The following is a 71,356-nucleotide window of genomic DNA, read 5'->3' on the forward strand; positions in this document are numbered from 1 at the left end:
GGAACGATCAAAGGGAGGGCATCTGGGGACCCTAGGTAGGACACAGAGGAGATCCCAGGGAGGGGATGCCTGAGGGGACCAAAAGGATGAAGGGGCCCAAAAGGGAGGGGTGTGGGGGCATCGAGAAAAGAAACCGTTTGGGGCCCTCCGAGCGAGGAGATAGATCCGACCATGCAGTGAAGAAGCTGGGCTCTGGGTATCAGGAGCTATACTGCTGGGAAGCTTGGGAACAGACAGAACTGTGGAAGGCAGAAAGCTGCATCGCCTGGGGCTTCTCCCTTTCCTCTTGCTTGGGAAAGGGAGAAGCCAACTCAAGGGGTTTCGTGCTCACCACTGTGATTTCATCCTGCAGGGGAGCTGATGTCTTGCAGCCAACACCTGTTCCCAGCCTTGAGCCCCTCCATGAGGCACTGGGGACTCACCTGAGCATCTGCTGGGGTGCACAGCAGGATGGTGAAGAGCAGGGCCATGCTGAGCACTGCGACCTTCATGTTTCTCTGCGGTGTGGTGAGTCCTGGATGAGGCTGGAGAAGGTGAGGGGCAGATTTATCCCTCCCAGAACTCCTCCTTTGCCCCCAGGGCAAAGCCAGACTTGGCAGAGACACCAGCCCTGGCAGCAAGCCTGGCCTAGGCGCAGTCACCCCTGCCTCCAGCATGGCTTCAGCCACCTTTGCCGGCATCAGTCCAGCTTCCTGCACGAGGCAGCTGGACATGCAAGTGCCCAGGCATCTGGGGGTGGTGAAGGGGAACAGACAAAGGACCCCTGACAGCCAGACATCCTACAGTGTCTGCCCACTGCTCCAACACAAAAGCACCCTCCAACAGCCCCCCAAAGCCGGATCCCCCTATCTCCCAGTGCCCCTCACCTCCCAGCACTACCATCTCCCAGTACCGCCTACCTCCCAGGACTGTCCTTCCCCCCAGGACTCCCCCAGGGATGATGCTAGCCTCAGACCAGGGGTCTCTAAGCAGAACTGTCCCTGCCCCCTCTCCATCCCTTGGGTAAACAGGGGGCTGGGAATGACCCCTCTTCCTGGGGCATCAAGGATCCCAGCATTAGGGAACACTGGGAAGTAGGAGGACAGCTGCGGTGTACTGGCAGGTGGGGATACTGCCGGGTAACTGCGACCTTCAGTCACGGGAGGCAATGGGGAGCACTGGTGAGTGCTGGGCACTGGGAGATGAGGGTTCGGCTTGAAAGCGTGCTGGGGTGGTCCCGATGCCCAGCTCCAGCCCACCCCATTTCCCACACACAGCAGGCCCCAGCCTGGTCTGGTCCCCAGCCACAGCCTCCCCAGTGCAGAGAACAGAGCAGAATATCCCCTGCCCTGGCCACCAGCCTGCCACTGCCTGGGGCCACCATACCCACCCCGATCACTGGAGTCCCACTCTGCAGAGCTGCCTCCAGATGGGGGGTCCCAATGACTTTGTCCCCAACAAGGCTCTGGCTCCAGCCACGTCCCTGGGTGGCACTCAGACACTGGTCACCCAAGGCCCTTGTCCCCAAGGCATGTCCCTTCAATGCCCTCATCCTTGGCCAGGCCAGCTCTGTCCCCGAGCAGGATGTGGCCATCCAGAGGGACACCGAGAAGCAGGCGCTTGTCCTCAGGCAGCCACTTGGAGCTAATTGCAGGAACAAGAGAGCTCTCATGGCAACAGGAGAGATGTTTGTTCTTGTCATCCCTCCTCTGTGTGTGTGTGGCTGATAAGCTGTATTTGCCCAGGGCCAGTGGCACAGGAACCTGTCAGCAAGAGCATGTTGTTGCTTCCAGCATGTTCTGCAAGTTGCCGCTTCATGAGAATGCATAATGGGGGGCTGAGGGGGAACCTGGAGAGGTTAAGCCAGAGTGGCAGAGCCCACCAAGGAGGGCAGTGAAAGAGAGGGGCACCCTGGCCATGAGGCTGCTCCCCTGGGACTGCCCTCACCTCTGGGCTCCAGCCTGTCCCAGGGGAGTGAGGAGCCCCAGTGAGGGTGAGTGTACGGGGTGCCCGAGATCTGCTCCTCCCTGGTGCCCCCAGCACTGCCCTCCTTGGTGGGAAGGCCATGGCTCGAGGGTGTGCATGGCTGAGGATGACTGGCTGTCGTCATTCCATGTCTGTGCCTCAGCCAAAACCCTGCAAGGTGAGGACGAAGGGAGAGGAGCAGCGTGAGCAAGGCACAGAGCTCTGACAGCATCATGTCACTTGACTGGAGCTAAACACTGCCCTGTGAATGCAGCACAGCCCTTCCCTGCATGCTCTCTCCCAGGGCTGTGTCCCCCGCAGGAACAGGGCTTTCCCCAAGGACACAGCCCACCTCAGCACTCCCCTTTGCAGTGCACACAGGTGGCTTCTCTGAAGGGTGTAGCCAGAAAGGCAGATGCTCTGCGTGACCTTTGCCATGGGGTAAATACCACAGAGGAGTCTCCCAAAACACCAACAGTTAAGGAGAGAGAATCACGAATTACGCTCTGAAAGAATCACAGAATCTTAGAAGTCAGGGACCTCTTTGAATAGGAACCTGGAGGTGTTATGGGATGTGCTCTGGTGGCCAAGCTTGTGCTCACTGCTGGGGGGAGCCACGGAGAAAAGGCTGAGTGGGAGGAGGGCTCAGGACTCACCCTGCTCCCCTGGGACAAGCCCTGTATCAAAGGGTCTCCCAGAGCTGCCCTGGGACAGGACCTTCCCTCAACCCTCAGGTGTCACGCAGCACGCAGGAGCACACAGAGAGGGGCTGTCCCTGGCGGGGACAGGAAGAACTGGTGAGATGAAGCTCCTCTCTTGGGCCCAGGACCTTGCTGCTCTCCCCACACACCCCAGCGCAGGGGTCAGCCCTGGGTGGGGCAGTAAGGGGGAAAAGCCTGGCGGATGTGCCCCATGGAGGGGACTCGCTGAACATGGGCAACCGAACCTTGCCTGCTTCTTCCATGCTGAGCTGTAACCGATCTCCTCATACACGGCCTCAGGGAAGGGCTCCCAAGCTCTCCCAGAGCATCTGGACAGTGGCGGAACTGTCCCAGAACAGGCAGAGAGGGGACAGGAACCCACTCTGCTCCCCCAGCTTTGGTCCTTTGGGCATTGCCTTAGCAGAGGGAAGTGACAAAGTCCCACAGTGTGCAGCCGAGAACTGGGAAACCCTCTGGCCCAGGCAGCTGCTGCCATTGCGGACGCAAGCTGTGCTGCCCAGGAGGGTCCCGTCATGCAGGGGTTGGCAGATGGACACAAAGTGGTTGTAGGGCATGATGGTGAGAAGATAAAACTCGTCTGTGTTTGAGGAGAGAAAGAAAAAGACCTGGGCAGCACATCCCAGGAAGAAGATGGCCCTGGTGTTCCAGAGGGAACTGGCAATCGGTTTAGTGACAGTGGTGGACATGGGGCGCAGGTCCAGCAGGGGAGGTCGAGGAGGAAGAAGTACATGGGGGTGTGGAGACACTGGTTGCAGGCTGTGGTGGTGAGGATGAGTTCGTTGCCCAGGAGCACAGCCAGGTAGATGCCGAGGAAGAGTCAGGCATGCAAGAGCTGCAGCTCCCACGTGTCTGCAAATGGCAGGCGGAGGAAGCGGGTGACGGAGCTGCCACTGGACATTTGCTGCTTCTTGTTATGGGGGCTTTCCAAAAGGGAAAAGACAGTGGCAATTTAGGGGAGAATTCTCTGAGTGAAACCTAATGCATTTCTCACAGAACACCCTGAAACTGCCTCTTCTCTGGTTTCAGGAAGACTTTTGGCAGGTCCCTTCCATGAGCTCTGGTTGCTGCAGGCTGAGGGTGTCAGTGGAAGGAGGGGGCTCTGCTGGGGGCTCTGGCAGAGCCAGTCCTGCCCTCCGGCAGTAAGGAAATAGGAACATGGAAGGAGCGCCTATGGGGGTGTTGTGTCAGATGAAATTCAGACGAGATATCAAAGAGCTGTTCAGAAGATCTCATCTGTCCATCAGCTTTGGTCTCAGCTGTCCTGTGCTGGGTCTTTCAGCAGGAAGATGACTTCCCCCAGACTGCTCCAGCACACAGCCCCTGGGGTGCAGGGACCCTGCTTGGAAGGACAACCCTGGGTACCCCTGGCTGCACACCCCTGAAACCATCCCCGGGAGAAGGCAGCCATCACACACACCCCTTTGATGGTGCACTGGGGAACCCGGTGCTTCTCCAGCCCCTCTACTGGGAAATTAAAAGGGGGAGCTCACAAGCCCCTGGCAGCCCCAAGGAGCTGTCCCAAGGATTGTTGGTGACCCACATCCGCTGCCTGCAGGCTGCCCTGTAGCCATGTCAGCGGGTGCTCCTACCCATCCCCCAGTGGTCCTTCCTGCACACCCTACTTTGGAGACAGATCTTCTACACCACTCTGATCTGACAAACCATTTATCCCTCCTCCCTCTTTTTTATTTGTGTTCTTTTCCTTCTCTGGTTTCAGTTGAGGTTTTCTGGTTTTGCCATCTTTCCATGAACCTGCACTCGATAAATGCAGGTGTAGGCTGTGTTTCCCCAGTTGCTCTTCACGGTAAGTTTGATGTGTGAAAAGGCTCTCTGTGTGTTCTGTGAAGAGAGTGACAAGGAAACTGAGGCGTTAAGTGTGACGGTGCCGTTGACGTTTCTGCCCCTGCCAGCCCTGCTCCTGCTCAGGAACAAGCTTCCAAAAGTGGGTCGGAGTGGCTGTAGGCACCCGAGGCTCCCTGCTGGCAGCGGGGCTCCTGCAGAGACTGGAGGCATGGGAAGGGAGAAGGCACCCTCTGCAGCCTGGCCTGCTGGGGACTGCAGCTCCCTTCCCTTCGCCCCTTTCCCTCTGCAGCTTGCTCCGTGTTGACAGAGAGGCTGGGGAGGTCCTATGCGTGAGACAGGTGGTGTGAAACCCCATGAAGCTCCCGCTATCCTCTCTGCCTGCCTTCCTGCTGGCAGGTGTGAGGGCACCAGGAGAAAAGGGACGTGTTGTGCTGGGAGCAAAGGACACTGTCCAGCCTGTCAGCAGGCCACAGGGTGGAGCGACAATGCTGCCTGGCAGCTTTCCCCACCAGGCATCTCTATTTCTCCTGGCACGAAGATGTTGCTTTGGTGGAGAGGCCCTGTGTGCAGCTGGCTCCGCTGAAGGCAGCAGCTGCAGCCAGGGCTCTCTCAGGACTGAAGCTCCCACGGGAACAACCCTGCCCCTGCAAAGCTGTTGCTGCTACCACCACCGCAGGCTACTCAGCCCTCCCAGCTCCACCACACCTCCCCGGCAGTGGTCCGGGCCCCTGTGCCAGGGGAGAGAGCATTCACGCTCTTCCTGCCACGGACTTGCAGGCACTCCTGGTTTTCTCCTGGGCATCTTGCCCTCCTGCGTGGACCGTACCTTCAGAGGGAAGGTTTGAATGGCCTCTTTTGCCACGTCGTACACGAACATCCCAAGGAGAGTTTCCTCTTCTCTGTCCACATTCACTCCCTCGAGGGAAAAGCACAAGGAGGAAGGAGAGAAGCTCAGGCTTGTTCCAACAAAGAGGATGTTTGTGTGTGCTGGATCGGCACATGCTGCGTGGGCTGTTATCTACTCAGCCTCTCCTGGGGCTCTAGCAGCAGTTAAGCACTGTCTCCACCTTGTGTTTTATTCAAGGTGCTCTCACCAGAACGAGTCCTGAGAGGGATGGAACCTCTAGACCCCCTGAAGTATCCTGCAAGTGCGCTGCAGGGCTTAGGAGAAAGCAGGACACGAACCTCCAAGGATGCACAAAGCAAGCAAGTTCCAGTCACAGCTTTCCCCCAGGGCCACATGCCAGCCAGCAGCACCCAGCAGAGACTTACAAAGACAGCGATGTCTCGGGGGGCACTGAGGACGGTCCCAGATGGAGAGACCTCTTTGTAGATGTGCTGCACGCTGACAGCAGTCAGATGAACTCGTGCTGGCAACCTGATGACCACCTGGCCCTGGTGCCCTTGTAAAGGCCAGCACTTTCCTGGCGAAATATCCGGCTGCAATCAGAATGTGAGAGCAATGAAAGGTGAGCCCACGTTCAGTTCAACACAGCTGCTCATGTAGCTTGAAGCACAGGTGCTGGTGTGTCTGGGGGGTCTATTCCAGCTTGAAAATGAGGCACGTCTGGGGAAATGGGCAAACGCAGCAGCCTCTCGGTATTACGGAAAGAGGAGAATCCCTGTTACTAAGCCAACCTAGTCCGGGCCTTACAGATACACCTCTGTGCCCAGTGGCTCTGCAGAGGACCCCCTGCCTCCCACCCCAAAAAGGTACTGTTAGGGGTGAGTATGGAAATGAGGTCACCAGGGAGAAAGTCGTTCACCCAGCCGTGACAGAGGACTGTGGGCAAGATGCAGCAGCTGAGCTCTGTTCCCCTCCTGAGGGGAACCACTGCTTTCTAGCAAGCCCAGCCCTGAGTTCAAGCTTTGGTTTCAGGCAACAGATCAGCACTGTGGGCTTGAGCATCACCACTGGACTGAGAGGACAACCCCTAAGGTCAGTCCCCAGCTCCACAGGAAGGAAACATGCACCGGTGATTTCTGCTACAATACCTGCAAAATCAGATCAGGAGAGTTGGGAGCGTGGAAGAACCGTGAAAGCCTGCAGACTCAATTCTCTTTGCAGTCATAAGTCTTTGAAGTTCTCTGCATGTCAATGATGGCACCTGTAAGGAAGGGAGAGCAGGTGACTGCAAGAGGCCACAGAGTAGGACCCCGTACTCAGACCCTCTTTCTGATGCTGCTGGACAGCTCCGTGTCTCTCAGTCCTCTCCTCATCTCCATGCTGGTAGGGGTGCCAGCTGCGCAGGACGGCAGCACCCGTATGCCTGGTGTCTGCTCCTCTCAGCACCACAAGTAGAAGGTCTGAGGGTGCCGGTGAATGACAGCAGACCAAAGCTGAGGGCTTGCTGTGTGGGCAATAAAGGATGAGCCATCCGTTCCCTTTCCAAATGCATTGATGAGGAAAGGAGCCCCTCCATCAGCCCTGGAATGTGTGTGGGGCAGTGCCAGAGGCACCTGCGCAGAGGTGGGACCAGGAGGGAATCCAAGAGAGCCACTGCCACAGACTTGCTCTCGGACCTCATGAAGCTCCCCTGCTTTCAGCTCCCCTGCTTTGGAGAGCAGCACCTGCAGGACATCCTCCTTTGGGGAGTGCTACAGACAAGTGCATGGCAAGGAGAATGGGCTGCTGTGTCCATACCAGCACTTTTCAGGGCCCAGTCAGATCTTTCGACGTAGATTTCCGAAGCCAGCTCCAGCGCTGCCTGGTTCACCTCCTGACTCTCCTGGGAAAGACGCAAACAAGCACAGAAAACGAGCACATCAGCAGGCAGTTCAGCATGGCTGCCAGCACCCAGAAAGGCAAAGGGTCAGTGTCAGAAACACAAGGCACGCCTTGTCCAGTAAGCTCAGAGCCTGCAGCTGACGTGAGTCACGAGCACAGTATCTGCGGCCACGACCATGGTGTCCTCACTCCCTTTGTCCCACCTTCCTTGCTCAGGCCATGCCCACGATGGCTGGCCATGGGAGAGGGCCTGGGTCTCACTGCTGCTCAGGGCCCAGCCACAGCAGCCGGAGGTGCCCGTGCCAAGGGAAGGCTGTTGGAAGACCCGCATTGCCTAAAGCACCAGTTAACCTGGGCCCAGAGAAGGGCCTGGGCAGTGCCACAGCTCACCCAGCAATCCCCTGGCAAAGGCTGGCTTGCTGCGGCCAGCAGGCTGAGCCCACTACTAATCCCAAGGAGTGCTTCCTCAGGGCTTCTGCCCAGCCAAGCCTTCTTCTCCAAAATGCAGGGTTACCTTCTTCAAACTGCTTATCTCCACCTCCAGATGAGCCATCTCCTCCAGCAGAAGCTGCAACTTTTGGGTTTGCTCTGTCAAAGAGGTGTGCAAATTCCTGCAGGAACAGGAAAGCAGACGTTGTCAGAGAGCAGCCCATTCCCTTGGGAGCGTCTGAGCTCAGCAAAGAGCAGAGACACAGGGGCTTTCTGCTTTGTGAATGCTTCCCTTCCTCCCCAGGCTGAAAGAAAGGCAGTGGCCAGAGGGAAGTACGGGAACCGTGGCTGTTAGAAAAATGGGTGCAGGTAGCACGAGGCTGTACTGGGTTCAGCTGTAGCAGTCATTTTTCTCCTTCTCAGTAGCTGGTGCAGCGCTGTGCTTTTGACTTTCAGCCTGGGAACAGCGCTGATAACACCGATGTTTTTAGTTGGTGCTCAGTCATGTTTACTCTGACCAAGGACTTTGTGAGTCTCACACTTTGCCAGGGAGGAGGGGAAGCCGGGAAGAAGCAGAGACAGGACACCTGATCCAAACTAGCCAAAGAGGTATTCCATACCACAGCACTTCATGCCCACTATAGAAACCCAGAGCAGTTACCCGGAAGGGCTCGATCACTGCTCTGGTCGGGCTGGGTATCGGTCCGCGGATGGTGAGTGGTTGTATTCTCTTCCCTTGTTATTCCTTTCATCATTATTGTTACTGGTGGTAGCAGCAACGGTTTGTGTTATACCTTAGTTACTGGACTGTTCTTATCTCAGCCCATGGGAGCTACATTCTTTTGATTCTCCTCCCCATCCCTCGGGGAGCACGGGGAGAGAGAAGAGGGGGAGTGAGCGAGAGGCTGCGTGGTGCTGAGTTACCGGCCGGGATTAAACCGTGACAGGTTGGCTGATGCTTCTGCACAGATCAATTCCAGCCCAGGAAACATCTCTTACCTCAGCATCTTTGTTTCTGCTGCAGATGCCCATGTCAGATCCTGAAAGGGAAAAACGCTCTGTTAGAGTATCCACCCCCAGAGCTGCTGGGGCTTCCCAGGAGAGGCTTCCCTAGGAAGCCCCGGCAAAAGCTGCTGCTTCTTTGGGTCACTCTGTGTGCACACAGAGAAGCCCATGATTTAGCCAGCCACTGTCAGCACTGCTCCCTTGCAGGAGCTGCCTGTCCCAAAGGGTCACCAACCTCTCTCTGTGCCTCTGCCCGCATTGTCCACACTGGCAGGGAGGTCCCACAGTAAACACCAGCTGCAATACACATCACCAAGAGACAGTTACTTGACCTGGGTTGCTAGTGATCCCTGCAGCACCGTGGTCTCCTCCTGGTTGCCTTGTGGCTGGGGCAGCAGGTAAGCCGAGGAGGTGGGGAACATGGGGTGCAGAGAGAGGACGTGCCTCTGACTGGAAGCCATCACCACAGGCTTCAGGGCACTGTGTAGCCACGATCTTCAGGTGTGCTCGGTGACCCAGAGCTATTCCCCATTTCCCCTTACTGCTTCTGTGAGCCCCGAGACCAGGCTGCATCAGCCAGGAGAGGTATCAGGAGGGGCATCAGTCACCCTGCACAGCCCCTCTGGGTATCCCCCCGTTCAGGCTTGGAAATACATACTCCCTTCTCTCGCAGGCTTGCAGACTAAGCAAACCCTTTGGTTCTGTGGCCAGTGCAGCAGCATGGCTGGGAGGCTACCAGTCTTACTGGTAGCTGAAAAGCAAGTCCTTGTCAAGGACGCACTCCAGAAGCACTTGGACCCTGCGAGTTTCCACACGTATGGGCCAAAAAGAAAAGCTGGCATCCAGCACAACCAGGCTGTTACTCTCAAATGTGTGCTCAGGCAGACTCACCAAGAACCATCGGAAGCAAGAAGATAATGAATTTCAAGCACCTCTTCTTGTGCACGGCCATCTTTTGCCTGAAAAAGGAGGGTGTCCTATGTCTGTCAATGAGCCAGGTTTTGAGCAAAGCAGCGGCATTACCACTTCCAGGCAGGAAAGCCACTGTTTTGGAAGCCTGCTGCTGACAGACAGCTGCCAGGGAAGCGCCCAGAAGGAACACTTTCTGTCCACACCTTTCAAAACTGCCAGCAGCTCTTCCCCAAAAGAACTCCAGGACTCACTACTCCCAGAAAGTAAAGAGGTTGAGCAAATCAAGACTGTTGGCTCTGCACCCCTGCATCTGGCTACACAGCAGTTTGTCCTACCATGACCAAAATCTGGGCCTCTGGCGAATGTGTGGCAGTGAGACCGCCCAGGGGCTTTACTCTTGGCTCTCCCTGAGAATGGCCACAAGACGAGCAGTGCTCGTGAGAGTGGGAAGCTGGCTGAGGAACACCCCTTGCTCTCCCCTTTGCTTGCACCGGCCCTCAGACGTCTTCTTGCTCCCCGTATCCAACACAGAAACATGTAGTTACATACATATTCCTCTCCCCATCTTTGCTTTACAGCAAAGATGCAGCCTGCAGTGGAGGAAGAGCAAGAAGTTGGCGGCGGCAGCAGCAGTCCCCACTGCTTGAAGCACAGGCGGCAGCACAGCCCAGTTCTCACCCCCTCCCTCCCTGCACCCTGACCCCTGCAGCATGAGGCTACCGCCTCCCCAAAAGCCCAACAGCAGAAACAGGTAGTACATACACAGTGAAGATGCACATGATCAGCAAGTATCTCCACGGGGATGCAAGGATACTTGCTGGGCGGCAAACAAGGCTGAAGACCGTCCCTGGGCAAAGAAACCAGAGAAAAGTTAGGCCTCTCTCTTGAGGTCTCTTCTCCAGGATGCTCAGCCAAGAGTGTTTTGGCTCCCTGCAGGGAGGCAAGCACCGAGTCCTAGGCACCACCTCTCTGGGGTGAAGAGCAGGGCAGCCTGCATTTCTCCAGCCACTCGTGACATTTTGCCAGGCTTGTGGCACAGTGCAGCTCTCGGAGCTCACCCCCAAGGACTCTGCAGCAAGAACCAGTGCTGAGCTTACTTGCAAGTGCTGTGGCCTTGTCATGACACTTTGGTGGCCCTCGAGCGGATGAGCTGGGATTGGACTGAGAAATGCGTTTCGTCAGCTCCACCTCTGTGAAAAGGCTCCTGTGGGAGGAAGAGAAAAAGATGCCAATTGCTCGCAGCGCTCACGCTGTGAGGACCAAGGCCCTTGCCAGATCTAAGCCTGTGGAAGCCTCCCAAGAGATGTTCCAGCTGCAGCAAGAGAGGACAGCACAGCTGGGCTGCTTCCAGGGGCCCCCTCTCTCCTTTCCCCAGCCTTTGCTTTACAGGCCTGCAGTGGAGGAAGAGGAAAAAGCTGGTGGCAGCAGCAGCAGTCTCCACCACTGGAAGCGCACCCTGATAATACATCTAAAACCGCTCCTACAATGCTCAATTGTTTTAAGTGACTCGAGGCTTGCAAACTCAGCTAAAAGTAGCCCATTCATACCATGGAAACACATTATAATATATACATGTGCTTCACAGAGAACCAGCTCTTGCAGGCAATCAAGAAGGACATCTGACACTGCGGTGTGGAGGATTGCTACAGCGAGAAAAAGATGAACTATCACATCTTCATCATCCTCCGTGTGACCTTTGGATAACCCGAGGAAGACAAGAGAGAAGTAACGACCCCTACGACCGCCAGAGCGAGCTACCATGCATGCTCTAGTAGGTTGCAACCTACGTCAGTTAATTCTGGGAAGAAATTATGCACAAGGTCCCTGGGAATTATAACGTATATGTATGAGATGAATTCTCATAAGCAAGAAATCTGTAAGAATCGACATGCACGTTTGGTGGAGCAATTCCCCCATGCATCGGGTGCCATAATAAATAATGCCTGCTTCTTAATGCTACATTTGATGAGAAAAATGAGCACGAGCCGGCTTCAGTGCGCGCTCACAGCCCAAAAAGCCAACCGTATCCTGGCCTGCATCAAGAGGAGAGCGACCAGCAGGTCGAAGGATGTGATCCTGCCCCTCTCCTCTGCTCTCATGAGACCTCCCTTGGAGTATTGTGTGCAGTTCTGGTGTCCTCAACATGAAAAGGACATGGAACTGTTGGAACAAGTCCAGAGGAGGGCCACGAGGATGATCAGGGGGCTCAATCACCTCCTGTATGAAGACAGGCTGAGAAAGCTGGGGCTGTTCAGCCTGGAGAAGAGAAGGCTGCGTGGAGACCTCAGAGCAGCCTTCCAGTATCTGAAGGGTGATTTAGGGCAGGATGTCCCTGCCCATGGCAGGGGTGTTGGAACGAGATGATCTTAATGTCCTTTTCAGCCCTAACTGTTCTAGGATTCTATGGCTGGTGTTAAGGAGTCTTATTCTACCGACTTTCGGTGACGCCGCAGCACAGCCTGATTCTCATCCCCTCCCTCCGTGTTCCCTGCCCCAACATGCCTCTCAGCAGCTCCTCTCAGTGGCTGTTCACACAGGGGGCACGGACTGCTGCCCCAACCACTATCCCGCACCTCTTTCCTGGGGCTGAGCTCTCCTCCCCATGCAGCCTCCCTCTGTCAGTCAGGCGGGTCCCAGGAGACCAACCTGAGGTGCCAGGGGCTGGGACCCCCCTCCCCCGGGCAAAGCTGGGCCCCAACCCTCACAGTATAAGGAAGCCCCTGCTGCACACTGCCTTTTGGCTGGGAGAGCAAGCCATGCTTTCAGCCAAGGCCCACCAGAAGGGGGCTTGGCAATGCACAGGGCTCTTGTGCAGAAGTGGCTGTCAGCTTCCCCATGCTGATCCATGACCTGCTGGCTGTATTAGGCCATGTCCCAGCTACCGTCCTAACCTGATGCCCCAGGCACGAGCGGCCAACTTCGTACCTAGTCGCCTGGCGGTGGCTCTGCCCTGCAGTCTCTCCTACTGACTGCTGGTCAGTCTCGCTCTCAAAGGAGACATTTAAGGCCCCTTGGCCTCTTTTCCGTGATGCCTTTCTCCTTTCCATCTCTGGGCAAAGGCAGCCTCCCTGCTCAGCTCTTCCTCCTAAGCCTCAGCAATCTGGGCTCCTCAGGCAAAACCAGCTCCAGCAGCAGCTCCGCGCTGCCCGTCCACAGGAGTGTCCCTGCTCAGGGCAACAGTCACGCGCAGCTGTGGGCTCTCTCCCTGCCCCACCACGCTGTATGGGTGCCCAGTTCTATGATGTCACAGTGGGGCTGAGCAGGGCTCCCTCTGGGCTCCCGTGGGGCAACATGGAAGTTGCCTGCTCCTTAGGAACAACTTTCAAATAGCTTCATTTGACTTGGCTTTCACAAAGTGGCCTGTGCTTGCCGTAGGATTGTTAGAAACTTAAAAATGCTTCTTGTAAAGGCTCAGCTTAGACACAACAGTGAAGCATCTCTTTATTTCAAGTTTTTGCAAAAACAGGCCTTGTAGTAAGGAGGCACACCCTGGTCACAAGGCTTTTATGACCTTTTGATGGCCCACCTCCGACCGCAGAGTCCCTCCCTTGTTTCCCTATTGGCTAGGTACTCCAAGGTTTACAGCCTATCTGAAGTGCCTAAGTTACCCACACCAAGTCCACCCCCGGGTACAGAGTGCATTACTTCCTTTGAGAGCTCACTACCCTCCCACCCCCGGCCCCGCCTCGCCAACCTGCTTGTGTGGGATGGCTTCCCTACACTGTAAGCACTAACCCAGCTCCTGCCAAAGTTTTCACGCCTTAACCGCCATCTTTCGGCTAACTGCAAAAACAAGACTTTAATACTTTTTACAAGATTATTGAGAAAAGAAACTGATGCACGGAATGAGACTCTACAACTCAAAGGGAGTTATAAAGCAGGTATGTTTATCATGGCGCCGGCTGCAAGGGGGGTCACTCCTCCTGACTTGCACACCGAGGGGTTAAGCAAGCAGATATTTATTACACACAAACATGCATATTCATTTGTGATAAGCACATAAATGTACTGGCTTTCGGAAATCATAGGTGTTACTACGTGGATGTAACTGTGTGAGTTCGCAGTAACAGAAACAAAGCTCGCTGAAGACACAAGATTAGGCAACAAGTTGAAAATGGCCAGGACTCTTGAGCAAAATGGAGTCAAACAACAAAAAAATTTGTAAAAGTAAAAGAAAAGGGGGGTGTGTGTTTTGATATGAGGAAAGCTAGTGCCTGGACAACATAGGGCTAAAGTACTTTTAGCCTAACTTAGGTCGAAGAGAAAGATCAATGTTTGTGTTGTAAGTCTGTGGAATTTAGTGGCCTGACTAAACCTGAATGAGTTATTTCACACCATCCTTCTACTTATCAGTTAGTTTAGAGACAGAAGCTCCCAAACATCTGCTAGCTTGGGATACTCCCTGTCTGCCCCTCCTGCAATAAATTTTGCAGGAAGGTCACGCTGTTCTAAATCTTTGCCAGCTATCAGAAGAATTACAGATACGGCTGGGTTCAGCTAGTTCTGTGATTACTGGGGCATCCAAGTGTGCCAAAGGTGAAGAGTACAGCATGATGAAGACTGCTTACTTCATCTTGAAGACCCCTCCTCACATGAGGAAGACTGCTTACTTCATCCTCAAGACCCCTGCCCACAATCACCGCAGAGCAGCACACAGATGCCAAGAGGAGGAGACTTATGATAATAAGGTCCTGGAGCTAGATATAATATTCCCTGCCTATACGCGGGAATTATGACTATGTATATGGGTAATGCAATAGTGAAAGTATATAAACCTGTAACAAATGCTCATCAGCGCGCCTCTGGCTACGGTCGTGCACCCAGCGCTGTTGCTTTTGCTTTACTGACTCTGTCCCTCAATAAAACCCTGTTATCTCGTTTAGAGGAGTGAGCTCGTATTTCACAGCAAGGTTGAGCAAGGCGGCCAGGAGAGCTGCGAGAGTTGCAGAAGAGACGACGAGCGCTGGCAGAAAGAGCAGGCCAAAGGGCTGGAGTGAGCAGGGCCGGGCTCACGGTCAGGCCTGCTGTCCTATACGGTGCTGCCGCGGGGGGGCGGCGCAGGGTGGCTACGCGGGCCTCCCTCTAGGCCCCAGCGCCGGGCGAGGCCGCCGGGGTGTCCACGGCAAGGCGCCGGCCGTGATCTGGGGCCTCGCACCCCACCAGGCGGAGTCGGCAGTGTTGTCGGGGGCGCGGCCATGGCCGTCGATGTGGGGCGAGTTTTCGCTCTGCTGGCGGCCAAGGGCACGGAAGAGGCGAGGGCGGCTAGCTGTGGCCACAGCTCCAGGCAGGGCCTGCCCCGCGGGCCGGGGACCGGCAACGTGCGCGGTGCTGATGCTGGGCTGCGGGGAGAGACCGCCGGAGGCCCCCCGCTCTGCCACCCGGGTACGAGCGTTCCGCGGGCCCCGGACGGCTGTCGGTGATGCGCCGTGGCCACGTGTCCCCCAGCATGTGTTCGCTGGGAGCCCTGCCCGTCCGTGGGCAGGGGAGGGGCGGTCTGGAGGCCGTTATTAGCACCATAATGTTCTTTTGTTTTAAGCCAGGGGCAGTCGCTCCTTTTATGCCACAAAGTGCCAAGACTGTGGCAGGGCTGCATACTTTATGATTATTTTTAATGCAACAGAAGAAGTGAAGAATTGAGATTGTTATTTAAGTGGTTTTTGCTTTTAATTAACAATTTTTGATTGATTTATATAAAATATCTTCCAAATGCTTGGTTTTGCTTCAAAGTGGTGAATACCTTGAAGTGTTTGTGGCTGAAATCAATGACGATCAGATTTCAGTCAGGTACAGTCAGATGAGCAGGTTGGTAGCTAAGGTTTTCTTCACAGAAGAGAGGGGGTTATGGACAACTTTTTTACTGCGCATCAGCCACTTTCATACAGCCCAGCACTTTGTTTGCCTATGGTACAAAATTTCATCAGTGCGTTCTCCGGAAGGGTTAAAGTGGCAGTTTTGGAGCACTTTTAAAGCAAGTGGTGTGTAAAGTTTTAATAATCCAGTCACTTCACATGCATCTGGCAGTTGAAGACTTTTACCTTTTGTTTTGAATGCAGAATGCTGAAGGTATATTGGCATACCGGTCTTTAGGACAGCTGTTGAATGGTTGAATAGATGTTGGTTTCTCCTCTGTCGTTTAGCAATGAGAATATGAGCACTGAGATACATCTACTGAAGTAGTATGGACTACTGATTGCTATGTGATGGAAGAGCTTCTAGAGAAATTGGTAAAATCTTGGCTGGGCTTTGAAGCCCACAACTAAAGTGACATTGAGACTGTGCCCAGTCTTAACTGTGTAACAGATTCATCCTCTTCATGTGTCAGTTGCCTGCATCTTGTTAGTCCTGCTCTGCTGCAGTAAGAATGCAATTTCACTTATTTTTGTCCTATCAGTTGTATCATTCTTCTTGTCTTGTCCTCTTTTGTGGATTACAGAGATATGTGGGAAAGTTGTACATAGGCCACCGCCACAGAAATGGGGTTAACTACAGGCCTGATGGTTCCAAATTCACAGGAGCTGTTTATCTTGGCCGTGTAGAAGCCTATGGGATGCTGGAATGGAAGGATGTCAGAAAATTTCAGGGAACTGGGAAATTGCTGTGCTAATACTGCAATTCCTGTGCCTTTCAAAGTCAGAAGTGGTTTGGTTTGGTGTTTTTTGGTTGTTTTTCTTCTTTTTCCGAGTAGCTCCCTTAGTATTTTAGTTCTTTAGAGCAAAATTGTCATGCTTTGATCTCCCATGAGTTAGGATGCTATTTCAACAGTTTAGCTTCTGTACTCAACTTTCCCATGGGGAAATATTGAAGGAGATGATAATAGAATCATTTGAGCTGGAAAAGACCCTTAAGATCATGAAGTCCAACCATTAACCCAGCACTGCCAAGTCCACCACTAAACCATATCCGTAAGTGCCACATCTACATGTCTTTTTAAATACCTCCAGGATGGTGACTCCACCACTTCCCTGGGCAGCCTGTTCCAAGACCTAACCGCCCTTTCAGGGAAGAAATGTTTCCTAATATCCGGACTAAACCTCCTGTGGTGCAACTTGAGGCCATTTTCTCTTTCTACTTGGGAAAAGACACCAACCCCCACCTCACTACAGCCTTCTTTCAGGTGGTTGTAGAGAGTGGTAAGGTCTCCCCTGAGCCTCCTTTTCTCCAGGCTAAACACCCCCAGTTCCTCATCACTCTTGTGCTCCAGGCCTTTCACCAGCTCCACTGCCATTCTCTGGACCAGCTCCAGCACTTCAATGCCTTTTTTGTAGTGAGAGGCCTGAAACTGAACACAGTATTTGAGGTGCAGCCTCACCAGTGCTGCCTGGAAAAGTTTCTTGTTCACGTATCTGATGTATGTAATTTGGGTGTTTATTCTCCTTCGTTGATGAAGAGCTTATTTGTTAGACAGTACTCTCAAAAGGCATATTAGGATGAATTAGAAACTGGAAAAGCACTGCATTTTAGGAAACTGTGAAGATAGCACTCTGAAGTTTCCAGGTAGCTAGTTGGCTGGTTTGCATCATTTTCAGCCCTGATGTTGCTAGTAGAAGCTGGAAATCTTGTTTTCTAAGAGCTTGCAGTCCTTCTTTATTTTCCTAAAAGGTATATCTGACCAGTCCCAAGTGTAGGGGAACAGTGCCCACCTGTTCCTGCTGATCCCTGGGTATCTCTGCAAGTCCTCAAATAATCTAAAACATAGAGAGAAACAACATAACAGTGTTTGCATTTAGAGGGCCAATCAACACTGAGGAGACATCAACAAGAACACAGCATTCTTGCTCAGTGTTGATAATGTGGCGTTAATTACAGATTTAGGAGAGCTTTAGTTTGAGTATATGATGTAAAATCTAAAGCTCGGGGAAAAACAGAGAAACTTGAGATCATAACCATACTCAGAATTTTATTCTTGCCAGTATATTCTGCCAGTGATAGTGCTTTTGGCCTACTCATTTATCTGTGTAGGTAAACAGTTCAGTGTGAAGTTGCTGATTTTTGCTCCAAATGGCTGTTATGAGGTTGTGATAGCTTAGTGTGAACCTGTCTTGAACCATCTGTGTGGTCCAGATACGCATGAGTCTGCTTGAATTTGATGATGTTTATGCCTTACCTACCACAGTGTCCTATCAAACTAGGATACCTTTTGTAGGAAGACTGCAACTCCTGTCCTGTAGTGCACTATTTGCTGCTGAGACTCTTCCGTTGGCATGTCGTGTCATGCTTGCAAGACTATAGATACCCTAAATTTAGTTACATTGTAAGAAAAGAAACGTGCCATTTCCAGAATCTGTGTCTGCGCCAGATGTGTTTCAGAAATGTTTGTTTTGAGAAGGTAGTAAAATCTAACCAAAAACCTGTCCTGGACCAAAAGGCTGCAATCTAAAATTGATCACAGAATAAAATTAAAATAAAATCTTGCCTAGGCCTTAAAAGCATCAGGAATTGTAATCTAAACATTACATCCTACTGTAGTTAAATTTAGGGCCTTCCACTGTTCGTGTGCTGGAAGATTTGTGTTTGCTGTTAATAGACCAAAGTGAACGTGAAGGCTTTGCTGTTCAGATTGGCTTTGGCAGTTATTGCTCTGTCAATAGTAAGTGGACCAGTAAGGCCAAAAGCAGCCAGATTGGTTTAAATACAATCCAGACTTTAACTGTACAAATTGTTTGCTCTCTGACTGATACTCGTGAGTTTACTTGTTTCTTAAGGGGCTGTACAAATCTGATGAGCGATTTGGACCAGGGGTTGAGAGCTATCCAGATGGCTGTCAGGATGTTGGCTTGTGGCTCAGAGATCATCTAATTAAGCTATGTACTGAAGTACCTGGTTATTTTCCTGTCTTGGATTATCCAGCGCACTACAGGTACACTGATGACAGATCTCAGAAGGGGTATATTTCACTTGAGGAAGACCCATTTCTCCGTAACTATAAGCATCTCCCTTTTGATGATAAGGATATTTTACCTGAAGGAGTCTTTGCATATTCTCGTAACATGGATCGTCTTACTCTGACTCACTCCTTCCTGGAGAGTGTGATGCTCTGTATTTTCAGAAGAAGCTGCCTGAGGAGGACCCTTGGCCTGTTGCAAATGTAACCTCCCTGCTGGTTCGAAGGTAGATGCACGTGCATAAGCAGAGGTAACTGCTGATGATTTGTTTATTATGTGTGGATTTTTAACAATTACTACCCATGGGTGTTTGTTGTTTTCAAATTTACGTTGCAGGATAAAAGCTGCACTCCAGATTGGGTTTTGTGGCCTTGAGATTACAAGTTGCCAATAAGGGTTGTTTTTTTTAAAAAAAGGAAGCAAATAACATATTCATCTCTCAATTTATAGATTTTATTCCTTTAAGTTAAACATTGGGTTTATCCTGGTCACACCTAGAAAAATAATCCCATTACTCATTAACAAGTCAGGGTTTCTGGAAGTCCAGTTTTGAAAAGAATTGGGAGTCAAGGGCTGTAGAGACCTGTTCAGACCTTCGCTGTCCTGAGAGTGTAGTCTTGCATAGAAATAAAAATATGGGAAAGCATAGCGCCAGGTTTTCAAAAGTACTGAAAATATGGTTATTGATAACTCTTTGTGGTTGTCTTGACTCTTGTTCTTCTTCAAGGCTATTCAAAATACGCTGTAACAAAAAAGTCAACAGCTAGTAGAACTGCCAACTGCACATCAGTTTTTATGTAGCTTGGTACTTGTATGTGCAGATGCTTTTTGAGCCCACGGAGGATTTCCTTGTTTGCTTTTCTGATAGGAACACAAGCTACCTACGTATATTTTATAGTCATAGTTAAAGCAGGTGATGAAAATTAGATCATAAACAAATGTCATGACTGTGCATGATAAATGGGGTCATAAAAACACATGGTAGTTAGATTTTGTTTTCTTATCCGTCCATCAAACATCTACTAAAATACTTTTAACTTGTCTAGATAAAATCCATATGCTACTGCCAGCACCCCATTAATATAAGCAAGCTCACACTATCTAAAATAGCTCTTAAAATGATAGCTGGCCTTATTTTCCCATCTTGCAGACCAGCATATTTTATTCTTGATGCATTTTCATCAAAAAGAACTGTCGTGGTTTAAGCCCAGGCCGTAAATCAGAACCACGAAGTCCACTTCCCCCCCCCCCCCCCCCCCACCTTTCTTCCCTCTGCTTCTGGAGGGACGGGGAGGAGAATCAAAAGAATGCAGCTCCCACGGGTTGAGATAAGAACAGTTTAATAACTAAGGTATAACACAAATCACTACTGCTACCACTAATAGTAATAATGATAAAGGAAATAACAAGCAAGAGAATACAACCGCTCACCAACCAGTACCTCACCCCCACCCCGCCATGATCCAGCCCTTCCGGGAACTCTCCATTCTACATCCTTGGCATGACGTGCTGTGGTATGGAATACCTCTTTTGCTAGTTTGGGTCAGGTGTCCTGTCCCTGCTTCCTCCTGGCTTCTCCTCCTCCCTGGCGGAGCATGAGACTCACAAAGTCCTCGGTCAGAGTAAACATTCTGACCCACAACTGAAAACATCGGCTTTATCAGTATTATTCCCAGGTCGAAAGTCAAAACACAGCACTGCACCAGTAGAAAAAATGACTGCTACTGCTAAACCAGGACAGTATCCACCCCTTGTTCCATACCATTCACGTCATGCTCAGATCCCACACTTTCAATATACCCTCACTCTCATCTCAGTGCACTGTTATCTTAGTGCACAGACCAATCCCTATAAAGCTGCTGAGTCCATTCGGTCCATGATGTTGGGCTCCATCTGTTGTAACAGTCTTTCAGAGCAGGAGAGGCCCATTGCAAAGTCCACCCCTCGATCATGAGTCCATCTCTATGTTGCATCTCTGCCCTGATGGATGGGCTCATCAGGCTGCATTGCTGCAGTAGTGGTCCAAGAGTACCTAGCTGCTTAAATGTGCTGTGCTTTTCTCTCCTTTTCTAGGCGCTGTCAAGTGGAGTTCAATTCAGATGTCAACCTCATTCTCAGTGGAGCCCGCAATGCTTATGGGCCTTCAGGCCCCAGAGAACTTGCCTCGGAGCAGCTAATTAAGAAGGCAGCAAGAGGAGACTATGATGGGGTCTCTGCGATTCTGAGGAACGGGCTTGCTCATCCAGACATAGCTGACAAACATGGATACACAGCACTTGCTGCTGCGGCTGTAAGATTCTAAGCATGACTCTTTACCACATGATGAGAAAATTCCTGGCGTAGTAGGCTGGATTAATTTTTTCTCATTTCATTACGTAGTATGAAGGAATGTTCAACAAGCAGAAAACCCAGAAAAGCGGTGTGGCATGAGTAGTGTCTGTAATGACTGGTATCATGCCAACCCCCATGGTAAACAAAGAACCTAAAAGAAGCCCTTCAGTAAATATTAGCAGTGATTTCAAATGTCAGGTTTGATTTCAGGTTGTGATTATGCAGTGGGCTAGATCTATGTTCTTGGATGTGATTGTGCCCTTATTATTTTTGATCCTATTTGCAATCAGATGCACACAGAGTTGTTTTGTTTTTGCTGAAAAGCAGTTGTGGCTGAAACTACGCATGTACAACTCCAGTTTCTGTAGGAGGGGGATGCAATCTCGCCCCCTGCCTTTTTCTTTGTTTTTCTGTCAGCTGCCTCAATACTCAGCATTCACTGTAAATGCCAAGCAGAAGCTAGATAATTTAGAACACTGTATTTCTCCTATAGCCGTCTCAGTCATTTCTAGTCTCTCTGTGCATGAAACCTCGATGAATTCCTGCAAAATCCATTAGTTGAAAATTAACCAAAAAAGTTATGTTCTGAACCCTGTAAGACATTGAGCTTCTGTTTTGAGGAAAATATCAATGTGAATTAGATAAACAGTGTAGAGCATCATTACCTCAAAATTGTGTTGTCAGTTCTTTCCATGTCCCAGGCAAGAAGTGTGTACTTATATATGCAAATATGGATGCTTCCCCTCTACAGGTGCATTCCCGTAATGCTCTTGTCAATCTTCTTCTTGATAGTGGAGCTGATGTGAGTAAGTGTAGTGATGAAGGATTTTCTGCTCTCTCCATGTGTTTTATTCTTGTTTATCCAGAAGAATCTTTTAAGGGTAATATTGCTGAGAGGAGCTTGCACAGTTACAAGGTTTGTTTACTTCTAATCTAAAATAACAGAATCATAATGTAGTATTTTGCCAACCTGCAAGCTTGCTTTTAAAATTTGCTGTATAAAAGCCTCAGAACTTTAATACATTTTGCATTCTGAAACTGCAGAATAATCTCTGCTCTCACTGCACTCACTTCCTAAGTCGAAGAACATGCTCCTATGCAGTTACAAGCTTACTCAGCAGTTGAAATAAGGCACTATATCAATAGCAGAATGCGAGGCTGTGCTGGCTAGGTGTTTAACACAGTGAAGATGCAGTGGGAGAGTTAATGGGAATTACAAAAATGTAAGTAGAACAGTAGGATGTAGGTGATTCTCCTGGTACTACGTAACCTTGCTGGCATCATGGAGGTGGCTACTACGAAGAGATTGTTCTGTCAGAAGTCTGGTGATGCTTGGGGAGTACTCAAAAAGGAAGAGTCGTATCCCTAACCTTTCTTCTGCCACAAAATGAAACACCTGCTCTTACTTCCTGTGTAGGAACAGGATATGAATTTTGTAAGGGTACAAACCTGGGAATGGGAAAGCAATGAAAGCAAGGATGCTGGGACTCACCAGCCAGGATGAGAAAACAGCTGAAAAAGGGGTCTGGGCAGGAACTGTGTGGTCTTAGAAGTGCTTCCGCGTAGCCTAGAAATGGAGGGGTGCCTCTGGAACTTTCACATGAGGTTAGACAGATTAGGCTTGTGCTTTGAGGAAACTTGTTGGAAATTAAGTACCAAATAATCCTTGGTTGCTCTGAAGTCACTGTTCCAGTTCCAAGAGTACGATCATGTGGTCGTGCGAAACACTGCTAAAGTTGCAAGGCAACTATATGGGAAAGGGAGAAGGGGAGTGAGAGAGAACTGCTGCTGAAAACCACACAGAAAATCAGTGTAGAGCTATTACCTCTCATAGTACTATAAGGTAATTAGGAGTAGAGAGGGGATCTTTCTATGTTGGTCGTTGTCTGTAGCAGTCTGTGAGATCTGGCGAGTAGACATACACTGCTTTCACTTTTCCTCTGAGTTGAACTTGCATCCAGATTTGGAAAAATTAGCCTTGTAGATCCTAGTATCAGATTCTCATGCAAGCTAATGCAGGTTGAAAATCTGTGTGTGTCTCGTTTTATTTCAGCAATTCTTTTTCTCTTAAGTTAGGTGATGTATACTGGAAGAAAGATTCAACTGTTCTGAACACGCTTTAGACACCATGGAATCATAGTAAAGTGAGGGTCGGAAACGACCTTAAGATCATCCAGTTCCAACCCCCCTGCCACGGGCAACCCCTCTAGACCATGTTGCCCAAGGCTCTGTCCAACCTGGCGTTGAACACTGCCAGGGACGGAGCATTTACCCACTTCTTTTTTGGGCAACCTGTTCCAGTGCCTCACCACCCTCACAGTAAAGAACTTCTTCCTTATATCTAACCTGAACTTGCCCTGAAATTGAACAAGAGAAATATTCTGTTATTTTAAGAAATTAAAACAAATGAACAAGCAAAAACTTAGTTACAATTTACTTCTAAATTATATCCCTAACAGCGGTTAACAAAATTCCAGTATCATTATATGCTGTATTGCGTTAAAGCTGTGATTAACAGGCGTGTTAATATACTGAGTCATGCACTGGAAGAAGATTTGTTTCATTTTAGTAACACTTCTTTTTTCTTTTTTTTTAGTCTTTAAGTGGACTGAAAAATCAGAATCCTCAGAAACTGTGAGTGATGCTGAAGGCATAGTGTGAGAGTAAGTCTCATGCGCTAGAAATGGGAGACCAACTCTCATAAATGGTTTTGCAAAAAGAAGGTAACATTATTTCACATATTTCACATAAATGTGCATCCGTTGCAAGGAAAGATATTTTTTGATTGTTTAACTGGGCAAACCTTGTTTACGAGTAGAAACCACTAACTGTTTATACGCTCTAATGTGGCTCACGGCAGCACTGAGAAAGACTATAGTTGAAAAGTGCAGTTCAAGCAAAGGACATCATGCTTGAACAAGACAAGATTTCTTGTTAGAAGATTGTGAAAAGCTTCTAAATATGCCAAGGAGAGTTGCAGTGTAGTGCAGACCTGAGGAAGGAGAATATATTTGTTACTTGAAGTCTTGACTACATAGGAACTTGCTTGTTGTTTTCTGCAAGTGTCTGTTCACCAGTGTCAGCTGAAACATAGTCCAACTGTTTTGCATTTGTGGATCTTTGAAAGGGACACATTTTGCTTTTTGCTTTGCTTACAGAGCAGTCACCAAAGATGTCCAAATTTTTGTGTGGGTTTTATGGCAGTGTAGGTCGTTTTGACATCTCAGACCCCTCAGACTGAAAGTTCGTGGTTGGCCTTCTGACCTCCATCCCTTATTTGTGCCACATTTTACTTTTGTGGCACAAAAGTAAAACATGCTCCCACCTCCCATGATTCTTGTTGTCTGAAATACTGTGCATACTGCATATTGTTCATTGGAATATAGAGATCTGCTGAATGTAGGGCTTGTGGGTAAAGCCGAGTTATTACAATGCCTGCAAAGATGAGTATACCGTGAGAACACTTTGTGATGGAATTTCTGGGTGATATCCAAGCATCCAAGTGCTGTCTGCTTCATTTTGTAGGGGTGTCAGATTCTTTTGTGTGTGTGGATAGTTTGCCTCCATAGAGATGCAGATGGCACCTGGAATATACTGTCCTAATCTAGCATAGCACTGGTTCCAGCTTTTGTTTAAGAGAAACACTGGACCTTTGTTTTGTTGGGATGGATGGGTGAATGAAGTTTTCTTGAGGAAAGAAACTTCCAAGCAGTCTTTGATGGCAGGAAGGAGGACTCTGTTTCTTTCATTAAACAATACGAAGACTAAATGTTTTACAAGTCACATGTGAGACTGGTAAAGACGCAGATAACCTTGCCTAGCTTTTTACCTGTCCCTATGCTGCAGCTTTTCATGACTGCAGAGACTGCTCTTTGCATGCCACTGCTTTAGTTTAGAGGGCTGAGATACACTGACTGTACTGTCTCCTCTTCAGGTCATAATGTTGTTGCCTGACTGGTGTATGACAGTTGTGATGTGACCCTAAAGACTGCCATGTCTTCCCTCTGCTAAGTGACAGTTGTAATGTCTATTACCTGCAAGCCATTTTAGTCCACTAGCTTTTCTTGGAAGGTGCTAATATGTTATTCTGGTATTTTCTATGTCAATTCTAGACGACAGAAGAGATGGGAAGCAATCCAGCTACTGCTTCGTCGAGGTGCAGATCCCAACGCATCCTGGGCCCCACCACACCTTCTGTTCTTTGCTGATAAAGCTGCAGACGCAGAAGCAGTGGAACTCCACTTAAAAAGGGGAGCCAGGTCTGATGTGCGGCTTCCATCGAAGGTTTTACTGAATGATATTTCATAATATGGGATTCAAGGTGTGTACTGCAGCTTCAGTGCCCTACTGTAAAATATCTTGCATGTCAGAATCAGCTTTAGAATGGCCAGAAAGCTGTTTAAAGCGATTATCCTGTTCAAAGATTTATTTTTCTGTTTTTTAGTAGAAAGAACTCAAAGCTCCTTACTCTCCAAGTTTCTCTTTCTTACTATGTTTTCTGATTGCCAAGCTTGTGAGTGGTTGAGGAATATTTGTGAAGCTGCTCCTGACGTTGGTTATAGCTGTTGTGATATTTAACAGGCCAAGTGTCTGGGGCCTTTAGTATTCCACACTCTTATAAGTCTGGGCTCTAGATTTCTGGTGGCTGTCTGTGAGGCGCAGCATATGGGAAGAGTGAGCTTGGATTATTCTTAAAATAATATTTATCACTATTTAAGTGCTGCTTCTGATAAACAGGAGTCTTAATGCTATATTTGTGTTTTCAGTTAGGGGGGTTAACTCCCCTCCACATAGCTGCCTCGATTCCTGGGGAGGAAGGGGTCCAGATAACTCAGTACCTCCTGCATTCTGCCCCAGATCTTAATGCAAGGGCAGAAGATGGAAATGAGCTATATGGTCCAGACAAGGTATGTTGCTTTTTGAGCTCATCTTTCAGCTATTGAAATTCAGATTGCAGAGGACCTGAGCAGGGAGTTGAGATTACTGCCTGCCTGATTTTGTAGTGAAAGCTTTGCATTTCCCTGAAAGAGCCTTAAAAAAAGAAAGAAAACCAAACCCCCAAAAAACTAGAGTCACTTGAGGTGTATTGTATTAGGTTGTAAATAAACACATGCTTCCGGTGCCCCAGAACACTCTGTCATGTCTTACATAAGACAGAGTCTAGAAGTTTCTTATGTGTAGTCCAGTACAAATCATAAAATCATCGAATCATAGAATAGTTACGGAAAGGACCTGAAGGTCATCTAGTTCCCACCCCCCTGCCATGAGCAGGGACACCTCACCCAAGGCTCTGTCCAGCCTGGCCCTGAACTCTGCCAGGGATGGAGCATTCACAACATCTTTGAGCAACCTGTTGCAGTGCCTCACCAACCTCACAGTAAAGAACTTCTTCCTTATATATAACCTAAACTTCCCCGATTTAAGTTTAAACCCATTCCCCCTTGTCCTGTTGCTACAGTCCCTAATGAAGAGTAACTCTCCAGCATCCCTGTAGGCCTCCTTCAGATACTGGAAGGCTGCTATGAAGTCTCCACGCAGCCTTCTCTTCTCCAGGCTGAACAGCCCCAACTTTTTCAGCCTATCTTCATATGGGAGGTGATCGAGTTCCCTCGTCATCCTTGTAGCCCGTCTCTGGACTTGCTCCAATAGCTCCATGTCCTTTTTATGTTGAGGACACCAGAGCTGCACACAATACTCCAAGGGAGGTCTCACGAGAGCAGAGGGGCAACATCACCTCCTTCGACCTGCTGGTCACACTTCTTTTGATGCAGGCCAGGATACGGTTGGCTTTCTGGGCTGCGAGTGCACACTGCAGCCGGCTCATGTTCACATCGACCAAGACCCCCAAGTCCTTCTCCGCAGGGCTGCTCTGAATCTCTTCTCTGCCCAACCTGTAGCCGTGCCTGGGATTGCCCCGCCCCAGGTGTACGACCTTGCACTTGGCATGGTTGGACTTCATGAGGTTGGCATTGGCCCACCTCACAGGCGTGTCGAGGTCCCTCTGGATGGCATCCCTTCCCTCCAGCGTATCAACCGAACTACACGACTTAGTGGTGCTGGCAAACTTGATGAGGGTGCATCAATCCCATTGTCCATGTCACCGACAAAGATGTTGAACAGGATTGGTCCCAGTACCGACAATCACAACTCTTTGCGTGCAGCCACCCAGCCAGTTCCTTATCCACTGAGTGGTCCATCCATCAAATTGATGTCTCTCCAATTTAGAGACAAGGATGTCATGTGGGACAGTGTTGAACGCTTTGCACAAGTCCAGATAGATGACTTCAGCTGCTTTGCCCCATCCATCAGTTCTGTAGCCCCATCATAGAAGGCCACAAAATTGGTCAGACATGATTTGCCCTTAGTGAAGCCATGCTGGCTGTCACCAACCGCCAACCATTTCTCATGTGCCTTAGCATGCTTTCCAGGAGAATGTGCTCCAAGATTTTGCCAGGCACAGAGGTGAGGCTGACTGGTCTGTAGATCCCTGGGTCATCCATTTTCCCCTTCTTAAAAATGAGGGGTTTTTTTTCCCTTTTTCCAGTCGTCGGGAACTTCACCTGACCGCCATGATTTTTCAAATATGATGGACAGTGGCTTAGCAACTTCATTTGCCAGCTCCTTCAGGACCCGCGGATGGATTTCATCAGGTCCCATGGGCTATGTGCATGTTCAGGTTCTTAAGATGGTCTTGAACCTGATCCTCTCCTACAGTGGGCCCAAGGTCTTCATTCTCACAGTCCCTGTGTCTGCCTTCCAAGACTTGGGCAGCGTGGTCAGAGCACTTGCTGATGAAGGCTGAGGCAAAGAAGTCATTGCGAACCACAGCCTTCTCCAAAGCCAGGGTAGCCAGTTCTCCTGATAGCTTCTGGAGAGGGCCGACATTATCCCTAGTCTGTCTTTTGTTTGCTCCATACCTATAGAAGCCCTTCCTGTTATCTTTCACCTCCCTTGCCAGATTTAATTCTAACTGGGCCTTAGCTTTCCTAACCTGGTCCCTAGCTTCCTGGGCAATGTCCCTGTATTCTGCACAGGCTGCCTGTCCTTGCTTCCACCTTTTATAAGCCTCTTTTTTCCCCTCTAAGTTTTCTCAGCAGTTCCTTATCCATCCATGGAGGTCTCCTGGCCTTCCTGCCACATTTCCTTCTAGTTGTTACACAACACTCCTGAGCTTGTAAGTCAGGATATAAGCATCCCTTCCCTCAACCTGGTTGATCCCTGAATATCAACCAGCAGTCTTGGCCCTCCTGCCCTTCAGGGCTTTATCCCACAGAACCTTACTAAGCAGGTTCCAGAAGAGGCCAAAGTCTGTTTTCTTGCAGTCCAGGGCAGTGAGCTTGCTGTGTGCCCTTCTTACTGTCCTGAGGATCTCAAACTCGACCATCTTGTGATTGCTACAGCCAAGGCTGCCCTGGAGCATCACTTTCCCAACCAGCCCCTCCTTGTTGGTGAGTACGAGGTAAAGCATGGCACCTCTCCTTGTTGGTTCCTCTATTACTTGCAAGAGGAAGTTGTCTTCCGCACAATGGAGGAACCTCCTGGACTGCTTGTGCCAGGCTGTACCGTCCCTCCAGCAGATATCCCCCATGAGGACAAGGGCCTATGAGCACGAGGCTGCTCCTATCTGTCTGTAGAGCACTTCATCCAGAGAGTCCTCCTGATCAGCAGCTTGTACAAGATCTCCTTTGACTGTGACTCACAAGCTCTCTGTTGACTCATCACCTGTCCCCAGACAGAGATCCATACTCAAATGTCTGAAGATATATATGTCTGTTATGGGACTTGCTTGCTTCATCTCCATGGAGTTGTATTTTAGTACTTTGTCCTTAACTAGTAAACAGGAGAACTTAATACCTATTTATCAACAGTATTTAGTTACAGAATGCCCAGACACAGTCTAGGCAAAATTTACTTTTTCAAATATCACTTTTATATTGATCTGGTAACCCTTTATTCATAGAGCTTAAATGAATATGTGAATGAGCCCCACTCAAGGCAGGTCCTTTGTGCCTGAAAGCTTGCTGCTTCCCTCTCACGCCCAACTCTCTGTCATTTGGCCCAGTGAAAGTTATTAACATCTATCTCTCAAATTTGCTATCCCCAGACTTCTCCAGTAGTTTTACTAAACTTCCTAGTGAGTGGTGTGAAAGCCAGCAAGACATGAATGTAAAGAAAGTAGGAAAAGGGTGGCTATTGTTTTTGTGGGGCTGAGCAAGCCATGGTAAGAACACTCCAAAGGGAGGCAAGCCTAGCAGTTCCGAAAAGCTGAAAGGGGCAGGATTGAAGTGTGGTTTCTGCATCCCTGTTTATCTTTCTCCAATACAAAAGCACACCAATAATCCAGAGCGGCATTCTGTTGGAAACTCAGCCATGAGCAAATCTAGAGGAAACCATTTTCAGTATTTTTTATGAAACCAACATTCTACCTTTTGTTCTGTCACTACAAAATTTATACTTTACATAGGATAAGTAGTAGAACAAAGAAAATATTTGTAGTGTGTTGCTGTTCTTTAACTATATTCCGTTCACTGGAAGGGTATCAAATATCTATAAAAATAAATCTGAATGCAATATATACAGCTAGAGGAGCTAGAGTGTGTGCTATGAAAGGGCTGACAACTGCATACAACATGAAATAGATTCTGTATCAAGTCTTTGTTTCTCAACCTTTTTCCGTATGCTGTCTTCATAATTTTAAAGTCAATTTTGGTATTCTTCTGGGCAAAAGTGTTTTCTTGCAACACAAAAATTTAGGTTTCATGATTTTTAATGAAATAGTCCCATATCCAACAATTTCTACTGGTTCCTTATGTCTGATAAAGTAATGATCTAATAGGCTGTAAGGGATCAACCTGTCTAATCCTTATCTTTGTAGTAAAGGTTTTGGTTTTTTTTTTTTTCCAAATACGTTATGACTCAGACCAGGTGATTTTTAAAGCTACCCTTTCACAGTATCACAGTATCACAGTATGCTAGAGATTGGAAGGGACCTCAAAAGATCATCTAGTGCAATCCCCCTGCCAGAGCAGGAACACCTAGGTAGGGTTACACAGGAATGTGTCCAGGCGGGTTTTGAATGTCTCCAGAGAAGGAGACTCCACAACCCCCCTGGGCAGCCTGTTCCAGTGTTCTGTCACCCTCACTGAGAAGTTTCTTCTCAAGTTTAAGTGAAACCTCTTGTGTTCCCGTTTGTACCCATTACCCCTTGTCCTGTCATTGTTTGCCACTGAGAAGAGCCTGGCTCCATCCTCGTGACACTCCCCCTTTATATATTTATATACACTAATAAGGTCACCCATCAGTCTCCTCTTCTCCAAACTATAGAGACCCAGCTCCCTCAGCCTTTCCTCATAAGGGAGATGCTCCACTCCCTTGATCATCTTAGCTGCCCTGCGCTGGACTCTCTCCAGCAGGTCCCTGTCCTTCTTGAACTGAGGGGCCCAGAACTGGACACAATATTCCAGATTCGATGGTGATGCTATGATTCATGCTAAAAGAAGTAAAAACTACTGTCTGGTGACTAAATTTTTGAGTGTTACTGAAGCTATGACAAATACAGGCCGATACTGCAAGTGTGCTGTGGTAAATACTGTAAAGCTTTAGGGCTTTGCCTGATCTGACCAGGGTCTGGGTTTCCTGCTGTAGAACTGTCAATACAGGCTTCTCCAGTCACTAACGTGTCACATTTGCATGTGCACATTTGCAGGCAGTGATTGAACTCCTCAGACATGGGGCTGACCCAAATCTGCCATTGATTGGAGCAGTAAGAAGTGCCCTGTGTGCTGCTGTCCGTACGGCTTATGAGCAGCAGAGGACGGCAGCACAGAGGATTGCCTTGGTGAGATAACTTCTGGGTGTTTATTGGGTTTTTTTTCAAACCTCAGAAAACCAGAGAGTTCTGTCTCCTTTCTCTGTAATGGGTAATCTGATTTCTCCCCACTCTTCCTGTGTCTGTTCCTAATGCTGTTTATTTCTGTCCTGAGGAACAGGTGTTTTGTATGGAAATTCATTTTCATGTTCAAGTAAAGAGGATGATAACTTCCTTGTGTAGAAAAGGAAAAACTGCATTAAAGTCAGATGGGGTAGTTGTAGTGCCCACATTCCTATCAAATCTGACTATAACCTTGTTTATGAACCCAACCAGCATCCACATGAAGAGAGCTGCGTTGTCTTTGATTGTTAATGTAAAATATTCAATACCACTGGTGATGAGTGAGCTTTCTCATTCATGATTAGGTCAATGGCAGCATTTGGCCTTGTGAAAACTGGAGTTTTTTCTCCTCATCCAAGGGAGCACAGGGCTGATCTTATTCAGAGTGGAGGTGAAAGGCTGCAGCTGATGGGTCTGGGAGAGGAGGGAATTTTCCTCAGGTGGGTTCTGTTCTGAACCCTCCCTCACTAGTTGTCTGCGCTTCATGTGTTGCTGGAATATCGTGAGATATCCAGAAACAAATAGCTACTGCCTGCAAGAAGGTTTTACTTACAGAACATGTTTAGATTTGACAATTCATCATCAGCTCTAAAGGGGCAGAAGAAATGCATGGTTTGGTGCACAAAATGGTCTCACAAACAGAGGTTAAGCTCTGATGCTCAGCACTGTCTCTGTAGCTGTGGTATGAATGCAGTTTCTGGGAAGGTTTTCTTTTTGCTTGAATGTGTCATGATTTGCTGTCTTCAGGTTGATAAGCTGCTTGAAGCTGGTGCAGATATCCTTGCACCAGTTACTCTTCAGGAAGGACAGAGAAAAGCTGTGGGAACAGTTGTTGACTACGCCTATTATGAGTATTACCAGGTATAACTTCAGTTTCCATATCTGAAAGTCCTGTGCATTTGCATCCATTCAAATATATGGCCTGTTATGTCCTTATGAATTGACCAGGGCCTCCTTCAAAACCTTTTATGGAAATTTGATTTTCTCTTCTTTTTTTGGTGAGACTCAGTTCAGCACCAAATGAAACACTAATCAGTTAAGTTTCAATACCCTCTGATAGTTTTGCCTGTGAAGACAATCCTTGCTGTCCATCTTATCGTAAGATTCCATTCATAATCTGATTGAACAGGGTTACTCGTAGTCTTAAACTTGGGCATTAAAACCAAAAATAGTATGTGTTTCTGTGAGGCTACAACCAAATCAGGGGAAGTTATTATGGGTTATAAATCATGTTAATTTCTGATGTCTTGCAAGCCATGAGAGGACATTATTGGTCAAATTTAAAAATAATGGATTTCCTAACTAAAATACATATATTTAAATAAAAAATACATTAAAATATGTATTATGCATTATATGTTATAGATAAATAACTAAATATATATTTATTAAGTGAATTTACTAAAGGGATCTTTAATCATTTAGTAATGCCTTATAAAAAGAATCCCACTGTGAAGTATAATGAGAAACTTCTGCTGATGTGTTTTTTCTGTATATATTTGTTTAAAAAAACTACTTTAAAAAGGCCTGGGATTCTGTGACAGTTCAATTAAACCTCTTTTTTTTTTTTTATAGCATTCTTATTAACAAGAAAACTTACATGTTGAGCAGATTGCTTATGTCTGAAACATAAACAGCAGTTGTTCTGAAAAGAACGGTAGTAATGGTCACCTTGTTCACAGAGCAGCCTGCTTAGAGCTACTGAGGGTTTTTCATCCCACACCAATGTTCTACGTAGACATACATAGCTGATTCTCAAACAGGAAAATAAATTAAGCAATTCATAGCTGTAATCACAGGTCAAATTTGATCACTGTACTCCATGTATCTTACTGTCTTGCTCTGGACGTTTTTTCTATGCTCTCCTTCCTGGCACTTGCTACAGGGAAGTAGCACGGGAAATTGAGGAGTGTAGTAGTGGGCAAACAGTGCCCCCCAGCTGTCTTTTAATTTTCAAGAAACTTCGTGGTGCTTCCAGACGTGCTGGGAGAAGAGCTCTGCAAGATGAGGGCAGCTTCCAAGTGCAAGGTCCTGCAGATGGGTCCATGCAACCCCTGGTATCAGTGCAGGCTGGGGGTGAAGCAGCGATTGAGAGCAACCCTGAAGAGAAGGACATGGGGGTACTGGTGGTTGAAAAGCTGGATGTGGCCCAGCAGTGTGCACTGGAGCCCAGAACCCCTCACCCTGTGTTGGGCTGCATCCCCAGAGCATGAGCAGCCAGTCAAGGGAGGGGATTCTCCCCCTCTGCTGCTCTCTGGGGAGACCCCCCCTGCAGTCCTGATCCAGCTCTGGGGCAACAGCACAAGAGGGACGTGGAGCTGTTGGAGCGAGTCTGGAGGAGGCCACGGAGATGCTGCGAGGGCTGGAGCAGCTCTGCTCTGGAGCCAGGCTGAGAGAGCTGGGCTGGTTCAGCCTGGAGAAGAGAAGGCTCCGGGGAGAACGTACTGCATCCTTTCAGTACTTAAAGAGTTTATAAGATGGAGACAAACCTTTTAGCAGGCTGGTTGCAATAGAACAAGGAGTAATAGTTCTAAACTTGAAAGAGAGTAGATTTGACTAGATGTAAGGAAGAAATTTTTTACAATGTGAGTGGTGAAACACTGAAATAGGTTTCACAGAGAAGATGTGAAAGATCTTCTCTGTGAAACCTATTCCAGTGGGAAGGGATGCCCCATCCCTGGAAACACCATCCCTGGCTTAGTGGTGCTCTGAGCAACCTGATCTTGTTGAAGATGTTCCTGCTTATTGCAGGGGGTTGGACTAAATGACCTTTAAAGGCCTGTTCCAACCCAAACTATTCTATTATTCTATGATTTTCTCTTGACGAAACATCTGGAAATTGTTTTAGTTAATTTCTTGAGCACTCACCAAACCGATAACTGGAACAACTAGGACATCTAACCTGGACATGTTCTGTGCTCCATAGCATGAACTGAGATCCAAGCCAGGATCCAGCAGGGACGATGCTGTGCTTTTAGAATTGGTTGGCTTTAACTCTGAAACACTAACTTGTGTGCTACTGTTCCCAGGTGTTAGTGAATTATCTCATGTTATGTTGCAGGATAGAATTGCTCACACACCATACCACATACTGCCAGCATTTGAGCAGGAAGCTTTTCAAACACGCCGATCACTGCTGGAACACTTTAGAGTGAAGCTCCGTGAGCGTGTCATCCTGAAAGAGAAAGAGTGGGATGAGGAAGAGCTGAGAAGATCCAAGAAATGTTAGTTCAAGTCTAAGATTAGTTCAAGATTAAAGGTAGCATCACCTGGTGTGAAGGGGAATTGATTATTATAGTTCTCATTATTGTCTGAAAAGGTAACTCCTAATAAAACCTGCTTATCCATGTTTGGTAAGGAGATGTAGGGGTTATGGAATCCTAGAATAGTTAGGGTTGGAAAGGACCTGAAGATCATCTAGTTCCAACCCCCCTGCCATGGGACACCTCACACTAAACCACGTCACCCAAGGCTCTGTCCAGCCTGGCCTTGAACACCGCCAGGGATGGAGCATTCACAACTTCCCTGGACAACCCATTCCAGTGCCTCACCACCCTTACAGTAAAGAACTTCTTCCTTGTATCCAATCTAAACTTCCCCTGTTTAAGTTTGAACCTGCCACCCCTTGTCCTCTCACTACAGTCCCTAATGAAGAGTCCCTCCCCAATTCTACAAATATTAAAGAGAATGAACAGGCTTTGTGAAGAAATCTGAATATGAGTTTAGTGCCTGTCAGCTGCTTCCTGGTAAATCCCTGTACAAGATCTACTACCATGTGTTAAGGAGTGATTGGAGGAGTTGGCTCTTCTTTCATGGGAGAACCTTGGAATTGCTTGTCATTACTGCAGGGATCAGGATACATGCAGTGGTCACTGCGGATATCTAGTGTACCTTCATTCCTTATGGCAACTGACTATCAGGTCCTCTCCCATTATGTCAGTGCTCTTCTGCTATTAAAGTAGCAACAATGAATATATTAATATGTTACATAAATCTTAATTTGGATGGTCTGAGTTACACCCTCAGTACTGGTCAAATGCGTGGTGAAATGAGGCTTAGATCCTAGGTCTCTGATAGGTCTTTGGGACAAAAGATGTAGCACACTTGGGAAGTGAACTCAGAATGTAAGGCTGTTACCTTTGCAGTTCAGCATCACCTGTGACTCTGTGGCTTGTCACAAGCAGGTTGTAAGAATAAGTTATCTGTATGGTTTCTTCCTCTTGGCTGTGACAGGCAGCAATTGGCTCCTATTTTCTTGGCTTCTGAAGCTTGTGGATGGAAGATGCATTTTATTATGTATCTTCAATTTTTCTACAGTAGACAAAGCCAAGCAGACTTTTAATGACAGTGGGTCTTGTGACTAGTATTTGAATTCTTATGTCAGAATACCAATTTTTGTTTTCCCCCCTGTTCTCTTTTGCTGGTGTAGCGGATTCAGCCATTCATAAACGTGTTTCAAAGAAGAAAGGAGGGAGCCAGCATGTGGAAGAAATGAGGTAGGACAGTACTACAGGATACTGCTCTCAAGGATTGACTATTACAAGTCAAAAATCCTATGCCCTGGGGATTTTTCTTCCTCACCAAAATTATTGTCGCCCTGCCATTTTTCTCCTTTCTAATGTTTCTCTCCAGTCTATCCAGACTTACCAGCTGCCATTAGGTTCTTTCTGGGCTCTGATCACATCCCTCCTTTTCAGCTCCAGACTTTGCTATTACTGTTTATAATATTCAGTCTTCTTGTGAGAAGCAGAGTGTCCTTGTGTTTTAAACCAATTAATGACATCAGTACATTAGAGGAGCATGCAAATACTAAGAATTAGGCCCGTACAAATTTTGTAGCTTACATTTCTCCAGAAATTTCAGGAATAAGTTGTACAGTTTGAATGTTATTCTTGGAACTGTGTATTAACAAAAGTTTGAGTAATAATGGAATACTGGCCTCAAGGATATTGAATTCTGTCACCAGTTTCTCATACCGTACGGAATTCACAGGCTTCTGAACTTTGCCTCAGTATTTGAATCAAGAGGAAGTAAGATAGGTGTCAGGAGCTGGGGCCTTTTTGAAGACAGAAATTTTGAGGTAGCATTTTTTTCTGAACCAAGATAGATCAATAGTAGCATAAGATGCAGAAATACCTAGAAGAACATGAACTAACTCAAACTAAAACCTGGAAAGTTAAACTAGTACACCAAGATTTTACAAATAAATCTCAATGATGACTTCCAGCAACAAATGAAACCTTAGTGAAACTTGCTATTTGGAAATGATCCTTAGATGCTTTTAAAAGGATGTGAATCTGTAGTCCAGCTTGCACTTATATCTAATATTCTGCTTCCCTGTCCCACTGACAGCCTTAATCCAAGCAATCTGTTTTATGTTCCAACTTTGGAATAACTGTTGTGGTGCAGAGGCCTATGAAAGCCCTTGTTTGTCTCTGCAGTATTCCAGGGTGTTCTGTGAGTGTTTTAAGTTTGCCAGCTTGGCTTTGTTATCTCTGGCCATATATGATCTGTTTGCATGCCAGTTTGAAAAGAGACATCTCCAGGCTGAGTGTACACTAAAGTATGCAGTGTGCTAGTGTATGGCAGGATGTGGATGTTGGTTTGGTAAAAGCTTGGTCATTTTTCTCACTAGGCTTTTCTGGGGGCTGGCTTTGCAGCTGGTACGCAGTCTGCTCCCCACAAACCCCTGTGATAAGCTGCAGAGACTCCTGTTCTTTATTGCTGAGCATTATTGTTGAACATTATTATTTTTGTATTGTAGCCGTTTTAATGCAGTTTTACTGTGATCTGCAAACATGCTGTCAGCTTGAGGAAAGCATTAACCAAACAACAGTGTGCTTTCATTTTACAACTGTCTTTGTTCTAGATTACCTTTATTTAAATACTGCTATCAGTGTGGACGTTCAGCTGGTGTTCAGCTCTCACCTTGCCAGCATTGTCATGAAGTCTTCACTTGCAGTGATATTTGCAAAAAGAAATCCTGGAATGAGCGGCATAGGCAGGAGTGTTTGGGATTGCTGAGCAAGTCTTCCCATCATTACGATCTGAGTACAGTGGTTTGTGCTTGTATACTGACTGGGGTATGTCTTCCATGTAACGGACCGGTAAAATGTGTTTTACAAAAGAATTTAAATAAGAAGGTTCAGTTCATTCACTTTAGTGGCTGTGATCTTTGTAAACCCACCAGCTTTAAGAGAGCTGCTACTGTGTCATTACTTGGAACGTGAGGAGAAAAGAATCTTTAAGGTGAGTGCACAGCAAAGGAAATGCTCTCTCCGAGACTAAGGTTAGCTACTGTGAACATCCATAGACAACTTTCCAGGCTGAAAGACCACCATAGAGCAAACAAGTTAGGCAGGGTGGAGCTTTCGGTACAAATTCTACCAATTAATCATCTGTACCTGTATTTTAGAAGAGAAATCAATGAGATTTCTGACTTTTACGCATGGAGTCGTTAATACCACACCACTGTGCTTATTGGAAACCACACTTGTGCTCATAAAAATGAAGCCCCATGCTACCTAGCAGTAGAAGACTGGCAAGGTAGAAATTACACTATTTGAATTATATCAGATGCTCACATAGATTGAATGAGAAATCTGACATATGAAGTGTGAGGTGGATACAGAACTGCTTTATTCACAGAAGTTCTGCAATTGATGTATCTTCTAGCGTCTGCCTTGAATGGGACTTTTAAATCTTGGATACATATAAAACCCTGTGTGTTTGGAATAGTGGGGTCTGTCCCACTGGAGATAAGTTATATCAAACATAGATGTTTACCAGTATGGGCTCTAGAGAATCAAAATATTACAGAACGGAACAGAATAGACATCAGACTGAAAGTTGGCAGCTGTATACGGCAGCTGTACACTGAAGGACTTAAACATGAAAAAAAGGACGTTCATTTAGAAAACAGAATTTTCCTACCTTGTGTTTAAAAATTTAGTGCATTATGGGTACAGCTGGGTGAAACATCAGGATGTTAACTGGTCGTTATTTAAGTTCTTTGAGGTAAGCTTTTTCCTGTATGGCAAATGCAAAATTTCATTAACTTCAGATTCAGTGACTTCAGAGCAAGTGTGAATGCCTTTCTGTAGACAGAATTTTTCTCAGTAATAAACAAGCTTCCTCAGTAGTGTCTCCCTGTCTAGTTAATTTTGAGGTGGAAAGGGTTTTGTTTGTTCCTTTGTTATAGTATTTTCTCTCCCGTTGTGTCCTTGATTTAAAATGACCTGAAATTCCCTCAGATGAGTTTTAGCAATTCAGTCTGTTGCTCTGAGAGGCTCTGATGCCCTTCGCCCCCTTTCCTGATTCCTTTTCACTGTAGTACGATGTGATTAGCATTTATTTTGTACTTCATAAGCAAAACTCTCAATGTTTATCTGAGTTTTGAAGTAACTAATAGTATTAACTGCAGATACATTTACTGGAAGAAGCAAGTGTCATTTACACTCGCATATGTAGTCATTGTTTGCTAGGAAGTTTATAGGTGAGTAGGTAGCCGCAGCTACCCCAAGAGTTGTGTCTGTTAGCATCACATTTAATAAACTATGCCAGAATAGGAACTTCCAGGAATCTTGTACGTGCTTCCAGTTTATTGTTTCAGAGAAACAAAAGTCACACAAAGAAACATGGCCGGCTTTGGTTTTTTTTTTCAGAGAAGAGTACAGCTCGAGCAGCTCCGGATGGAAGCAGTGCAGGATGCCAAAAGAATGTCACTGGCAAAAAGGGGGAAAATGGAAGAGAAAGAAAAGATGAAGAGAGAGGTGGAAGAAAGAGTAAAACTGGGACTGGTGGAAGAGAGCATCGCAAAGAATGACTGACTTGTTTCAAGTCACTCCTGCTGTTGTTAGGACAAGTTTTAATTCCACTGTTCTTTCTGCCTTGTGATGCGCTTCTGCTAAGCTTGAAAGTGATCTAATTTGACATGTTTGAGAAAGTAAAGCCAAACCCGTCTTTCTAAGATACTGCATATGAGCTCAAGGATTATAATGCCATCGAAAACCGGTGTGTGTATGTATATGCAAGCTATGTGTTTCTATAAATTTTTGCAATTAGAAATACAGTGAACTTCAGATTGCTTTTAATGGTCTCATGCCACATATATATGTATATATATTTTAAACCACACTATTGCCCCTTATTAAACATCATCACAAATACTCCAGTAGGGAGGGAGTATCTGAGCATATCGAGAGTGACTACATGGCTGGGGGGATGAGGGCTAAGGTCAGCGTGAGTCCAGATGGTTTTCTCTTTAATCCTATTGCCAAATTGGAAAGGCTTAAGGAGGAGTGGATGTATCTTGAGGTTCAGCACGTTGTTGTGCAGCTGTGTCAATGACAACGGTGTGATTTTAAAACCACAGGACCACCTTTGGGGGTCAAGGATTGGTAGGGACAAGTAGAACTTTCCCGACAAAGAAGGTAGAAACCCCTCTTTGCTAACAGACTGGCAAACCTGAGGAGACTAGAATAAGATAGGAGGGAGATGATGACTTCAAGTGAGGAAGCGGTGAATTGGTTTGGCAAGCAAAGGTGCAGAGTGATGTGGTTGACGGTTTTCAAAATCTACAGAACAGGGAAGAACGGTGCACACTCACAAATAAGGAATTGCTGAGGGGACATTAGCAAGGGGTGTGTGGGGGTTGTTCCTCATCTTTCAGGAGTGTCTGTACGCTAATGCAGTCAGTATGGGGAGCAAACAGAAGAAATTAGAAGTTTACATGCCATTAGAGGGCTACAGTCTCAGTGAAGTCACAGAGATGTGGTGGGAAAGCTCACATGACAGATGTGCTGAAACGGATGGACACAGGTTCTTTAGAAGGGACAGACTGGGAAAGGGATGAGCGGGAGTTGCCCTTACTGTGACAGCGGCTGGAATCCATGGAGCTCTGCCTTGGGGTGAACAAAGCCGGTTGAGAGGTTATGGCTCAGGATTAGCCGGCAGACTAACATGGGTGATGTGAGTTGAGGTATCTGTTACGGACTGCCTGATCAGGAAGTAGATGAGGTCTTCGTCAAACAGCTGGAAGAAACCTCATGCTCATAGGCCCAAGTCCTAAGGGAAGACTTTAAGCACCCCATGACATGATGGGGAGGAGAATCAAAAGAATGTAACTCCCATGGGTTGAAATAGGAACAGTCCAGTAATTAAGGTATAACACAAACCATTGCTGCTGCCAACAATAATAATAATGATGAAGGGAATAACAAGGGGAGAGAATACAACCGCTCACCATCCACGCACCGATACCCAGCCCGACCAGAGCAGTGATCGAGCCCTTCCAGGTAACTGCCCCCAGTTTCCATAGTGGGCATGAAGTGCTGTGGTATGGAATACTTCTTTGGCTAGTTTGGGTCAGGTGTCCTGTCTCTGCTTCCTCCTGGCTTCCCTTCCATCCTGGCAGAGCATGAGACTCACAAAGTCCTTGGTCAGAGTAAACATGACTGAGCACCAACTAAAAACATCGGTGTTATCAGCGCTGTTCCCAGGCTGAAAGTCAAAAGCACAGCGCTGCACCAGCTACTGAGAAGGAGAAAAATGACTGCTACAGCTGAACCCGGGACACAGGGTTAAACTCTGCCAGCGTGGGACATGAGTGCTGAGCATGGGGCTGGGGACCACACCAAATGTGGGGAAAGGGCCAAGCTGAGGGTCAGGGCTCACACAGAACTTGGAGGTGAAGGCCAAGCATGGAGCTGGAGCCAGGGGCGAGCATGGGGATGGGACTGCATTGACGCTGGGATGGGAAGGCTGGATGGGTATGGCTCTGAGTGTGGGGACGGAGACAGTGACGGGCATGGGTGCAGGAGCACTGGGCTGCAGGAGCCTCTGGGAAAAGGCTGCAGCTGGTGGCAAACCAGGGTGGGATCATGGTACAGAAGCAGATAGGGATACCTTGAGACAATGTAGAGATGGACTTTTAGAATCCCTGGAGTTGAGCAGGATAAAAAACAACCAGTTGCAGTCAGGTGAGGGAAAGTCAGTAAGGGTCAACAGAGCACTCATCTGATGTTTGTGCTCGATGAGCTTAGCAAAGGAGTATGTATGGGAGGGTCCACCCTGGAAATAATTGTTTCCCTTTTTGTCAACCAACCCACTCCTGACATCCAAAAAGATTTTTCTAAACATGCTCCAGCACGGCAAGGGCAAGGAAGAGATGAAATTGTGTAGCGTAGCAACTTTTGTCTTTAATGGGAGGAAGGATCACAAGGAGAAACTGAGGAACAATGCAAGTTCCCTTGCTAGTTCCCACAGCCCTTAGGGGTCCAGGACCCTTTTTCCCAAAAGGAAGGGGACAAGGGCAAGGATACAGTATACCACAAGGACTTTTTTCCCCTGAAATTGCCCAAGCCAATTGCTGCAAATATTGTGAATCATAAGGCCACTGGAAAAAAGATTACCCCTTTAAGCTGTGTTTTTCTCTGGCATCACAACCTATGCCAAGTTTAACCATGACTTCCAAATCCAGTCCCCTGCACCTGCACAGGAAAATAAATACACCCAAAATTCACAATTACTGGGAATCTGTTATACAGCAACATTCAGTAAAGCCCACGTGATTTTAAATACCATAAACCCACGTCAAGAGTTCCCACACACCCGTCAGGGGAGGAAGGGGGAGGGGGGGAATTATCTGTGCCCGATAGATATGGGCACCATGCATTCATCTCTGAACAGCTACAGGTTGGGCAGAGAAGAGATTCAGAGCAGCCCTGCGGAGAAGGACTTGGGGGTGTTGGTCAATGAGAAAATGAACATGAGCCGGCTGCAGTGTGCGCTCGCAGCCCAGAAAGCAACCGTATCCTTGGCTGCATCAAGAGGAGCGCGACCAGCAGGTCGAAGGAGGTGATCCTGCCCCTCTACTCTGCTCTCGTGAGACCTCACTTGGAGTATTGTGTGCTGTTCTGGTGTCCTCAACACAAAAAGGACATGGAACTGTTGGAACAAGTCCAGAGGAGGGCCATGAGGATGATCAAGGGACTCCCGTATGAAGACAGGCTGAGAAAGTTGGGGCTGTTCAGCCTGGAGAAGAGAAGGCTGTGTGGAAGCCTCAGAGCAGCCTTCCAGTATCTGAAGGGGGCCTACAAGGATGCTGGGGAGGGACTCTTCATCAGGGACTGTAGTGACAGGACAAGGGGTAATGGGTTAAAGCTTAAACAGGGAAAGTTTAGATTGGATCTAAGGAAGAAATTCTTTACCGTGAGGGTGGTGAGGCACTGGAATGGGTTGCCCGGGGAGGTTGTCAATGCTCCATCCTTGGCGGTGTTCGAGGTCAGGCTGGATGAGGCCTTGGGTGGCATGGTTTAGTGTGGGGTGTCCCTGCCCATGGTAGGGGGGTTGGAACTAGACGATCTTCAGGTCCTTTCCAACCCTAACTATTCTACGATTCTAACAAATGACCACAATACATGGACACAGTGGGACTACAATACAGCATGGGAATTGAATAAAGGTCCCCAAGACGTGCCCTTTTTCAGAAAAGGCACCCTTCCAGGTGGGCCACCTATCAATTACACGTTCTTTTGTACTATCTGAAAACAGCCCAACCAGCGTCTTAGGGACGCATTTACACAGCAAACCGCAGGCAAAGTTAACAACCCATTAACAACTGCCTAAACTATGCCTGGACGGAAACCCTGCCTACCAATTTGTATAGGATCAAAAAGCCATCAATGACTGGGTACAAATATTCCACCTGATAGTGCCTGATCCATCAGTTCTTGTTGCCTTTATCTCCCAGGGTGGTGATCTCATAGCAGCCTTCCAATATCTGAAGGGGACCTAGAAAGGTGCTGGAGAGGGGCTCTTCATCAGGGACTGTAGCGACAGGACAAGGGGTGATGGGTTCAAATTAAAACAGGAAGTTCAGGTTAGATATAAGCAGGAAGTTCTTTACTGTGGGGGTGGTGAGGCACTGGAACAGGTTGCTCAAAAAAAACAAGTGGGTAAATGCTCTATCCCTGGCCGCATTCAAGGCCAGGTTGGACAGCGCCTTGGGCAACATGGTCTAGGGTAAGGAGTCCCTGCCCATAGCAGGGGGGTTGGAACTGGATGCTCTTAAGGTCCTTTCCAACCCTGACTATTCTATGATTCTATGATTTTGATTCTCCCCAACTCCCTTGGGTCTGGGGAAAGAGGAAAAGAAGAGAGAGAAGGAAGAGAGGAAGGAGCTTGCAGAACTCATGGTGCTGGCCAGAGATTCCTCCTCCTGAATGTCAGCCGCCCGCAACAGGAAGGTTGCCATGAGAAACCTTGAGGGTCACAGGGATGTTCCCAAGGGCAATAAGGGAGCAGAGGGGACAGATTTCCCATGGTGTCTGGCACCAAGTCCAATCTCTCTCAGCTACTTGTGGTTAAAGGAACATCTCCATTTGCTGGGAGATGAGAATCTGCCACGTCCTAGGGAAGGAGATCCACAAAGCAGTTGTGATGAGACCTGAGAGGTGGGGAGGATCAGAGATGTTTCCCCTCATCCCTCCCCAGGCTTCCTCCTCGTGCACCCCCAGCCTCATTGCTTTCCAGGTTTGTCTGGGATGTCTAACCGTGCAAGGACAACCTGGGTGGAGACGGACACATAGGACACTGCAGGGAATTTGGGTACCCAAGGAGAGGAGATGGGGGAGTGTCGAGGGAGGGGATTTTGGGAAGTCCAGCTGAGGTGATTGGTAGGCACCGAAGGAAAAGAACTGAAACAGATCCAAGTTAAGGGGCCTGGGAGGACCACTGTTAGGGGAATTTAGGCTATGGACCAGACAAAATAATAAGCATAGATCTAGGAAGAACTGAAAGGTCATGGAGAGAGAGCAAGGAGGATTTCTTTATGGACACATAACCATAGACTTGGTGGAGGCCCCTCCATGAGTTTGGGATGTGTCTTCACAGGCATGGGACAGATGTGACTATTCACTGTGAACCTGGGCTCCGGGGAAAGAAAGACTTATGGAAGGAAGGAGAGGGACTGATGGGATTGGGTAGCCCCTTGATTGGTCAGGGAGAGGCAAAGCCGAAGAGGCTTGGTCCCCAACATTGCAGCTTTCTTCTGCAGGATTGATGATATGAGCTTGCTGAGAAATCCTACCCCAGTCTCCCCAGAGCTCCCTAGATGTCTCTGGAGGGGCATTTCCAGGCTCCCTGGGATCCCATTACCCCAGGCTGGCACCTGAGGGGCCATCTGGGCACTTACCACATGGTCCAAGTTCAACAATCAAAGAGGTATGATTTGAGCTCTGGAGAGAGAGAAGAGGGCAATGGGATGAGAGTTAAGGACCCAGGACTCCAGAGGCGGATCCATACCTTATGCTGGGACCCAGATGTCCATGAGGGCAAAGAACATCCATAGTCATTGGGATCTCCTGCAGCCTAGACCAACCTCCAGCCTTATTCATTAATGAGGTTTAATAATTTGGGGTCACCTGTGCATCTGATTTGGTGTACCAGACGCTGAGGAGCAAGGCCAAGTTGAGCACTGTGATCTTCATCTTCCTCCTTTGATTTACTATGTTTATTAATTGGTTGTAAAGATGTTAGTGATCACTTGATTCACGCCTTACCTGAACATTTGAAGGTTCCATGCACCCTGTGTAAAACCACAATTGGGTGCCTCAATTTAGCTGAAACACCTTATGTGCGTGAATAAATATTTGTTCTTGTAATTCTGTACTTCGTGTCCTGACCTCTCTTACCTCAGTCAGTGTGAATTTTTGCGACACCACCACCGTCATTGTCAGCCTAAGTCAGCGCTGTCACCGAGCAAGATGTGACCATTCAGAGTGGACACAATGAATTGTCTGCTTGTCCCCAAGCAGCCACTTGGAGCTGACTGCAGGAACAGAGCTCCCCTGGCTGTAGGAAGGATGTCTGTCCCCACAGCACCTCTGATAAGATGCGGGTTTTTTTGTTTGTCCAGGGCCCACAGGACAAGGATCCTGTCGAGGAAACTTGGAAAGAGCCTGACCCAGGTGGGCTGTGGCAGTTGAAGCATCCGGTATGCCTGGGTACTGGGGAGATTTCCTTCCCTGCCTATCCTGGGCAGCATCCTCTGACCAGTGTGGGGTAGGGGCAGCCATGAGAGCCTGGGAACTTGCCAAGCCTGGAACTGTTCATGCCTGTTTTCAAGCACTGCAACCTCATCGTGCGCAACAATCAACTGCAATTGCAATAGAGCCTTAAAGCATGGTTGTCAGCCTGGCTTCTTTCCATGAGACAAGCAAAATGCTGTCCACGTGCCATTGCTAGAAGGAAAGGAGAACAACACTGAGAGCACTCTCATAGTTCTGGCCAATCCCGGGCAATTTTCACATCAGGACAAAGATCTGTTTCTCTTGCCTGTTTCTGAAAGGTAACCATTGAAGCATGTCAGGTTTCTCTCTCCAGCCCCGTTCACCTCTCCTCCCCAAGACAGCTTGGCTGAGGTGTCCCACCAGGGATGGGGACAAAGGCTGCTGTTCCCAAAGAACCACTCCAATCCCCCATCCCTATTGGGGTGGCCTGTCTACCAGTCTCTCGAGGGAGCAGAACATCAGAAGTGCTCATGTGCAACTGTCAGCAAACCCACCAACCGCTCTGAGCAACGGCAGCACTGAACTGAGTGGCCATACTGAGGCCCTCTGAGGTCAGTGTCAGGAGAGCAGAGCTGTGAATGCCAAGTTGTTGTCCTATTCTTCAGACTCGTCCTCTCCTGAAGTGTCACAGTCTTTCCACATACCAAGCAGAAGCCTCAGCACTTGCTCCCTCTAAAATAACTAAAATAATCCACTGTGAGGATAATTCTACAAGGCTGGTGGGGAAAACCTGACTTGGATCTTGAAGCCCATGGGTTATTTCAGGGGAAGCAAGAGGTCACCTGGTTTGTCTCCATTATGATACAGACTCCTGTCGTAGCTTCAAATAAAGCCTGCCTAGTTCAATTCAGATGGAAAGCTAGGAACAAAGAAGCACTGTGTGTGGCTGAGAGCTGAAAATAGCTGGGACTCTCCAGTGAAACATTAAAGGTCATTTCTGAAGATTACCCATTACATGATGAGTGCTTGTTCTTTACAGAAGACTTGGTATAGAGAAGAGAACTGTTGTTGGACAGTTCTGAGAAGATATCAAGCACTTCTGAATATTTGCTTTGAAGATTGTTTAAAGGAGAGGCAGTCAACTGGAAAATTGTTCTGCCTTGTGCATTAGCTGCTGAAGCCACAGAGTGCTGAATAATTAGCATTTCAGAGGGCTATGACACAGCTGTGAAGTCGTTGTTCAAGGCATTGCATGCATGTAAGTAGTTAAGTGCAGTGGGCAGTGCAGCCCACCCAGCCGCTCGCTCCGTCCTTGCAGTGAGCTCAATTCTTCCTCTATCTCCCCATCCCCTCCATTCCCCCTTCACTCACCTAGCATCTGTTGGTTTCCCCATCCCTTCCCACTTCATTTCTTCCCTCTCTCCATCCCTTCATCCCTCCATCCATTACCTTTTCACCCTTCCTGAGTCACTCACTCACCAACATCCACAAATATCACTGGGAGCACCACAAATGGACCAGCAATGATTTTATCGTCAGTAAATTGACTCGAGACTTTCTGTACCTTGGACCTTCTGTATCAGCAGTATCAGAGCATACAAGTGAAGCCTACTATGCAGGAGCTGATCTGCCTCCTTCTACAGCTTCATGCCCAACTGGAACATCATCTGCAAGGACCTGTAATTTAGGGGGCTGGAGGATACTGATTACCACCTCAATCAACACCTCTAGGGACTGTGAGAGCCATCTGGGGGATAATGGTCCTGAATGTGAGAAGAGAGAGAGGTGGAAAGCCACCAGATAGTATCTAAATGACTTGGAGGGGGGAGAGATGTGGGGCTCCTGGCCTGGCTGGTGGTTACTTGTGGTCACTTCCGATTTTCAGCTGCCTCTAGAGAACAATAGAGAGGTGACAACTTCCAGCAGGGCACAGAGGTTCTCTGTTCCCAGGGTTTCAGTCACCCCACCCCTGCCAGCAACCCCTATTTCCACAGTGCTGCCCCCAGTGTCATCCCATACACCCTGAGTGCGATCCCAGCATCACCTCAACCCCCTGAACCCCAGTGCTCCCAGTACTCCCTCAGTCCATCCACCTGCCCCAGTGCCCTCCCACACCACTCCCTGGTTCCCTTTGTCTGCCCCAGTGGTCCCACTTCTGCTTCCTTTCTCTCCCACCTTTCCAGGGCCACTTCTTTGTTCTCTCCTCCTACCCCTGTGCTCCCAGGTCTGCTCTCTCGTTCACCCAGTCTGCACCAGTTCTTCTACTTCTGGTCTCTAATTCCCCTCATTTTCCCCAGCGCTGCACGGGGAGGGTGGAAATGGAAGGGCTCAGCCATCTGGGGGTGGTGAAGGCGGACAGACAGAGAAGAATTAGATGAGTTGTACCTATTCATATGCCCCTTACAACACCCTAAAGGGCAACTCCTTTGGCTGCCTTTCTGTGGTTTGTTGCTCTTTTGGGGGTGTTTTTCTCAGAAGGTGATGAGCAGCTGCAGTTGATCCTGCAGCTTCCTGGAATTTGTACGTTCCTGGTGACCACCTGAAATGTGTTTTCAGAAGCATAGCCAATGCTATTTCACTGGGAAAAGAGAGGGATTTCTCAATGCCTGTGCATTCCATGGCCCAAGTGGTAGCTCTATGTGGGATTGCCAGCAACAGGAATGATGAGGGTTAACCTGTTTCTGCCATTTGGTCTGTGGCTTGCCCTCTAGGAGCCTGAGGGTAAGAGGAATAGGGAGGCTCAAAGCACAGGCTGAATGTGGAATTGTCCTGAAGGCCACATGCAGGCTGCATAAAGCAGCTCCGCTGCTCTGTGGGTTTGTGTAGGGTTTTGTTTTTAAAGCAAACAGTAGGGCTCTGCCTGGTCTTAAGGTCTTTTCCCACACTTTTTACTATTGTAATATATTATATGTTAGTTAAACATCGCCATTCTGTAATTCTATTGTGTGGCAGACTTTTATATAAAAGCAACAGGAATGGCCAAGTAAAACACATCTGACACTAAAAGGGAGATGTGCACTTTTTTTGCATCATGCCTGCAGGACTGGATTCCTGCTGTGAGATCTTCCTGCATTTACTCTGCTCAACTCCACTTAGTTTTCCAAGACAAGCTGATGTCTCTAATTCTGTCTCTCCTGTTGCACAGGACGACTGGCTGTAACAGACCAGCTGCATCCAGGAAATGGCTTTTTGAGTTGGTGGCTTTGCGAACATCAAAGTCCACAAACTCGGTGGACCACCAGAGAAGTTATGAGGTGGCTTCTTTTGTTCAGAGCTCAGTGGCGATTGTTTTTTTGCAAGACCACTTAGAAAATATCTAAAAAATCCTATTTAAAAACTCCAAACAAACAAAGAAGCCCCAAACCCCAATTTGTAAGCCTTTGGAGACAGACCACCGTGGGTCAATTGGTCTTCAACTCTTGGTGCTTTTGCACAATCTCAATGAATCAGAAATTACTATTAACAATCCCTACACCACAGCGTCTGTCCTGTGCCAGCCCACCAACTGAATTACTGACATTTGTCTCGATGAAAGAGGAAATAGATTTTGTGGTAACATGATGAAGAGGCCGGCGTATGGATTTCCCCTGTGATTTGAGAGCACCATATGATTTAGCTGCTCTCTTTTGCCCAATTCCAAGTGGAAATAATCAAGATTATCCAAGTAAAGCAGCAAATTAATATCATGTCTGTCAAGGGGCTGGTCAGATAAAATCCGTTCAAGACCTCAGTGCAACTGCTATGGAAAACTTGGTTGCTTCTTTGTCAAAGGTCAGGAGGAATTTGAAGCTATTTTTATTCCAGTTGTCCCTCTCTTCTCTCTCCACAGGTGTGTTAACAACCGATGCAGCTTTCTGTTAGTTTGGAAGTTGATCTGTTCTTCGCAGTCCTGAAAGACATGCAGGAGGTGCCCTACAGGACACACAGAGAAGTGCTGGAGCATGTCCAAAGAAGGACAGCAGAGGAGGTGAAGGGTCCAGAGAGCAAGTCCTGTGAGGAATGGCTAAGGGAACTAGGAGTGTTTAGTCCGGAGAAGAGAAGGCTGAGGGGGGGCCTTCTCACTCTCTACAGCTACATGAAAGGAGGATGGAGAGAGGTGGGGGTCAGTCTCTTCTTCAAAACTTACAAGGAGCAGGACAAGAGGAAAGTGCCTCTTGAGCCCAAAAGAGAGAGCAGGTGGCTGTGGCTTGATCAGCATCACCTGAAAGGGGAAAAGGGAGGAAAAGAAGGTGCCCATAGCGCCTTGTTCTCCAGAAGACTTGTCCGCAGTGCAGGCGTCTGGCATAACGAGTTGCTGTACGTGCATTTGCCCTTTGCTGTGTGTTGCTGTGTGCATGCCTGGGCACCTTTAGCTGAAGTCCCCCTGTCACAGTGGCGGGGAGAAAACTTGATGGAAAACTCCCGTGTTATCAGGACATTGCTAATGATCTGCTGCTGTTACTGACTGGCATTTCTCCCCTTTCTGGTGAGGAAGATAAAGGCAAGAGAGACAGAGCTAAGGGGCAGATACAATACATCCCTCAAGGGGTCTTAGAAGGCCTCCCAAAGGAAAGATCTAGTCTCTGATGCAAACTGGAGTGACATGCCCTGTCCACGTGGCAGGGCAAGCTCGTGGCTGGAACTGAGCTGGCACTGGAATTGGTTCCAAGTCCTAGCTCCAGTTCCCTCCTAGCTCCAGCCAGACATTGCTGGATGCCCCTGCTCTGCCAGCTGATCCCCAGTGTGTGAGAAAGGTCCGATCCAGGGTCTGCTTATGCCTTCTGAACAGCTCGTGATGTGTGAGCGCGCATCAGCATTGAATAGCTGAGCTAGTGAAAGGCAAAGATGTGTTCCTTGGCCTCCCTCTGCTCAGCTTTGGGCCAAGGCAGGGAGCAGGCCTGCTGTCCTGTGGCTGGTCTCTCCGCTAAGGTGGTTGTGTGTTCTCAGAAGCCCCAACAGAAGGTGGGGATACTCAAGGGCTGGTAGTTGCAAAGCAGAGGACGAGGGGCGGGCAGGCTGCTTTCCCTTTCCCAGGCAGTAGTCCTGGTTTTGGCTGAGACAGAGTTAATTCTCTTCCCTGTAGCTGGTGCAGTGCTCTGTTTTGGCTTCAGTCTGAGAGCAATGCTGGTAACACACCAGTGATTTAGTTGTTGCTCAGTAGCACTTATCCTGATCAAGGACTCTTCAGTCTCTCATGCTCTGCCAGTGAGGAGGAGCACAAGAAGCCAGGAGGAAGCAGAGACAGGACACCTGACCTGAACTAGCCACAGAGGTATTCCAGACCACAGCATGTCATGACCGGTATAGAAACTGGGTGAGTTGGACGGAAAGGACCGTTTGATGCTGGATCAGGCTGGGTATCGGTCAGCGGGTGCTGAGCAATTGTATTGGGCAACACTTGTGTTTTCTGGATTTTCATTTCTCTTTTTCTGTTGCTTCCTAGTATTATTATAATTTCTGTTATTGTTGGTGTTGTTTATATTATCACTATCTTTTACTTGCTTTCAATTATTAAACTGTTCTTTTCTCCACCCGCAGGTTTTACATTCTTCCGATTCCCCTCCCCATCCCACCCAGGGGGTGGGCGAGCGGCTGCCTGGTGCTGAGCTACCAGCTGGGTTTAAACCAGGACAGAGGGACACTCCAGTTTGCCCTCATCTGCCCTTACCTGGGGCACACGGTGTGCGGGAAGGGAATCTCCTTTACACAGACACCACAGGAGCCCACATTCCCTCAGCCACTCTGCTCACTGTGGTGATGCAGCCGGAGAGGATCCAGGCATGCGGCCGCTGGCAGAGGAGAGGGGACACAGACACAGACACACAGAGTGCAGCTTTGCTGAACGGGTTTATTGATCATGAGAGGGAAACGGCCCAGGGCTCCCAGGGGATCAGGTGGGGTCCTCCAGGGATGACCATCTCCTCATGGCGCTGGAGGGGGACACGATAAGGAGGTCACCACCACTTCGGTCCTGAAAGACAGATCCCTAAATGAAACACCCGCCCGCGGTGTCTGCTGGAACACGAGAGGGGCCTTGTCCCCGGTGTCTCTCTGCAGAGACCTGAGGAAGGAGAAGGGAATTGGAGACCCCAATATGCCTGGGATAGGGCTTGGCTCCTGTGAGATCCATAGGGCACCCAGACTCCCTTACAACAGGAAGCCTTGAAACCTCCCAGAGCCCTGCCCAGCCCTCACGGTCATCCTGGGGGTCTGTATGGCACCAGAGCCCTTGCCTGGCCTGCACAGTGATCCTCTGGGTCTGCTGAGCCCCGCTGAGTGCAAGGAAAGGCAGCTCTGTCCAGCTTGCCCTGGCACATGGATCATGGACAGTCCCCTCTGTTTCCCTCTTCCATACCCAAGCTCTGGCCACCCCTGAGGGCTCAGGGATTTCCTGGGCCTCAGAATCCCTTGTGGGGCTGGAAATGCCCTGATGCTGCTCACCTAGACACGAAGACCTACAGCCAGGCGTTTCTGGCGGAGAAGCACCAGAGGAACCTGGGGAGAAAGGGAGGGTTAGGGACACGCTTGGGTGCACTGGGGTGTACTGGCAGGCAGGGAAAAGCGATGAGCAATGGGGTCCTTGGAGAAGGTGCTTTCAGGGAGAAATGGGGTACAAGAATTTGCATGGTGGTACACAGAAAGCAATGGGGGTCCTGGGGAAGGGATCACCTGGGTGCATGGCCGTGTATTGGGGCATCCTGGGGTGCTTTGGGTTGTAATGGGATGGATGGGAGTGCAAGGGGGACCCAGGGGAAGGGGGCCTCCCTGGAAAAACACTGGGGTGTTGTGGCCATGAGGGGGGAGCATCTGGGGACAGCAGAACTCATGATACCTACCTCAGGCTTCTTCCCTTCCTCTATTTCGAGTTCCCCCTGTAGAGAGACCACAAAACCTCACTGGTCACTGGTATGTCCCCAGTACCAGCAAGGGACCAGCAAGGGATGGGAGGCGTAAACTGCCATCTAGTTCCCCAGATTGGTTGCCCTCTAAGTCCACCCCAATACTCACACTCAGGCCATAATCTCCACTTTCTTCTAAGACTGCCTGGGAAAGAGAGCAAAGAGCTTGTCTGGATTGGACCTCGGTGGGGCTTTGTGTGGGGCACAGGTGTCCCCAGCCTCCCCAGGCCCACAGCTTCCCTCTGGTCTGAGCAGGAAGATCCCTTCTGCTCCCCCCCACCCCATTGCTCCAAGTTTCACCTGGGATACCTGTTCATGCAGTGACCAGGGGTGGGGACAGAGGTAAGGACAGCCTGGAGAACTAGGGGTCTCCAAAGGGGATGGGGTGACTGGGACCCAAAGATAGGGCACTGGCGTGAACTAGCCAGGCTGATAGCATTGAAGGGACAGGACCGTGTGGGATGTTAATGTGGGGTATAGGAATTCAGGTGCAGAGGATAGGGGGACTTCAAGTGTGGTGGTTGGTAGAGGCAGAAGGCCGACTGCAGAGGACCAAAGTGAGGGGACTGGGAGAGTGTTTGGGAGCTGGGGTTCAAGGAAGTGGCTTTGGGGACATTACCACAGTGGACAGGATGAAAGGTAAAGGACTGAGGGGGGCGACGTCCCAAAGGCATTGGGAACGATCAAAGGGAGGGCATCTGGGGACCCTAGGTAGGACACAGAGGAGATCCCAGGGAGGGGATGCCTGAGGGGACCAAAAGGATGAAGGGGCCCAAAAGGGAGGGGTGTGGGGGCATCGAGAAAAGAAACCGTTTGGGGCCCTCCGAGCGAGGAGATAGATCCGACCATGCAGTGAAGAAGCTGGGCTCTGGGTATCAGGAGCTATACTGCTGGGAAGCTTGGGAACAGACAGAACTGTGGAAGGCAGAAAGCTGCATCGCCTGGGGCTTCTCCCTTTCCTCTTGCTTGGGAAAGGGAGAAGCCAACTCAAGGGGTTTCGTGCTCACCACTGTGATTTCATCCTGCAGGGGAGCTGATGTCTTGCAGCCAACACCTGTTCCCAGCCTTGAGCCCCTCCATGAGGCACTGGGGACTCACCTGAGCATCTGCTGGGGTGCACAGCAGGATGGTGAAGAGCAGGGCCATGCTGAGCACTGCGACCTTCATGTTTCTCTGCGGTGTGGTGAGTCCTGGATGAGGCTGGAGAAGGTGAGGGGCAGATTTATCCCTCCCAGAACTCCTCCTTTGCCCCCAGGGCAAAGCCAGACTTGGCAGAGACACCAGCCCTGGCAGCAAGCCCGGCCTAGGCGCAGTCACCCCTGCCTCCAGCATGGCTTCAGCCACCTTTGCCGGCATCAGTCCAGCTTCCTGCACGAGGCAGCTGGACATGCAAGTGCCCAGGCATCTGGGGGTGGTGAAGGGGAACAGACAAAGGACCCCTGACAGCCAGACATCCTACAGTGTCTGCCCACTGCTCCAACACAAAAGCACCCTCCAACAGTCCCCCAAAGCCGGATCCCCCTATCTCCCAGTGCCCCTCACCTCCCAGCACTACCATCTCCCAGTACCGCCTACCTTCCAGGACTGTCCTTCCCCCCAGGACTCCCCCAGGGATGATGCTAGCCTCAGACCAGGGGTCTCTAAGCAGAACTGTCCCTGCCCCCTCTCCATCCCTTGGGTAAACAGGGGGCTGGGAATGACCCCTCTTCCTGGGGCATCAAGGATCCCAGCATTAGGGAACACTGGGAAGTAGGAGGACAGCTGCGGTGTACTGGCAGGTGGGGATACTGCCGGGTGACTGCGACCTTCAGTCACGGGAGGCAATGGGGAGCACTGGTGAGTGCTGGGCACTGGGAGATGAGGGTTCGGCTTGAAAGCGTGCTGGGGTGGTCCCGATGCCCAGCTCCAGCCCACCCCATTTCCCACACACTGCAGGCCCCAGCCTGGTCTGGTCCCCAGCCACAGCCTCCCCAGTGCAGAGAACAGAGCAGAATATCCCCTGCCCTGGCCACCAGCCTGCCACTGCCTGGGGCCACCATACCCACCCCGATCACTGGAGTCCCACTCTGCAGAGCTGCCTCCAGATGGGGGGTCACAATGACTTTGTCCCCAACAAGGCTCTGGCTCCAGCCACGTCCCTGGGTGGCACTCAGACACTGGTCACCCAAGGCCCTTGTCCCCAAGGCATGTCCCTTCAATGCACTCATCCTTGGCCAGGCCAGCTCTGTCCCCGAGCAGGATGTGGCCATCCAGAGGGACACCGAGAAGCAGGCGCTTGTCCTCAGGCAGCCACTTGGAGCTAATTGCAGGAACAAGAGAGCTCTCATGGCAACAGGAGAGATGTTTGTTCTTGTCATCCCTCCTCTGTGTGTGTGTGGCTGATAAGCTGTATTTGCCCAGGGCCAGTGGCACAGGAACCTGTCAGCAAGAGCATGTTGTTGCTTCCAGCATGTTCTGCAAGTTGCCGCTTCATGAGAATGCATAATGGGGGGCTGAGGGGGAACCTGGAGAGGTTAAGCCAGAGTGGCAGAGCCCACCAAGGAGGGCAGTGAAAGAGAGGGGCACCCTGGCCATGAGGCTGCTCCCCTGGGACTGCCCTCACCTCTGGGCTCCAGCCTGTCCCAGGGGAGTGAGGAGCCCCAGTGAGGGTGAGTGTACGGGGTGCCCGAGATCTGCTCCTCCCTGGTGCCCCCAGCACTGCCCTCCTTGGTGGGAAGGCCATGGCTCGAGGGTGTGCATGGCTGAGGATGACTGGCTGTCGTCATTCCATGTCTGTGCCTCAGCCAAAACCCTGCAAGGTGAGGACGAAGGGAGAGGAGCAGCGTGAGCAAGGCACAGAGCTCTGACAGCATCATGTCACTTGACTGGAGCTAAACACTGCCCTGTGAATGCAGCACAGCCCTTCCCTGCATGCTCTCTCCCAGGGCTGTGTCCCCCGCAGGAACAGGGCTTTCCCCAAGGACACAGCCCACCTCAGCACTCCCCTTTGCAGTGCACACAGGTGGCTTCTCTGAAGGGTGTAGCCAGAAAGGCAGATGCTCTGCGTGACCTTTGCCATGGGGTAAATACCACAGAGGAGTCTCCCAAAACACCAACAGTTAAGGAGAGAGAATCACGAATTACGCTCTGAAAGAATCACAGAATCTTAGAAGTCAGGGACCTCTTTGAATAGGAACCTGGAGGTGTTATGGGATGTGCTCTGGTGGCCAAGCTTGTGCTCACTGCTGGGGGGAGCCACGGAGAAAAGGCTGAGTGGGAGGAGGGCTCAGGACTCACCCTGCTCCCCTGGGACAAGCCCTGTATCAAAGGGTCTCCCAGAGCTGCCCTGGGACAGGACCTTCCCTCAACCCTCAGGTGTCACGCAGCACGCAGGAGCACACAGAGAGGGGCTGTCCCTGGCGGGGACAGGAAGAACTGGTGAGATGAAGCTCCTCTCTTGGGCCCAGGACCTTGCTGCTCTCCCCACACACCCCAGCGCAGGGGTCAGCCCTGGGTGGGGCAGTAAGGGGGAAAAGCCTGGCAGATGTGCCCCATGGAGGGGACTCGCTGAACATGGGCAACCGAACCTTGCCTGCTTCTTCCATGCTGAGCTGTAACCGATCTCCTCATACACGGCCTCAGGGAAGGGCTCCCAAGCTCTCCCAGAGCATCTGGACAGTGGCGGAACTGTCCCAGAACAGGCAGAGAGGGGACAGGAACCCACTCTGCTCCCCCAGCTTTGGTCCTTTGGGCATTGCCTTAGCAGAGGGAAGTGACAAAGTCCCACAGTGTGCAGCCGAGAACTGGGAAACCCTCTGGCCCAGGCAGCTGCTGCCATTGCGGACGCAAGCTGTGCTGCCCAGGAGGGTCCCGTCATGCAGGGGTTGGCAGATGGACACAGAGTGGTTGTAGGGCATGATGGTGAGAAGATAAAACTCGTCTGTGCTTGAGGAGAGAAAGAAAAAGACCTGGGCAGCACATCCCAGGAAGAAGATGGCCCTGGTGTTCCAGAGGGAACTGGCAATCGGTTTAGTGACAGCGGTGGACATGGGGCGCAGGTCCAGCAGGGGAGGTCGAGGAGGAAGAAGTACATGGGGGTGTGGAGACACTGGTTGCAGGCTGTGGTGGTGAGGATGAGTTCGTTGCCCAGGAGCACAGCCAGGTAGATGCCGAGGAAGAGTCAGGCATGCAAGAGCTGCAGCTCCCACGTGTCTGCAAATGGCAGGCGGAGGAAGCGGGTGATGGAGCTGCCACTGGACATTTGCTGCTTCTTCTTATGGGGGCTTTCCAAAAGGGAAAAGACAGTGGCAATTTAGGGGAGAATTCTCTGAGTGAAACCTAATGCATTTCTCACAGAACACCCTGAAACTGCCTCTTCTCTGGTTTCAGGAAGACTTTTGGCAGGTCCCTTCCATGAGCTCTGGTTGCTGCAGGCTGAGGGTGTCAGTGGAAGGAGGGGGCTCTGCTGGGGGCTCTGGCAGAGCCAGTCCTTCCCTCCGGCAGTAAGGAAATAGGAACATGGCGGGAGCGCCTATGGGGGTGTTGTGTCAGATGAAATTCAGACGAGATATCAAAGAGCTGTTCAGAAGATCTCATCTGTCCATCAGCTTTGGTCTCAGCTGTCCTGTGCTGGGTCTTTCAGCAGGAAGATGACTTCCCCCAGACTGCTCCAGCACACAGCCCCTGGGGTGCAGGCACCCTGCTTGGAAGGACAACCCTGGGTACCCCTGGCTGCACACCCCTGAAACCATCCCCGGGAGAAGGCAGCCATCACACACACCCCTTTGATGGTGCACTGGGGAACCCGGTGCTTCTCCAGCCCCTCTACTGGGAAATTAAAAGGGGGAGCTCACAAGCCCCTGGCAGCCCCAAGGAGCTGTCCCAAGGATTGTTGGTGACCCACATCCGCTGCCTGCAGGCTGCCCTGTAGCCATGTCAGCGGGTGCTCCTACCCATCCCCCAGTGGTCCTTCCTGCACACCCTACTTTGGAGACAGATCTTCTACACCACTCTGATCTGACAAACCATTTATCCCTCCTCCCTCTTTTTTATTTGTGTTCTTTTCCTTCTCTGGTTTCAGTTGAGGTTTTCTGGTTTTGCCATCTTTCCATGAACCTGCACTCGATAAATGCAGGTGTAGGCTGTGTTTCCCCAGTTGCTCTTCACGGTAAGTTTGATGTGTAAAAAGGCTCTCTGTGTGTTCTGTGAAGAGAGTGACAAGGAAACTGAGGCGTTAAGTGTGACGGTGCCGTTGACGTTTCTGCCCCTGCCAGCCCTGCTCCTGCTCAGGAACAAGCTTCCAAAAGTGGGTCGGAGTGGCTGTAGGCACCCGAGGCTCCCTGCTGGCAGCGGGGCTCCTGCAGAGACTGGAGGCACGGGAAGGGAGAAGGCACCCTCTGCAGCCTGGCCTGCTGGGGACTGCAGCTCCCTTCCCTTCGCCCCTTTCCCTCTGCGGCTTGCTCCGTGCTGACAGAGAGGCTGGGGAGGCCCTCCTATGCGTGAGACAGGTGGTGTGAAACCCCATGAAGCTCCCGCTATCCTCTCTGCCTGCCTTCCTGCTGGCAGGTGTGAGGGCACCAGGAGAAAAGGGACGTGTTGTGCTGGGAGCAAAGGACACTGTCCAGCCTGTCAGCAGGCCACAGGGTGGAGCGACAATGCTGCCTGGCAGCTTTCCCCACCAGGCATCTCTATTTCTCCTGGCACGAAGATGTTGCTTTGGTGGAGAGGCCCTGTGTGCAGCTGGCTCCGCTGAAGGCAGCAGCTGCAGCCAGGGCTCTCTCAGGACTGAAGCTCCCACGGGAACAACCCTGCCCCTGCAAAGCTGTTGCTGCTACCACCACCGCAGGCTACTCAGCCCTCCCAGCTCCACCACACCTCCCCGGCAGTGGTCCGGGCCCCTGTGCCAGGGGAGAGAGCATTCACGCTCTTCCTGCCACGGACTTGCAGGCACTCCTGGTTTTCTCCTGGGCATCTTGCCCTCCTGCGTGGACCGTACCTTCAGAGGGAAGGTTTGAATGGCCTCTTTTGCCACGTCGTACACGAACATCCCAAGGAGAGTTTCCTCTTCTCTGTCCACATTCACTCCCTCGAGGGAAAAGCACAAGGAGGAAGGAGAGAAGCTCAGGCTTGTTCCAACAAAGAGGATGTTTGTGTGTGCTGGATCGGCACATGCTGCGTGGGCTGTTATCTACTCAGCCTCTCCTGGGGCTCTAGCAGCAGTTAAGCACTGTCTCCACCTTGTGTTTTCTTCAAGGTGCTCTCACCAGAACGAGTCCTGAGAGGGATGGAACCTCTAGACCCCCTGAAGTATCCTGCAAGTGCGCTGCAGGGCTTAGGAGAAAGCAGGACACGAACCTCCAAGGATGCACAAAGCAAGCAAGTTCCAGTCACAGCTTTCCCCCAGGGCCACATGCCAGCCAGCAGCACCCAGCAGAGACTTACAAAGACAGCGATGTCTCGGGGGGCACTGAGGACGGTCCCAGATGGAGAGACCTCTTTGTAGATGTGCTGCACGCTGAGAGCAGTCAGATGAACTCGTGCTGGCAACCTGATGACCACCTGGCCCTGGTGCCCTTGTAAAGGCCAGCACTTTCCTGGCGAAATATCCGGCTGCAATCAGAATGTGAGAGCAATGAAAGGTGAGCCCACGTTCAGTTCAACACAGCTGCTCATGTAGCTTGAAGCACAGGTGCTGGTGTGTCTGGGGGGTCTATTCCAGCTTGAAAATGAGGCACGTCTGGGGAAATGGGCAAACGCCGCAGCCTCTCGGTATTACGGAAAAAGGAGAATCCCTGTTACTAAGCCAACCTAGTCCGGGCCTTACAGATACACCTCTGTGCCCAGTGGCTCTGCAGAGGACCCCCTGCCTCCCACCCCAAAAAGGTACTGTTAGGGGTGAGTATGGAAATGAGGTCACCAGGGAGAAAGTCGTTCACCCAGCCGTGACGGAGGACTGTGGGCAAGATGCAGCAGCTGAGCTCTGTTCCCCTCCTGAGGGGAACCACTGCTTTCTATCAAGCCCAGCCCTGAGTTCAAGCTTTGGTTTCAGGCAACAGATCAGCACTGTGGGCTTGAGCATCACCACTGGACTGAGAGGACAACCCCTAAGGTCAGTCCCCAGCTCCACAGGAAGGAAACATGCACCGGTGATTTCTGCTACAATACCTGCAAAATCAGATCAGGAGAGTTGGGAGCGTGGAAGAACCGTGAAAGCCTGCAGACCCAATTCTCTTTGCAGTCATAAGTCTTTGAAGTTCTCTGCATGTCAATGATGGCACCTGTAAGGAAGGGAGAGCAGGTGACTGCAAGAGGCCACAGAGTAGGACCCCGTGCTCAGACCCTCTTTCTGATGCTGCTGGACAGCTCCGTGTCTCTCAGTCCTCTCCTCATCTCCATGCTGGTAGGGGTGCCAGCTGCGCAGGACGGCAGCACCCGTATGCCTGGTGTCTGCTCCTCTCAGCACCACAAGTAGAAGGTCTGAGGGTGCCGGTGAATGACAGCAGACCAAAGCTGAGGGCTTGCTGTGTGGGCAATAAAGGATGAGCCATCCGTTCCCTTTCCAAATGCATTGATGAGGAAAGGAGCCCCTCCATCAGCCCTGGAATGTGTGTGGGGCAGTGCCAGAGGCACCTGCGCAGAGGTGGGACCAGGAGGGAATCCAAGAGAGCCACTGCCACAGACTTGCTCTCGGACCTCATGAAGCTCCCCTGCTTTCAGCTCCCCTGCTTTGGAGAGCAGCACCTGCAGGACATCCTCCTTTGGGGAGTGCTACAGACAAGTGCATGGCAAGGAGAATGGGCTGCTGTGTCCATACCAGCACTTTTCAGGGCCCAGTCAGATCTTTCGACGTAGATTTCCGAAGCCAGCTCCAGCGCTGCCTGGTTCACCTCCTGACTCTCCTGGGAAAGACGCAAACAAGCACAGAAAACGAGCACATCAGCAGGCAGTTCAGCATGGCTGCCAGCACCCAGAAAGGGAAAGGGTCAGTGTCAGAAACACAAGGCACGCCTTGTCCAGTAAGCTCAGAGCCTGCAGCTGACGTGAGTCACGAGCACAGTATCTGCGGCCACGACCATGGTGTCCTCACTCCCTTTGTCCCACCTTCCTTGCTCAGGCCATGCCCACGATGGCTGGCCATGGGAGAGGGCCTGGGTCTCACTGCTGCTCAGGGCCCAGCCACAGCAGCCGGAGGTGCCCGTGCCAAGGGAAGGCTGTTGGAAGACCCGCATTGCCTAAAGCACCAGTTAACCTGGGCCCAGAGAAGGGCCTGGGCAGTGCCACAGCTCACCCAGCAATCCCCTGGCAAAGGCTGGCTTGCTGCGGCCAGCAGGCTGAGCCCACTACTAATCCCAAGGAGTGCTTCCTCAGGGCTTCTGCCCAGCCAAGCCTTCTTCTCCAAAATGCAGGGTTACCTTCTTCAAACTGCTTATCTCCACCTCCAGATGAGCCATCTCCTCCAGCAGAAGCTGCAACTTTTGGGTTTGCTCTGTCAAAGAGGTGTGCAAATTCCTGCAGGAACAGGAAAGCAGACGTTGTCAGAGAGCAGCCCATTCCCTTGGGAGCGTCTGAGCTCAGCAAGGAGCAGAGACACAGGGGCTTTCTGCTTTGTGAATGCTTCCCTTCCTCCCCAGGCTGAAAGAAAGGCAGTGGCCAGAGGGAAGTACGGGAACCGTGGCTGTTAGAAAAATGGGTGCAGGTAGCACGAGGCTGTACTGGGTTCAGCTGTAGCAGTCATTTTTCTCCTTCTCAGTAGCTGGTGCAGCGCTGTGCTTTTGACTTTCAGCCTGGGAACAGCGCTGATAACACCGATGTTTTTAGTTGGTGCTCAGTCATGTTTACTCTGACCAAGGACTTTGTGAGTCTCACACTTTGCCAGGGAGGAGGGGAAGCCGGGAAAAAGCAGAGACAGGACACCTGATCCAAACTAGCCAAAGAGGTATTCCATACCACAGCACTTCATGCCCACTATAGAAACCCAGAGCAGTTACCCGGAAGGGCTCGATCACTGCTCTGGTCGGGCTGGGTATCGGTCCGCGGATGGTGAGCGGTTGTATTCTCTTCCCTTGTTATTCCCTTCATCATTATTGTTACTGGTGGTAGCAGCAACGGTTTGTGTTATACCTTAGTTACTGGACTGTTCTTATCTCAGCCCATGGGAGCTACATTCTTTTGATTCTCCTCCCCATCCCTCGGGGAGCACGGGGAGAGAGAAGAGGGGGAGTGAGCGAGAGGCTGCGTGGTGCTGAGTTACCGGCCGGGATTAAACCGTGACAGGTTGGCTGATGCTTCTGCACAGATCAATTCCAGCCCAGGAAACATCTCTTACCTCAGCATCTTTGTTTCTGCTGCAGATGCCCATGTCAGATCCTGAAAGGGAAAAACGCTCTGTTAGAGTATCCACCCCCAGAGCTGCTGGGGCTTCCCAGGAGAGGCTTCCCTAGGAAGCCCCGGCAAAAGCTGCTGCTTCTTTGGGTCACTCTGTGTGCACACAGAGAAGCCCATGATTTAGCCAGCCACTGTCAGCACTGCTCCCTTGCAGGAGCTGCCTGTCCCAAAGGGTCACCAACCTCTCTCTGTGCCTCTGCCCGCATTGTCCACACTGGCAGGGAGGTCCCACAGTAAACACCAGCTGCAATACACATCACCAAGAGACAGTTACTTGACCTGGGTTGCTAGTGATCCCTGCAGCACCGTGGTCTCCTCCTGGTTGCCTTGTGGCTGGGGCAGCAGGTAAGCCGAGGAGGTGGGGAACATGGGGTGCAGAGAGAGGACGTGCCTCTGACTGGAAGCCATCACCACAGGCTTCAGGGCACTGTGTAGCCACGATCTTCAGGTGTGCTCGGTGACCCAGAGCTATTCCCCATTTCCCCTTACTGCTTCTGTGAGCCCCGAGACCAGGCTGCATCAGCCAGGAGAGGTATCAGGAGGGGCATCAGTCACCCTGCACAGCCCCTCTGGGTATCCCCCCGTTCAGGCTTGGAAATACATACTCCCTTCTCTCGCAGGCTTGCAGACTAAGCAAACCCTTTGGTTCTGTGGCCAGTGCAGCAGCATGGCTGGGAGGCTACCAGTCTTACTGGTAGCTGAAAAGCAAGTCCTTGTCAAGGACGCACTCCAGAAACACTTGGACCCTGCGAGTTTCCACACGTATGGGCCAAAAAGAAAAGCTGGCATCCAGCACAACCAGGCTGTTACTCTCAAATGTTTGCTCAGGCAGACTCACCAAGAACCATCGGAAGCAAGAAGATAATGAATTTCAAGCACCTCTTCTTGTGCACGGCCATCTTTTGCCTGAAAAAGGAGGGTGTCCTATGTCTGTCAATGAGCCAGGTTTTGAGCAAAGCAGCAGCATTACCACTTCCAGGCAGGAAAGCCACTGTTTTGGAAGCCTGCTGCTGACAGACAGCTGCCAGGGAAGCGCCCAGAAGGAACACTTTCTGTCCACACCTTTCAAAACTGCCAGCAGCTCTTCCCCAAAAGAACTCCAGGACTCACTACTCCCAGAAAGTAAAGAGGTTGAGCAAATCAAGACTGTTGGCTCTGCACCCCTGCATCTGGCTACACAGCAGTTTGTCCTACCATGACCAAAATCTGGGCCTCTGGCGAATGTGTGGCAGTGAGACCGCCCAGGGGCTTTACTCTTGGCTCTCCCTGAGAATGGCCACAAGACGAGCAGTGCTCGTGAGAGTGGGAAGCTGGCTGAGGAACACCCCTTGCTCTCCCCTTTGCTTGCACCGGCCCTCAGACGTCTTCTTGCTCCCCGTATCCAACACAGAAACATGTAGTTACATACATATTCCTCTCCCCATCTTTGCTTTACAGCAAAGATGCAGCCTGCAGTGGAGGAAGAGCAAGAAGTTGGCGGCGGCAGCAGCAGCCCCCACTGCTTGAAGCACAGGCGGCAGCACAGCCCAGTTCTCACCCCCTCCCTCCCTGCACCCTGACCCCTGCAGCATGAGGCTACCGCCTCCCCAAAAGCCCAACAGCAGAAACAGGTAGTACATACACAGTGAAGATGCACATGATCAGCAAGTATCTCCACGGGGATGCAAGGATACTTGCTGGGCGGCAAACAAGGCTGAAGACCGTCCCTGGGCAAAGAAACCAGAGAAAAGTTAGGCCTCTCTCTTGAGGTCTCTTCTCCAGGATGCTCAGCCAAGAGTGTTTTGGCTCCCTGCAGGGAGGCAAGCACCGAGTCCTAGGCACCACCTCTCTGGGGTGAAGAGCAGGGCAGCCTGCATTTCTCCAGCCACTCGTGACATTTTGCCAGGCTTGTGGCACAGTGCAGCTCTCGGAGCTCACCCCCAAGGACTCTGCAGCAAGAACCAGTGCTGAGCTTACTTGCAAGTGCTGTGGCCTTGTCATGACACTTTGGTGGCCCTCGAGCGGATGAGCTGGGATTGGACTGAGAAATGCGTTTCGTCAGCTCCACCTCTGTGAAAAGGCTCCTGTGGGAGGAAGAGAAAAAGATGCCAATTTCTCGCAGCGCTCACGCTGTGAGGACCAAGGCCCTTGCCAGATCTAAGCCTGTGGAAGCCTCCCAAGAGATGTTCCGGCTGCAGCAAGAGAGGACAGCACAGCTGGGCTGCTTCCAGGGGCCCCCTCTCTCCTTTCCCCAGCCTTTGCTTTACAGGCCTGCAGTGGAGGAAGAGGAAAAAGCTGGTGGCAGCAGCAGCAGTCTCCACCACTGGAAGCGCACCCTGATAATACATCTAAAACCGCTCCTACAATGCTCAATTGTTTTAAGTGACTCGAGGCTTGCAAACTCAGCTAAAAGTAGCCCATTCATACCATGGAAACACATTATAATATATACATGTGGTTCACAGAGAACCAGCTCTTGCAGGCAATCAAGAAGGACGTCTGACACTGCGGTGTGGAGGATTGCTACAGCGAGAAAAAGATGAACTATCACATCTTCATCATCCTCCGTGTGACCTTTGGATAACCCGAGGAAGACAAGAGAGAAGTAACGACCCCTACGACCGCCAGAGCGAGCTACCATGCATGCTCTAGTAGGTTGCAACCTACGTCAGTTAATTCTGGGAAGAAATTATGCACAAGGTCCCTGGGAATTATAACGTATATGTATGAGATGAATTCTCATAAGCAAGAAATCTGTAAGAATCGACATGCACGTTTGGTGGAGCAATTCCCCCATGCATCGGGTGCCATAATAAATAATGCCTGCTTCTTAATGCTACATTTGATGAGAAAAATGAGCACGAGCCGGCTTCAGTGTGCGCTCACAGCCCAAAAAGCCAACCGTATCCTGGCCTGCATCAAGAGGAGAGCGACCAGCAGGTCGAAGGATGTGATCCTGCCCCTCTCCTCTGCTCTCATGAGACCTCCCTTGGAGTATTGTGTGCAGTTCTGGTGTCCTCAACATGAAAAGGACATGGAACTGTTGGAACAAGTCCAGAGGAGGGCCACGAGGATGATCAGGGGGCTCAATCACCTCCTGTATGAAGACAGGCTGAGAAAGCTGGGGCTGTTCAGCCTGGAGAAGAGAAGGCTGCGTGGAGACCTCAGAGCAGCCTTCCAGTATCTGAAGGGTGATTTAGGGCAGGATGTCCCTGCCCATGGCAGGGGTGTTGGAACGAGATGATCTTAATGTCCTTTTCAGCCCTAACTGTTCTAGGATTCTATGGCTGGTGTTAAGGAGTCTTATTCTACCGACTTTCGGTGACGCCGCAGCACAGCCTGATTCTCATCCCCTCCCTCCGTGTTCCCTGCCCCAACATGCCTCTCAGCAGCTCCTCTCAGTGGCTGTTCACACAGGGGGCACGGACTGCTGCCCCAACCACTATCCCGCACCTCTTTCCTGGGGCTGAGCTCTCCTCCCCATGCAGCCTCCCTCTGTCAGTCAGGCGGGTCCCAGGAGACCAACCTGAGGTGCCAGGGGCTGGGACCCCCCTCCCCCGGGCAAAGCTGGGCCCCAACCCTCACAGTATAAGGAAGCCCCTGCTGCACACTGCCTTTTGGCTGGGAGAGCAAGCCATGCTTTCAGCCAAGGCCCACCAGAAGGGGGCTTGGCAATGCACAGGGCTGTTGTGCAGAAGTGGCTGTCAGCTTCCCCATGCTGATCCATGACCTGCTGGCTGTATTAGGCCATGTCCCAGCTACCGTCCTAACCTGATGCCCCAGGCACGAGCGGCCAACTTCGTACCTAGTCGCCTGGCGGTGGCTCTGCCCTGCAGTCTCTCCTACTGACTGCTGGTCAGTCTCGCTCTCAAAGGAGACATTTAAGGCCCCTTGGCCTCTTTTCCGTGATGCCTTTCTCCTTTCCATCTCTGGGCAAAGGCAGCCTCCCTGCTCAGCTCTTCCTCCTAAGCCTCAGCAATCTGGGCTCCTCAGGCAAAACCAGCTCCAGCAGCAGCTCCGCGCTGCCCGTCCACAGGAGTGTCCCTGCTCAGGGCAACAGTCACGCGCAGCTGTGGGCTCTCTCCCTGCCCCACCACGCTGTATGGGTGCCCAGTTCTATGATGTCACAGTGGGGCTGAGCAGGGCTCCCTCTGGGCTCCCGTGGGGCAACATGGAAGTTGCCTGCTCCTTAGGAACAACTTGCAAATAGCTTCATTTGACTTGGCTTTCACAAAGTGGCCTGTGCTTGCCGTAGGATTGTTAGAAACTTAAAAATGCTTCTTGTAAAGGCTCAGCTTAGACACAACAGTGAAGCATCTCTTTATTTCAAGTTTTTGCAAAAACAGGCCTTGTAGTAAGGAGGCACACCCTGGTCACAAGGCTTTTATGACCTTTTGATGGCCCACCTCCGACCGCAGAGTCCCTCCCTTGTTTCCCTATTGGCTAGGTACTCCAAGGTTTACAGCCTATCTGAAGTGCCTAAGTTACCCACACCAAGTCCACCCCCGGGTACAGAGTGCATTACTTCCTTTGAGAGCTCACTACCCTCCCACCCCCGGCCCCGCCTCGCCAACCTGCTTGTGTGGGATGGCTTCCCTACACTGTAAGCACTAACCCAGCTCCTGCCAAAGTTTTCACGCCTTAACCGCCATCTTTCGGCTAACTGCAAAAACAAGACTTTTAATACTTTTTACAAGATTATTGAGAAAAGAAACTGATGCACGGAATGAGACCCTACAACTCAAAGGGAGTTATAAAGCAGGTATGTTTATCATGGCGCCGGCTGCAAGGGGGGTCACTCCTCCTGACTTGCACACCGAGGGGTTAAGCAAGCAGATATTTATTACACACAAACATGCATATTCATTTGTGATAAGCACATAAATGTACTGGCTTTCGCAAATCATAGGTGTTACTACGTGGATGTAACTGTGTGAGTTCGCAGTAACAGAAACAAAGCTCGCTGAAGACACAAGATTAGGCAACAAGTTGAAAATGGCCAGGACTCTTTAGCAAAATGGAGTCAAACAACAAAAAAATTTGTAAAAGTAAAACAAAAGGGTTGTGTGTGTTTTGATTTGAGGAAAGCTAGTGCCTGGAAAACATAGGGCTAAAGTACTTTTAGCCTAACTTAGGTCGAAGAGAAAGATCAATGTTTGTGTTGTAAGTCTGTGGAATTTAGTGGCCTGACTAAACCTGAATGAGTTATTTCACACCATCCTTCTACTTATCAGTTAGTTTAGAGACAGAAGCTCCCAAACATCTGCTAGCTTGGGATACTCCCTGTCTGCCCCTCCTGCAATAAATTTTGCAGGAAGGTCACGCTGTTCTAAATCTTTGCCAGCTATCAGAAGAATTACAGATACGGCTGGGTTCAGCTAGTTCTGTGATTACTGGGGCATCCAAGTGTGCCAAAGGTGAAGAGTACAGCATGATGAAGACTGCTTACTTCATCTTGAAGACCCCTCCTCACATGAGGAAGACTGCTTACTTCATCCTCAAGACCCCTGCCCACAATCACCGCAGAGCAGCGCGCAGATGCCAAGAGGAGGAGACTTATGATAATAAGGTCCTGGAGCTAGATATAATATTCCCTGCCTATACGCGGGAATTATGACTATGTATATGGGTAATGCAATAGTGAAAGTATATAAACCTGTAACAAATGCTCATCAGCGCGCCTCTGGCTACGGTCGTGCACCCAGCGCTGTTGCTTTTGCTTTACTGACTCTGTCCCTCAATAAAACCCTGTTATCTCGTTTAGAGGAGTGAGCTCGTATTTCACAGCAAGGTTGAGCAAGGCGGCCAGGAGAGCTGCGAGAGTCTGCAGAAGAGACGACGAGCGCTGGCAGAAAGAGCAGGCCAAAGGGCTGGAGTGAGCAGGGCCGGGCTCACGGTCAGGCCTGCTGTCCTATACGGTACTGCCGCGGGGGGGCGGCGCAGGGTGGCTACGTGGGCCTCCCTCTAGGCCCCAGCGCCGGGCGAGGCCGCCGGGGTGTCCACGGCAAGGCGCCGGCCATGATCTGGGGCCTCGCACCCCACCAGGCGGAGTCGGCAGTGTTGTCGGGGGCGCGGCCATGGCCGTCGATGTGGGGCGAGTTTTCGCTCTGCTGGCGGCCAAGGGCACGGAAGAGGCGAGGGCGGCTAGCTGTGGCCACAGCTCCAGGCAGGGCCTGCCCCGCGGGCCGGGGACCGGCAACGTGCGCGGTGCTGATGCTGGGCTGCGGGGAGAGACCGCCGGAGGCCCCCTGCTCTGCCACCCGGGTACGAGCGTTCCGCGGGCCCCGGACGGCTGTCGGTGATGCGCCGTGGCCACGAGTCCCCCAGCGTGTGTTCGCTGGGAGCCCTGCCCGTCCGTGGGCAGGGGAGGGGCGGTCAGGAGGCCCTGCTTCCTCCTTGGAAGAAGAGCGGCTCGGATGCCGCCTTCCCTGGGCTTTCTCTCCCTGCTCGCCCTCTACTGGTGCCAAACTCAGTCTGAGCTTATTCTGAGTAAGGCAAGAGCTTTCACAGCATCCGTGTGATGTCTGAGAGCACGTTCACCTGGGGAATCAGCCCTCACTGCTCTTCTTGGTGTTCCTGTCAGTCCGTGTCTGGGTTGGTAACACATCCACTGTGAAAATAAAAACTGAGCTCCACGGTTTCACATAACACCCTCTGTTCTCTCCCTCGGACCACTCAGTCTGTCCTCAGTCCCAGAGAAGATGGTAGATGGTTGCTGTGAGTGCTGTTATTAGCACCATAATGTTCTTTTGTTTTAAGCCAGGGGCAGTCACTCCTTTTATGCCACAAAGTGCCAAGACTGTGGCAGGGCTGCATACTTTATGATTATTTTTAATGCAAGAGAAGAAGTGAAGAATTGAGATTGTTATTTAAGTGGTTTTTGCTTTTAATTAACAATTTTTGATTGATTTATATAAAATATCTTCCAAATGCTTGGTTTTGCTTCAAAGTGGTGAATACCTTGAAGTGTTTGTGGCTGAAATCAATGACGATCAGATTTCAGTCAGGTACAGTCAGATGAGCAGGTTGGTAGCTAAGGTTTTCTTCACAGAAGAGAGGGGGTTATGGACAACTTTTTACTGCGCATCAGCCACTTTCATACAGCCCAGCACTTTGTTTGCCTATGGTACAAAATTTCATCAGTGCGTTCTCCGGAAGGGTTAAAGTGGCAGTTTTGGAGCACTTTTAAAGCAAGTGGTGTGTAAAGTTTTAATAATCCAGTCACTTCACATGCATCTGGCAGTTGAAGACTTTTACCTTTTGTTTTGAATGCAGAATGCTGAAGGTATATTGGCATACCGGTCTTTAGGACAGCTGTTGAATGGTTGAATAGATGTTGGTTTCTCCTCTGTCGTTTAGCAATGAGAATATGAACACTGAGATACATCTACTGAAGTAGTATGGACTACTGATTGCTATGTGATGGAAGAGCTTCTAGAGAAATTGGTAAAATCTTGGCTGGGCTTTGAAGCCCACAACTAAAGTGACATTGAGACTGTGCCCAGTCTTAACTGTGTAACAGATTCATCCTCTTCGTGTGTCAGTTGCCTGCATCTTGTTAGTCCTGCTCTGCTGCAGTAAGAATGCAATTTCACTTATTTTTGTCCTATCAGTTAATAAACAAATCATCAGCAGTTACCTGTGCTTATGCACGTGCATCTACCTTCGAACCAGCAGGAGGTTACATTTGCAACAGGCCAAGGGTCCTCCTCAGGCAGCTTCTTCTGAAAATACAGAGCATCACACTCTCCAGGAAGGAGTGAGTCAGAGTAAGACGATCCATGTTACGAGAATATGCAAAGACTCCTTCAGGTAAAATATCATTACCATCAAAAGGGAGATGCTTATAGTTACGGAGAAATGGGTCTTCCTCAAGTGAAATATACCCCTTCTGAGATCTGTCATCAGTGTACCTGTAGTGCGCTGGATAATCCAAGACAGGAAAATAACCAGGTACTTCAGTACATAGCTTAATTAGATGATCTCTGAGCCACAAGCCAACATCCTGACAGCCATCTGGATAGCTCTCAACCCCTGGTCCAAATCGCTCATCAGATTTGTACAGCCCCTTAAGAAACAAGTAAACTCATGAGTATCAGTCAGAGATCAAACAATTTGTACAGTTAAAGTCTGGATTGTATTTAAACCAATCTGGCTGCTTTTGGCCTTACTGGTCCACTTACTATTGACAGAGCAATAACTGCCAAAGCCAATCTGAACAGCAAAGCCTTCACGTTCACTTTGGTCTATTAACAGCAAACACAAATCTTCCAGCACACGAACAGTGGAAGGCCCTAAATTTAACTACAGTAGGATGTAATGTTTAGATTACAATTCCTGATGCTTTTAAGGCCTAGGCAAGATTTTATTTTAATTTTATTCTGTGATCAATTTTAGATTGCAGCCTTTTGGTCCAGGACAGGTTTTTGGTTAGATTTTACTACCTTCTCAAAACAAACATTTCTGAAACACATCTGGCGCAGACACAGATTCTGGAAATGGCACATTTCTTTTCTTACAAAGTAACTAAATTTAGGGTATCTATAGTCTTGCAAGCATGACACGACATGCCAATGGAAGAGTCTCAGCAGCAAATAGTGCACTACAGGACAGGAGTTGCAGTCTTCCTACAAAAGGTATCCTAGTTTGACCTTGACACTGTGGTAGGTAAGGCATAAACATCATCAAATTCAAGCAGACTCATGCGTATCTGGACCACACAGATGGTTCAAGACAGGTTCACACTAAGCTATCACAACCTCATAACAGCCATTTGGAGCAAAAATCAGCAACTTCACACTGAACTGTTTACCTACACAGATAAATGAGTAGGACAAAAGCACTATCACTGGCAGAATATACTGGCAAGAATAAAATTCTGAGTATGGTTATGATCTCAAGTTTCTCTCTTTTTCCCCGAGCTTTAGATTTTACATCATATACTCAAACTAAAGCTCTCCTAAATCTGTAATTAACGCCACATTATCAACACTGAGCAAGAATGCTGTGTTCTTGTTGATGTCTCCTCAGTGTTGATTGGCCCTCTAAATGCAAACACTGTTATGTTGTTTCTCTCTATGTTTTAGATTATTTGAGGACTTGCAGAGATACCCAGGGATCAGCAGGAACAGGTGGGCACTGTTCCCCTACACTTGGGACTGGTCAGATATACCTTTTAGGAAAATAAAGAAGGACTGCAAGCTCTTAGAAAACAAGATTTCCAGCTTCTACTAGCAACATCAGGGCTGAAAATGATGCAAACCAGCCAACTAGCTACCTGGAAACTTCAGAGTGCTATCTTCACAGTTTCCTAAAATGCAGTGCTTTTCCAGTTTCTAATTCATCCTAATATGCCTTTTGAGAGTACTGTCTAACAAATAAGCTCTTCATCAAAGAAGGAGAATAAACACCCAAATTACATACATCAGATACGTGAACAAGAAACTTTTCCAGGCAGCACTGGTGAGGCTGCACCTCAAATACTGTGTTCAGTTTCAGGCCTCTCACTACAAAAAAGGCATTGAAGTGCTGGAGCTGGTCCAGAGAATGGCAGTGGAGCTGGTGAAAGGCCTGGAGCACAAGAGTGATGAGGAATTGGGGGTGTTTAGCCTGGAGAAAAGGAGGCTCAGGGGAGACCTTACCACTCTCTACAACCACCTGAAAGAAGGCTGTAGTGAGGTGGGGGTTGGTGTCTTTTCCCAAGTAGAAAGAGAAAATGGCCTCAAGTTGCACCACAGGAGGTTTAGTCCGGATATTAGGAAACATTTCTTCCCTGAAAAGGCGGTCAGGTCTTGGAACAGGCTGCCCAGGGAAGTGGTGGAGTCACCATCCTGGAGGTATTTAAAAAGACATGAAGATGTGGCACTTACGGATATGGTTTAGTGGTGGACTTGGCAGTGCTGGGTTAATGGTTGGACTGGATGATCTTAAGGGTCTTTTCCAGCTCAAATGATTCTATTATCATCTCCTTCAATATTTCTCCATGCAAAAGTTGAGTACAGAAGCTAAACTGTTGAAATAGCACCCTAACTCATGGGAGATCAAAGCATGACAATTTTGCTCTAAAGAACTAAAATACTAAGGGAGCTACTCGGAAAAAAAAAAAAAAAAACACCAAAAAACACCAAACCAAACCAAACCACTGCTGACTTTGAAAGGCACAGGAATTGCAGTATTAGCACAGCAATTTCCCAGTTCCCTGAAATTTTCTGACATCCTTCCATTCCAGCATCCCATAGGCTTCTACACGGCCAAGATAAACAGCTCCTGTGAATTTGGAACCATCAGGCCTGTAGTTAACCCCATTTCTGTGGCGGTGGCCTATGTACAACTTTCCCACATATCTCTGTAATCCACAAAAGAGGACAAGACAAGAAGAATGATACAACTGATAGGACAAAAATAAGTGAAATTGCATTCTTACTGCAGCAGAGCAGG

General features: G+C 49.6%; 1 protein-coding gene across 1 annotated transcript; it reads left to right on the plus strand.

Moving 5' to 3' along the window:
- Positions 1–14,738: 14,738 nt before the first annotated feature.
- LOC308232663 (uncharacterized protein) lies at positions 14,739–47,859 on the plus strand (the record flags this gene model as incomplete). Its single annotated transcript, XM_080639891.1, is given in 14 exon segments — positions 14,739–14,959; positions 15,597–15,606; positions 15,977–16,123; positions 18,246–18,564; positions 18,567–18,652; positions 18,656–18,675; positions 20,499–20,715; positions 21,508–21,672; positions 30,463–30,594; positions 31,435–31,548; positions 33,749–33,911; positions 35,117–35,183; positions 47,411–47,420; positions 47,845–47,859. Coding segments are annotated over 14 exon segments (1,686 nt in total).
- Positions 47,860–71,356: the final 23,497 nt, after the last annotated feature.

The sequence above is a fragment of the Psittacula echo genome, assembly GCF_963264785.1.
Source record: "Psittacula echo genome assembly, contig: SCAFFOLD_89, whole genome shotgun sequence".
NCBI lineage: Eukaryota > Metazoa > Chordata > Aves > Psittaciformes > Psittacidae > Psittacula > Psittacula echo.